This window comes from Alligator mississippiensis, chromosome 1, assembly GCF_030867095.1.
Source record: "Alligator mississippiensis isolate rAllMis1 chromosome 1, rAllMis1, whole genome shotgun sequence".
Lineage (NCBI taxonomy): Eukaryota > Metazoa > Chordata > Crocodylia > Alligatoridae > Alligator > Alligator mississippiensis.
In genome coordinates, this window is record NC_081824.1 from 366,202,217 (window position 1) to 366,265,105 (window position 62,889).

The 62,889-nt window shown below is 42.3% G+C and overlaps 1 protein-coding gene across 1 annotated transcript; it reads right to left on the reverse strand.

The window, feature by feature from the left end:
• Positions 1-19,938: 19,938 nt before the first annotated feature.
• Positions 19,939-56,227, reverse strand: RAP2A (RAP2A, member of RAS oncogene family). The gene is made up of 2 exons (XM_006258987.4): positions 55,899-56,227; positions 19,939-23,698 (listed from the first exon to the last, which is right to left on the reverse strand). The coding sequence occupies exons 1-2, from the start codon at positions 56,210-56,212 to the stop codon at positions 23,461-23,463; spliced, it is 552 nt and encodes a 183-aa protein (XP_006259049.1). The 5' UTR covers positions 56,213-56,227; the 3' UTR covers positions 19,939-23,460.
• Positions 56,228-62,889: the final 6,662 nt, after the last annotated feature.

Consider the following 62,889-nt stretch of genomic DNA (forward strand, 5'->3'; position numbering starts at 1 on the left):
CACTAAAACTTATCACAAATCCAAGTGGGATGGGTTGGGCTTTCTCTAAAGGTTTCTATGAAAAAAATCTCTTCATTTAAAATGTTAAAAGGGAAAAACTGGCAAGATACAAAGCCAAGCTACCATAGTCCACTTTCACAATTTCCCTGTTGGCTATATTACAGTCGAGCAAACACCCAGGAACTTGTATCTAGAGCCAGGCTTCTGTCTGCTCCCAGTTTCTGTTCACCAGTACCTGAGCTTTACTGCATGAGCCCTGGCTATTTCCATTTTTATGGGAGAAGATGATACATAATCTCTTGCCTAAACTGTTGAGATCCTTGGCATGAACAAGCTAGCCCTTGGTGATGAAGAGGTTAAAGAGAGTTGCCCCCACCCTAGGGTGCTTGCAGCCAATACCAAGCCTGAAGGAGTGGTATAAGAGGGAAAGCACTCTCAGAAGGAAGAGGACTCTCAGTGCTGACTGAGCTTGGCTTCAGGTCAGATTCCTCCGAGGAGCGAGCACTGTGAATTCCCAGGTCAGTGCAGGTGTCTGGGTAGATTGTAGCTCAGGGACCAGGGAGCTGCCCCAGTGCCCTATTACAATCCTTCATCACAGGATGGGGAAGGGAGGGCAAACTGAATAAATTAACTGTGCTAGCAAAATTCTTACAAACCATATCCTGCAGTTACAAACAGTAAATTGAATTTTGGGAGGGATGCCTCCTTAAGTAAAGCATGCCTGTACCTTTTATACAAAATGACCAATGAAGTGCATGCTCTTGTGGGAAGCTGAATTAACCTTTAAATCTCAACACAAAACCAAGCAATTAATTAGGCACTTGATTCTTGGCTTTTTCATTTGCATCAGAGCGAACTGGTCCCCTCCATGTTTTAACCTAGAGGCAAATTGTGTTTACATTGGGAGGAGGTTTGTATCATCACAGCTGTATGCTGCTATATTCTTCCTGTCACTGAGCAGAAAGGGTCAGCCTTCAGTTTCAATTCATCCTACACCTCTCAGAAATTCTAGCATCAAACTAAAACTACAGGTCACAGAATTGCAGTTTACACAGACTCTTTAATAAGAAGTGTGGGAAAAATCTGACTGATCAAAACTACTGGAAGTATGTAATCCTGGCAGGAGATTCTTCAAGGCTAATCTTAATTTTTTGCAAAATCCCAAGAGAGCCCTCTCTAGCAAAGTGCCATAAATATAAACTTTTCCTTTTTCATGACAGAGCCTGTTAAATGACCCAGCACTTTTCTGCTTTTAAGCAAGAGTACTTTTATGAAACAATTTCTTTTTATAACCAGATGGTTCTTCATTATATTATATTTACTCCAAAATTACATTTTGCTGCAATGAATGAACGAGTAAAATACTATGCACAGAATAGATCAGAAAACAATTTTATTATAAAGGCTTCTTATAATGCAATACGGTGGTCATTGTTATTGGCCCTGGCATTTAACTTTTCTTTTTCTTTTGGTTTCTTTTTTTTTAATTTAATTCATTTTGGACATATTCCTTCCAGTATCTTGAGCCCCTTCAAGCTGCCATCGAACCCAATAAAGCATGAAGGAACATGATAGCTAAAATGCTGACCTTTTTGTCACATCCCTGTCTCAGTATGGGACAAAACCTAAGTCTTACTTTTGCCTCAGCAGATACAAGTTAGAAAGGAACTACCCTAGCTATTCAATTGGCTTGGAGGAATCAGATTCATAGATGTTAGGGTCGGAAGAGACCTCAACAGATCATTGAGTCTGACCCCCTGCATAGGCAGGAAAAAGTGCTGGTGTCAGGTGACCCCAGCCAGAATATTTTTTCTTTTTCTCTTCATATCATATTTGAGGCTGACCATGGTAACAGTGTCCTGGACTCTTCTGATGGTCTAAGAACTTGGGCTGTCTGTCTGACAGGGCATTTTTCAGATGGGATGAAAGTAGTACACTTCAGGAAAGCATGCTACTTGAAGAACTTTCAGGGAGAGTTCTACTGAGAATCCAGCCTGAATGCAATAAACTACAGGATTCCAGTTTTCTGTTTGAACCTATACTTTCTGCTAAAGCACTGAAGACACTCAATCCTGAAATAATTTTGAAAACAGGTTCTGCAAGGCGAGTGGTTTTATTGGTAAGCATCAGCTGACCATGACTTGAAAAAGCTTGTCAAAAACAGCTTCTGACAGGACTAAATAGAGTGTAGAAACATAGAAAATTAGGGTTGGAAAGGACCTCAGGAAGTCATCTAGTCCAACCCCCTGCTCAAAGCAGGAACTTCCCCAAATAGATCATCCCCGCCAAGGCTTTGTCTAGCCTGGTCTTAGAAACCTTCAAGGATGGAGAGTCCACAACTTGTCTGGGTAACCTGTTCCGGTGCTTTATTACCCTCCTCATGAGAAAGCTTTTCCTAATATCTAATCTAAACTTCCCTTGCTGCAATTTGAAACCATTGTTCCTTGTTCTGCCATCTGCTACCATGTTAGCAGCACTGTCTCCCAGATAGTGCTAAGGGATTGTTAAAGCACAATTAACCCTTAAATGGAATGTGAAATATGAACACAGACAACTCAGTGTCCTATAATCAAAGTCTAATTTTATTAGTACAACAAGTATTATCTTAGCAGTGTCGATATTCAGAGAGAGAGAAAACATTCAGTACAATAATGAACCCCAACCCCAGACGTTACTTTGCTCAACAGAAAAGACGGCTGGTTTGAAGGCTGTTGAACACTGGGTTTATGATGAGGACAAGACACAAACTTAACTTTCTCGCTGCCCCGTTTTATTCTTCTCATTAACTTCATTCCTTTGATGACTCCTTGCTTTTGGATTGGTCTCTCTGTGGTCAGCATACTGTCTGTATTTTATCCTGTCAGCATATTCCTTTATTCAATAGACGGACCCATCACAAGCACGCCTCTTAATTTGGCCTTTTTCCGGTATCTTACTTTGGGTATTGTCCATTGGTCTTCCTTATCACCTTCATTAACATATCTAATCATTTCATACCTCTAATTCAGCCGGTTAGTGCCAAGTTCAGTTAATTTGACCTGGTAACAAAACTATGACTATGGTGTGTTAGAAAAACTTCTCACAGTGATAGAAAAGGAAAGAAACATCATGTGAGCAAACTCAAGGCCATAAGCTGCTTGCAAGAGGCAAGCTGATATTGCAGATACCAGAAAAATGAAAAGATCAGATAATAGACCCAGAGGGTGGTGGTTGACGGAAATCAATCGTCGTGGTGGCCTGTGGCCAGCGGGGTCCCTCAAGGCTCCGTCCTTGGAGCCATATTGCTCAACATCTTAAAAATTGTTCAGCATCTTAAAAAAATTGTCCCTAGGACCAACCTATGGGGCACTCCACTTGATACCGGCTGCCAAATAGACATTGAGGCATTGATTACTACTCTTTGAGCCTGATGGTCAGGGATCCTGGTTTTCTCTGATTAAAAAATACCCTATTTTCAGACTAAAAAAGTAACCCAAAATCATATTTTTCCATGATTACAATAGATATATATTAGTGGTGTTTCATTTTAATCCTGGAAACATTTGGGTTTTAGGTCACTTTTTTAATCTGAAAATTGGGGATATTTATCAGAGAAAAACAGGATCCCTGCTAATGATCCAGCTAGTTATTTGTTCACCTGATAGTCCATTCATCCAAACCATACTTCCTTAACTTGCCTGCAAGAATGTTGTAGGGGACCATATCAAAAGCCTTATTAAAGCCAGGGTATAACATGTCCATGGCTCTTCCTGCATCCACAGAGCCAGTCTTATTGTCATAGAAGGCAATCAGGTTGGTCAGGCATGACTTGCCCTTGGTTACTGTTCCTAATCACCTTCTCCTCCAAGTGCTTAGAAATGGATTCCTTGAGGACCTGCTCCATGAACTTCCCAGGAACTGAGGTAAGACTGACTGGTCTGTAGTTCCCTGGATCCTTCTTCTTTCCTTTCTTAAGGATGGGCACTATATTTGCCCTTTTCCAATAATCATTTGGGACCTCTCCCAATTGTCATGAATTTCCAAAGATAATGGCCAGTGGCTCTGTAATCACATTGGCCAGCTTCTGCAACACCTTCAGATGCATCACATCTGGCCCCATGGATATGTACACATCTAGCTTTTCTGAATGGTCCCTAACCTGTTCTTTCACCACTGTCAGCTGCTCACCACCCCCCACAGACTGGTGCCAAGTGTAGTAGTCTGGGAGCTGACCTTGCTTAGGAAGATCGAGGTGAAAAAGGCATTAAGTACTTCAGCCTTTTCCTCATCGTCTGTCACTAGGTTGCCTCCCCCATTCAGGTAGGGGTCCACACTTTCCTTGATCCTCCTCTTGCTACCAACATACTTATAGAAACCCTTCTTGTTATCCTTCACGTTCCTTGCTAGCTGCAACTCCAGTTACACTTTGGCCTTCCTGACTTCATCCCTGCATGCCTGAGCAATACTCTTATACTCCTCCCTACTAGTTTGTCCAAGTTTCTGCTTCTTGTAAGCTTCCCGTTTATGTTTTATCTCCTGAAGAGTTCCCTGCTAAGCCAAGCTGGTCTTCTGCCATACTTGCTAGTTTTCCTGCATATCAGGATGGTTGGTTCCTGGGCCCTCAGTAAAGTTTCTTTAAAATACAACCAGCTCTCCTGGATTTCCTTCCCCCTCAGACTGGCTTCCCAGGGGATCTTGCCTATCAGTTCTCTGAGTGAGTCAGAGTCTACTTTTCTGAAGTCCAGGGTCCTTATGCTGCTGCTCTCCTTCCTTCCTTTCCTATGGATCCTGAACTCAATCACCTTGTGGTCACTGCTGCCCAAGTTGCCATTCACTTCTACATCCCCCACAAATTCTTCCCTGTCTGTGAGCACAGGTCAAGAACAGCATGGCCCTTAATTGGACTCTCCAGCATTTGCACCAGGAAGATGTCCCCAACACTCTCCATAAACTTCCTGGATTCCCTGCACACTGCTGTATTGCCCTCCCAGCAGATGTCAGGGTGATTGAAGTCCCCCATGAGAACCAGGGCTTGTGATTGGGAAACTTCCCCTAGCTGTTTGAAGAAAGCCTCATCCTCCAGGTCTGGTGGTCTATAGCAGGCACCCACCATGACATCACCCTTGTTTCTCTCCCCTTTGACCCTAACTCAGGGACTTTCAAACGACCTATCTCCAGTTTCATGCTGGAGCTGAGCAATACAGAACTCTTATATAAAGTGAAACTCCTCCTCCTCTTCTCCCCTGCCTGTCCTTCCTGAACAGTTCGTACCCACCAACGACAGTGCTTCAGTCATGTGAGCTCCCACCAGGTGTGTTATTCCAGTCATGTCATAGTTCCATGACTGTGCTTGTTCTTTCAGTTCTTCCTGCTTGCTTCCCAGGCTCCATGCATTCATGTACAAACACCTGAGGTAACTAGCTGATTGACCTACTTCTTCAGAAAAAATGAGGTGGCCTCCCCTGTTGTGCCCCCTCCTGCTCATGCTTATTCCACATCACCCACTTCCCCGCTTATCTCAGGGCTTTTGTCTCTCTCCCCTGGCAAACCTAGTGTAAAACCCTTCCCCCTAGGTTAGTGAGCCTGTCTGTGAAGATGCTCTTCCCTCTCTTCAGCAGGTGAATCCCATCTCTTCCTAGCAGTCCTTCTTCTTGAAACAACATCACGTGGACAAAGAAGCCACAGCCCTGCTGGCGATACCATCTGCACTGATGCATTGATCTGCAGGATGAGTTAACTCCCACCTGGGCCTAACCCTAACCCCAACCCTTCCCCTTGACCAGAAGGATTGAGGAGAACACCAGCTGAGCCCCTGTCCCCTTCACCCTTGCACCCAGAGCCCTTTTGATCTGCTCAGGGTTACCCCTAGAAGAATCATTGGTTCCCAAATAGATTAGCAGCAGTCAGAGGGCTTGATGAGTTTTGGTAATCCTTCTGTGACATCTCAGATCTGGGCTCCAGGCAAGCAGCAGGCCTCCTGAGACAACAGGTCAGACCAGCAGATGGATGCCTTTGCCACCTGCAGAAGGGAGTCTCCAACTACCACCACCTATTACTGCCTCTTGGTGGTAGTGTTCTTGATTCTCACAACCTTGAGGCTGCCCGGCCTGGCCTCTTCCACCAGCAGAATGTGCTCTTTTTCCTCTGTTGCTAGGGCTCCATATGTATTCTCCAGACAAACTGCTGCAGGTGGAGATGAAGACTTCTGCTTGCAGCCAGAGGTTACAAGCTTCTTCTGCTTGTTGCAAGAGGTCACAAGCTTCCACCATCCATATATGTCAGTAAACCTACAGGCTTAAAATACTCAAGAACCACTTATCACAATTCTTGGAATCAGACAAGTTTTGATGGTGAGCACTGGGACTTTCTTTTTAGTCATGTCTCTAAAAAGCTGTTCTATCTTAGCATTGTATCTGCAGGGCAGATTTACAAACTGGATGATCTATTCTTGAAAGCTTCCTATCCCAATTTCTCAATTTCTGCAAATATCATGTATTATTATAACAAAACCTCTCTCCAAGAATTTCTTCTAGTTTTTACATTAAACTATAAAAAACTCCCACTGTTCCTGGGATCAATCCCTTTTTATCCTACAAGTTATTCTCTGAATTCTAAAGCCCAAATCCTGAGGACAGGAGGGCGATCCAGGCAGACTGTGACAGGCTCAGGAAATGGGCAGATGAGAACCTGATGATGTTTAACACTGAAAAATGCAAGGTTCTCCTCCTTGGGAAGAAAAACCCTCAGCATGCTTATAGGCTTGGCAGTGCTACGCTGGCTAGCACTGCAGACTAAAGGGACTTGGGGGTCATGATTGACCGCAAGATGAACATGAGCCATCAATGTGATGCTGTGGCTAGTAAAGCCAGCAAATGCTGTTTCGCATCCATAGCTGCTTCTCAAGCAAATCCCAGGATGTCATTCTCTCATTGTACTCGGTCTTGGTGAGGCTGAGTCTGGAGTACTGCATCCAGTTTTGGGCCCCATAATTCAAAAAGGATGTGAAGAAGCTTGAGAGAGTCCAGAGGAGAGCCACGTGCATGATCAGAGCTCAGGAAAACAAACCTTATGACGACAGGCTGAGAGCTATGGGACTCTTCAGCCTGGAAAAGCGCGGGCTCAGGCATGATCTGGTGGCTGCCTATAAGTTTATCAGGGGTGCTCACCAGGATCTGGGGGAATGCCTGTTCACCAGAGCACCCCAGAGGATGACAAGATTAAAAGGTCACAAGCTCCTTCAGGACTTTCAGGCTGGACATAAGGAAGAACTTCTTTAATGTCCGAGCCCCCAAGGTCTGGAATAGCCTGCCGCCAGAGGTTGTTCAAGCACCTACTTTGAATGCCTTCAAGAGAAATTTGGATGTTTATCTTACTGGGATCCCATGATCCCTGCTGACTTCCTGCCCCTGGAGCAGGGGGCTGGACTCGAAGATCTTCCGAGGTCCCTTCCAGCGCTAACGTCTATGAAATAAATCTATGAATTGTGGTTGTGGTTTAAATGAGCCCATTTGGCCTGCTTGGTTTTTCAACAAATTTGGCTAGCTGGATATCTTTTCTTCACATGCTTTTTTCTCAATGTGTTACCATCAGAATGTAATGGACACCTGTACATGTGCTCTGGGATGGAGAGGGTTTTTTTAAATGCCCACAGCATCTTGTGTATTCAGCATTCTTCATTTCAAAATCATGGTGGGGGTGCTTTAACTAAAATTATTTGGTGAGCTTTGGTTAATGCGCCCTGTCACCATTTCGAAACGCAGAGCCACTGAATACACAAGATGCTGCAGCACATGGGAATTCTGTTTTGCAAGCTTTTGGGTACAAACACCCTTCTTCAGGCTGAGGAAGCATCTGCTGTTGTTTTGTGCTCTTCCTGGATGGACTAGAATAGAAACCAGAGGCCAGCACATACTGGTCTCTGACTTCTATACTATTCCATCTATAAAGAGCACAGAACAACTGCAGATGCTTCTTCAGCCTGAAGAAGGGTGTTTGTACCCACAAGCTTGCAAAGAAGAATTTTCCCAACTATTTGAGTTGGTCTAATAAACGATATTGGATTTACCCAAAGAACCTTATATTCAGATCCTGCACATTCAAACTGTAGAATTAAGACTGAGAAAGTAAGCAGGTAACAAGTGTCTTTTTTTGTGTCTTAGTGTTCACCCACCTAGAATGTGCCAACCAAAACAATCAGCACCATGTACTACAACTTGCGTTGCGTACAGATTTGATTTACTACTGTTGTTAGGAGGAATGCCACATTTAATACATACAAATGGGGATGCGTGGGCTTGGGCTGTGGCTGGCTGGTGGGCGGACAGGGGCACCCAGCTGCACCCGAGATGAGGCTCGACCCCGACCAGCCTTGCCCATGCAGCTCTGCTGGGTACAGTGTGAATGGGGTAGAGCCATTCCCGGTGCAAGGGCCTGGCTGCAGGAGACTCCAGGGCCCCAGGAACAGCTGCCACGGACAGTGCTCAGGGCTGAGCCAGCCAGGAGCCTGCAGCACAGTGGCTCTGTGCAGTGCCTGCCCCGGCCCTGGCCCTGGAGGGGAGCTGCAAGTGGGTATTGCTGGGGCCCAGGCAAGCCAGGGTAGCCATAGAGATTGTTCCCAGGGCCCAGAGGGCTTCCATAGCCAGGCCCTTGCCCTGGGGGCAGCTCTACATGGCTTGCACTGTGCCCTGCATGCAAGGAGACCGAGACGGGAGCTGGGAGCCCCCTGAGCCCGGCATCTTGCTCCAGCCAGGTGGCGTCCCCTGGTGGGCAGGGTGGCTGCACCCCATCTCTGCAGAGCTGTACAGGCCAGGCCAGGCCCACCTTGGGTGCTGCTAAGTGCCCCCGCCCACCTGCCCACTATCCCCAGGCTCGAGCCCATAGAGCCCCAGGGAAGCCCCACTTCCCACCCAGCCCCTGCTTTCCCAAGGGCCTAGCTGGGTCAACCTGCCCATGGCACCTCCCCCCATGCCTGCTTCTTCCTGCACCACCCAGACCCTGCCCTGAGTGCCCAGCCCCTGCACTTGGCACCCTAGTGTTGCCTCCACTCAGGTTGGATATGGGTCTGTCTGCCGGAGCCCTTCTTTCCAACCCTAGGCCTGGGCTTCTGGGACCATCAAGGAGGCCTGAGTGCCTCAGCCCTGATGGCTGCTGCTGGGGTGTCACTGCCTCTTTCCACCGGACACTGCCCTGGATCAGCAGCCCAAGCTGCAGCCGGTAACAGTGGGAGAAGTTGGTGGCAAGGGACACACCCTCTCTCTCTTTTTTCTCTCTTTCTCTTGTCTCTCTCCTCTTTCTTTTTTTCCCTTTTTTCTCTCTCTCCTTTTCTATTCCTTCTTTATTTTTCTCTCTCTCTCCTTTTTCTCTCCCCTTTTACTCTCTTATCTTTTCCTTTTTTCTTTGTCTCTTTCTTTACCTCTTTCTCTTTCTTTTCTCTCTCCCTTCTCTCCTTTTTTCTCTCTTCTCTTTTGCTCTCTCCCTCTTTTCTGTCAGTCTTTTTTCTCTTTTTCTTCTCTCTCCCATCACAACATGCTGAACACAAAAACAAAGGTAGTATATGAAGTTTTATTTATTGTCACCAGCTTTAGAATTTTTAGAAAATCTGGTACTTACTGTAAAAAAGCAACAATTATGATTATTAACTATATTAATATGCAGTGCATCCTGCCATATACTTCTGCCCCAGTTTGATTTTTCTGGCACACCGGCACTCTGGCACCTTTCAAAGTAGACATAAAGGTTTTTTCAACACCCTGGCCAAAAACATTGCCTACCCCTGCTCTAGACTATTCGAGGACATGATTTATGAGAGCTACTTCTTCGTTCATAAGGATTTTGGAAACGGGGAGAAATAAAATGGTTCAAGCCACAAGTTTTTATAGCAAGTTGAAAGACAAAAAGAAAGTGTAACATTTTTCATTTCTTCCTTTCCATCTAATCTTTTTTTCCACACAAGAATAGGTCTTAGAACCACTGATCAGGATGCTTCTTCATCTTTCTTTCAAGTTGCCATGTTATACAAAAAGGTTTCTCCAGTGTTTGTTCTGTAGCTTTTATGGCAAATTGAAAGAGTGTGCTGCTTCATGGCTAGAGGACACAGGAGTCAGGAGAGCAGGATTTGGTTCTTCATTTTGTCATTAAAATCTGTCTGCAGCTCTGGGCAGAAAGCCACCTCCAAGGGTCAAATTCAACAGTTCTAAAAATGGGGACATAATCTACACAGTCTTTTAAACTGTTTGGAAATCTTTCTCTGAAAAACGTTATATGAGGGTGTTTTAGAAAGTAATGGCAATTTCAAAATAAAAACATTTTGTGTGCCATTGTCATTTACTGGGCCACATCACTTCTCTTGCATAATCATAAACTAGGGGTGTGTTCAACAATGTTGCCATCAGTGTTCCTCTCTGCTGTGTAATTTCCCACTTACTGCACACAAAATAGTTTTATTTTGAAATTGCTGTTACTTTCTAAACTACCCTTATATAAACACAGCATATTAACAACAGCAGTTTAAAAAAAATAATGAAAGTTGTAGTGTGTTCCTTCTCCAGAGATAATTTCCCCTTAAGAGCTTGTCATCTTCAGACTTTAATGACAAGAGACTGCCCATAAAGAGTATGCTAATGCCCCAATAAAATTGTTCATTTTGGTGCTTAGGTGAAGTGTTTTCCCTATTAGTCTACCTGAGTATGAAAGGAATGTAGACAGGCCTCAGAGTGGTAATAGAAGCAGCCTCACATTATCTGAAGTATCCAGATTTCTGGATCTTGAATTAACCATGTTAAAGACTAATCTAGAGAAAGTGGATTTTCATTTCTTCCAGGGAGACTGTTTGAAGCAGCTGTGTTGAGTTAGGAAGATATGTGGAAAAAAATAAAAAGGAGAAATCAAGCTCCTATCTTGAGAATTTTAACTGTCTCTTGATAAGCTGCTGGCTTGCTCTAATGTCCAACAGAAGTTTTCAAGATATTTTACTGACTTTTTTTTTCCTTACACATCCAAAAGAACCTTGCCATTTGGCACATACTCTGACCAGCAGGGCACAAGTGCAAGCCTCCTCCAACCACTGGTTTAAGTTGGCAAACTTCTGCTATCAAGTGCTTTGTGGCAGTCCCATAAAACACTCAGTCTTCTGACTGCTCAATTAACCATAGGAAAAATCCTGTACCATACTCTGAGATTAGAGGAATTAGTTACTTTAGCCAGCATTAAATGCACTGGAATCTCTGACTAAGTACAGGTGTTCAAGAAGCCAGCATCAGAAGTGCAATTACTTTTGAGCTTTACTCTAAGGGTCCCTGTTTAGGTTGGGAGGAAGCAGAATGCACATTAGCCCTTGTGATGGAGGTGGGGGCAGGGCTCAGGGTCTGCCTGCATGGCCTGAGCACAGTGGGTAGCAGCAGCTCTTGCACATCTACCAGCGTGCCCTGCGGGCTTGCCGGACTCCTGAATACTCTCTAATGGCTGACCTGCCCCTAGTTGACTGGCAGGGACATCATGGCCACCCACTTAGACATGATGCATCAGTGGCTCATCATGGCCACAAGCCACCAGCCAGTCATCCTGTGCATACCCACCCAGTGCACCCTATGCCTGCCGTGTGTGTCTGTTTGTGTGTCTGTGCACACACGCACACATGCATGCACATGCATGTCCCAGATGCCTGGGTTGTATGTGTGTGCATGCATGCATACATGTGTGAAAGCCCCAAATGCCTTGGTTTCTGTGTGTGTGTGTGTGTGTGTGTGTGTGTGTGCGCGCGCGTGTGCGCACGCACGCTTATGCATACTCTAGATTTGTTGGGGGGGGGGAAAAGGTGCACGTGTGCATCTGGGATGCCTATATTTTTTCCCTCCACACACTGATATTGGTGGCCCCAACTGCGGCAGGCTGTCTAGATCTGCGAAGCCCTGGCTGAGTAGCTCCTCACCTGAATGGACTGGGAGCCACACCCCCCCCTCCCCCCGATGAGTAGGGCCAGAGGGCTTCAAGCTCTGTAGCAGTGTGGGTGGCCTTCCTCAGACAGTGGGTGATCCTCATGTCTCTGGTGCTCTGCAGGTGTTTGGACAAACATCCTGGATCCAGCATTGCAGGCTCCACAACCATGCCTCCTGAACACAAATGCAAAGCCTGCAGCAAGAGGCCTCTGATGAGGCCCCTGGCTGGACTCCTCCCCCTCTTCATAGTTGTTAGCAGCTGGAAGGGACCTTACAGATCATTGAGTTTGGCTCCCCTGCACTTGGGTAGGAAAGACTGCTGGGATCAGATGACCACAGCAAGATGGGCATCAAGCACCCTCTCCAAGTTCGCAGATGATACCAAGTTATGGGGCAAAGTTAATACACCGGAGGGCAGGGAGCAGATACAGGCTGACCTGGACAGGTTGGATCAATGGGTAGAGCAGAATAGGATGCAATTCAACAAAGATAAATGTAAGGTACTCCACCTAGGACACCTATAGGTTGGGGGATGACCTCCTCAGCAGCTTAGAGGCTGAAAGAGATTTTGGAGTCATAGTTGACTCCAAAATGAACATGAGCCGGCAATGTAACGATGCCATCAACAAGGCCAATCACACTTTGTCGTGTATTAGCAGATGCATAACCAACAGAGCGAGGGAGGTGATGCTCCCCCTCTATGCAGTGTTGATCAGGCTGCAGTTGGAGTACTGTGTCCAGTTTTGGGCGCCACACTTCAAGAGGGACATGGAGAATCTGGAGAGGATTCAGAGGAGGGCCACTTGCATGATTAGTGGCCTCCGTGAAATATCCTACGAGAGCAGGTTAAGAGATCCAGTAACTAGGAATAATGGGTGCAAACTAGTGGAGAGTAGATTTAGGTTAGACATTAGGAAGACATTTTTTACAGTAAGGGTGGCCAGAATCTGGAATGGGCTCCCAAGAGAGCTGGTGCTATCACCTAACTTGGAGGTCTTCAAGAGGAGGCTTGACAATCATCTGGCTGGGGTCATCTGACCTCAGTCCTCCTTCCTGCCAGGGGCAGGGGGTCAGACACAATGATCCATTGGGTCCCTTCTGACACTATAATCTATGAATCTATGAAAGATGCTTTTTGAAGGTCGCCAGGATGAGTGACTGTGCCACCTCTGGGGGGTGCCTGTTCTGAACCCTAGGCATTCAACTTGTAAAGTTTTTCCTTGTTTCCTTGCTGCCTGGCCCAGGACAGCATCTCTCCTCATCACTGTGCCCTGCCAACTGTCAGTGGTAGGCGGAAGGGGGGAAAAGCAGAGGCCCCTGCCAGGTAGCAACCCCCCTCGTCCCCCCTAAGATGTTCTGGCTGGTCTGGGGAGGGGCCAGGCCTGCACAACAGGGGCATCTGCTCCACTCCAGCCACTTCCTGGTGCCGTTAACAGGTTCTTGCCTGTTATCAGCAGAGATCCTGGTTTTCTCTGACAAAAAAAAAAAATCCCCAATTTTCAGATTTAAAAAAAGTAACCTAAAATCTACGTTTTTCCATGATTAAAACGAAACACCACTAATATAAGTTACTTATATATAAGTATATATTATACTTATATATATTAGTGGTGTTTCATTTTAATCATGGAAAAATATGGATTTTGGGTTACTTTTTTTATTTGAAAATTGGGGCTTTTCTAATTAGAGAAAACGAGGATCCCTGGTCATCAGTGGGCTGGGCAGTGGTGGCAGCCCTCCCAACCAGTGCTCAGCTGCTGCTGAACCTCCAAATCCTCAAATCAGGCAGGCCCATTCGCCACCCATCTCCCAGCCCTGACAATGGCTGCTGCACCTACCCCAGCTCCTGGCACTTTGAACAAAAAAAAAAAAAGAAAAAGCCCCAACTCACTGGGTGCTGCCGGGCAGGGGGCGATCCCCACTACCCCACACTGTGTGGGGGGGCTCTGCACGAGCTCCCTGACCCCCCCTTTGCTGCCCCAGTCCTGTCCCCCCCCCAAGGCTGGCCCACCTGCCGTGGCTTCAGCTCTCTAAGAAAAACTCTAAGAAAAACAACACAAAACACGAAACCCCCCTGGACTCACCACTTCTGCTGGTGGGGGGGGGGGAAATCCCTGCTGCCCTCCCACTGTCCAGGGGGCTCTTCCACAAGCCCCCTGGATCCCCAAGGCCACTGCAGGAGTGTTGATTCCTGAGGCTTTCCTCCTTTGTTTTTTTCTTAAAGGGCTGGAGCCGCAGTGAGCAGGGCAGCAATTGGGGGGGGGGAGTGGGGGGAGGGCATCAGGGGGACTCATGCAGAGCCCCCCATGCAGTGGGGGGCAGTGGGGGGGGGTAACAGAGATCACCCCCTGCCGACAGCACCCGGTGAGCACCAGGGCTTTTCTTTAAAGGGCCAGAGCTGGGGCAGGTGGGGCAGCCATGGGGGTGCAGGCAGGGGTCCCCCTATGGTCCCCTCACCTCCCCCAGCACCCCCACCCCTAGTACTTACCAGCTTGGCGTCAGCTGCAGCTCCCTATTGCAGCCACCGGGGACTGTCCAAATCATCAAAATTCTCTGATTTTTTTCTGAAGATTTGGAGAGCTTTGAATCAATTCAAACCTTTTAATTGGTCCCCTGATTCGATTTGGATTTGGAGATTTGGCCACTGAAAATCGGGCCAAATCTCCTCCGAATCAAATCACCACCTGAAGCTTTGCACAGCCCTACTACTTAAACCCCCCACCAAAAACAAACAAAATAGAGCTGGTCAAAAACCAAGCAGTTTCACAAGCTTTCCATTACCCATTTGCATTTGTGAGTATCTTATTGATAGTATCTTATAGATCTTAAGATAGAGTATCTTAATGTTTGCAAAAATAATTCATAAATATTAATTAAATATTACAAAAAACAATTATTTGATTGGTTGTGGGTTCTCTTTCTTTTTTTAACCATCTGCAAACTCCAGCATTTCTTCAGACTTAAGAACAGACCTTTCATCCTGATCATACAGCTTATTAGCAGCTGTAATTTCAAACACTACTTGAGAGTAAGACTTATTAGCTGATTTTTTGACATGTCATGCTGATAGTACAAAACCCATAGGTTTCAGCCACAATCAGTCATAAGGCAGTTTTTGTAAAGAGAAAATAGAAATAGAAGAGAGACGTTCATTTTGGCTCACATTAAGATCAGGGCCCTCTAAAGTTTGTTTGTTTTTTTTAAACAGATGTTGAAATGGTTGCAGTAACTCAAATGCAAGGCTAAGCATAAATCTCTACTTATGATTACCCTGGTACTGCCATATTCAGCCTGTTGTCTTGGTTATTCCGCTTGCAGCTCACAGCGAAGAGGACAATTTTTCCTGCACCTACCTCTAAACTGTTTTTGAAAGGAGGGGAACAAAGGGACCATCCAAAGTTTGAGAGTGCCACACGTGAGTAAGCACCATCTGAACTTGGCTGACTGGACTTGGAGCCCAATTTCCCTACATTCTTGTGAGATTTGTTAGTTGTAACACTTTGCACAGGTAAAAGTGACAACACAAAATATAAGGCATTACAGAACAGGCTTTTTTTCCTGGAAGGTTGGGTGAAGGTCTCTCCAGAATTACTCTAGGTTGTTGGCTTGATCACGCCAAGACCAGTCCTTTCACAGGAGACAAATAAAGCCATCATGGAAGTGCTGGGTGACGTTATCTGCTACTAACTCGTACACAATCATGCTTGGACTGACTGATGAAACCAGCAAAAGCTCCATAAACCTGGGTTCATGGACACATCTAGGCTTTTGAAAATGCAGATGGTGAGGTGCATCATCCTACATTGCATAGTAGGTATTTTTCTTGAAAAACAGAAAGCTTTACTACTTTGCTAGGGGCCTAGGCTTATTCAGTTTAACATCAAAGCAAAAACAAATATAACTTAATTGGAAAAACTAATACATCTCTATTAAATGGTATAAACTGTGATTTGTCAAGTGTTTAGCTTGGCTACATTCAGATGGCTTTTATGGGGACAGAAATACACTTTTTTCCCCCTAAGAGCCAAGCTATCTCCTTGTCAGATTCCACATCCTTGTCCCTAGCAAGGGGGGTAGAAAAGCGACTCAAAAAACAGTTGTAAAAATTTAACCTGGACAAAGATGTATTCAACAGCATTCTTAGAAACAGCTAACAGATTTAAATGAAACTCCCTTCCCTCTGGCCCACAAGGCAGACAGAAACCTGACATGGAAAATATCAGCCCAAACAGTTAAAGAGTTTGGAAAAGTTGCAAGTGAAAGTCTTATAAAGAAAAGTACTATAAGCCAATTCCCAAAAGAGAGGCCTTTAAATACTGTTTCTAAGTCAACAATAATGCTAATTAGATACCATTATCTGCTCCACCTATATGAACTGGATCTTAGCCAGTTGTTTACATGATTACTTGGGCAATTATAACCTGTAGCATATGCTGAATTGTCAGTTCAAAGTGCTTTTATTTATTTATTTATTTAAGTGTGTTGTATAGCTGGGGAAGTGAAGTGCTGTGTCCCCAGTGGTCAGGTTCAAGGCTTTTTCCATACGCAGACTTAAATGTTCAAGCATAAAATCAGATTCACTACCTTCACTAACTCAAGTTATTTAAAAAATATATTTTTTATATACTTTATGGATTAAAAAGGGGTTTCTTTGTTCCAGAGGAAAATTCTTGATTTTTAGTTCTAATTTATCCTGCAAAACATAATTTGAACTGTTTGCACCTAGGAATTTCCTCATCTCAAACAAAAGCACACACAACATTCTCTGGACAAAATATTCTTTCCAATCTCTGGCACTGAGAGCGCTATTGTACTTCCTCCCACAAATCCTTTAAACAGCATCTTTTTGCCTCTACTCCAAAATCCACTTCTCTTCCCCCCACACCAGGCTGCCCCTTCCAGCACTCCACTGGGGCTCCTACAAGATGCTCTGACTTTGCAGTTGTTCCTCACAGCAGCAGCAGTGGTAAGGTCATTTTTAGTCTTTGTTAGTAAGAGGGTCACCTTGCAGTTTCCAACTGTGGAACAATTGTTCAGGTGAAAAACGGATTCTCTTAGGTACCAGATTGGTTATTATATAGGCAGCTTTAAGCTAGTGCAAGGGATGGCTAAAGGATTATCTTTAATGAAACCTGAGATTGTTCCTTACAAAGCCCCAGAATGATTTGAAGAGCTCTTAGAAATCATCTCACTCTGTTCATCAGTAAAAGGGCAACAATTAATTCCCTATGCTGATGCAGGGCAAGGTGTCAGAAGTCAAGCCTTATTCAATGAGGAGTCTGAGAAGACTATTAGGCTTTGCAGGGTGCCTAATAGTTGAGGAGGCAATCAGGACTTGTAGTAGAGATATCTTTTATTAGACCAACAAGATTTTTGCAAAAAAGTTCTTTAATTGCAAGCTTTTAGTCATAAACACCCTTCATTGGGCATTGGAGAAAAGATTGTAAAAGTTCTCCCGGATAGAAATGAAAGTCCGTATTTCATAGGATTTTACAGAGGAGTCAAGAGGATAGTTGAGGAAGCAGAAGTGTGGGGGTCTGTCTGCCTGCCCGCTATACTTGCCTAGTGCAATGTCTAAGGATTGCTGGGAGAATTCATTCTGTTCTTTACTTCACTTTCCAGACACAGCAAGGGGCACCTGTTTACAGATTCTGATGTGAAAAGTAGGATTAAATGTTCAGGTAGGATTAAAGTTTCAGTTTCAGCAATTCCAGTATCACTGAGTATTTGGTTTATAAGAAGAGATCAACACCTCCCACCCCACCTGCCTGAAAACCTCAGGATGCAAACATCAAGATGGGGGTGTATCTAGCTGATGCTTCAAAGAACCCATCTGCTGTTTTCAGACTGGTTTCACCCATGCATACCTCATTTAAATCTCCCAGCTTCCAATCTGTTTATAAATTCTGTAAAACACAAACTAGTATAATTCTTAATACATAGGTAACAGGCTTATGCAGCATTGTTTTTATAGTAACTTCTCAATGTAAACTTTTTTAAAGATACTCATGCCACAGTAATGAGCATAACAAAGAAGTTGAGGTAAGATATCCATAGGAAGTAAGATGACTGCCTTGGCACTTGTTGGAAGCTGATCTGGTGTATTTGTTCCTCTGTTGCTGGAAGGAAAAGAAAGAAACCAGTGGTGATAAAAAATGCTGAGAGCTGGAGTTCAGAAAGAAACTTGGATAGGAAATGAGGCTTAAAATCCAGGTGTTAACACAAGGCATCAAAGTAACCTCCACTCAAAAATAAATGGGAAATGAGAAGACTAGAGAAAATGCCACAACTCAACCTACTGCAAAATACATTGCCTCCCAGGGTGTGGTTGTTGTCCTGGGTGCACAATACAGAGAAGCTTCTTTAGCAACTCTAAATGTGTTGGCAAAGCAGGAACAAAAGTGGCAGCCCTAACCATTTCCAAATTGAGCCTGTGAGGAACTGGAAAGCTCCATTATTTTGTTAAAAGCAAAGCGATCAATTAAGCTGCAGAAAGGGTGGACGTTTCACTCTGCCTTACAATCATTTTGAGATTGATGTTCTATAAAGTGTTTTAGGACACTCTGAGCTCCCTCCTCTACCAATACCCAGAAAGAAAACTCTGGCCTTACAAAACAGAGGACAATATAAGGCCACAGTTAATACGTAGTAGTGTTGCTTCTGTAGACCATTTTTCAATAAGTTTAAAATCTAAAGACATGGTTATGCAGCAACTACCAGGTCAACTGGTGGGGAAAAAAAATGACCAAAAGCCAGCGATTCAGTAAAACAGATTCTTTGAAGAAAAGAGGGGAAAAAAGGATAACGTTTAGATCCAATTAAAGTGTTTTTAAAAAGTTTTACCAGAGAACAAGTTGAATTTTGTACCTGTAAAGTACTTTCCAAAGTTAATCTGAAGAAAAAATTTTATTGCGGTCTGAAGAAACATGCTTGCACCCCCAGTGCTTGGGGCGCCGGGGGGGGGGGGGAGGGGGGGCGGGCAGAAGAGAGAGATAGTACTGTAACATGTTGTATAATTTTAAATCTATTCATAACAGTCCAATGGCTTTGTTACCCCACAAGGCTATTGCAAAAGATGCTACTAAATTGATGGAAAGTTGCCAGAGCCTGTCAACAGCATTAGAACCAAAGCCGTAGTGGCAATTGGTTTACAGAATGAATGGGCTAGTCAGTGACTAGAGCAGCTGAAGGCTATGTACAATTAACAACGTTTATCAACCTACACAGTGTTGGCCACAGAATATACAATGTCTCAGCTTCCAGCTTCTGGCACCTTAAGACCTCACATGACCTGAAACAAAACATGCACCAATACCCATCGTTATTGAGCACAATGATACATTTTAGCGATACTGGCATGACTGTAATGTAACTGCTAATCAGTGTCAATCTTCTGGAACAATCCTGCTAATATTAGCATCACAACCATTCAAATACAGCTAGCATTGCTGAGATACATAATGAAGTTCTTGCTAACACTTACTTTGTAGAGCAATGAAAACTGGGGGATGGGCTGAGGGAAAATCTTTCCCATCAATAATACTGCTAATGTGATGAACAATCCTTATTCGAAACCTTTGAAAATTTTAATGCAGTAAAAGTAATTGCTGCATAGTGCATTGTAATAGAGGACTAATTTAATAAATGATTTTTGTACAGATTGTAGTAATGTTTTTGTTAACCTCTTGGGATAAGAAGACACATACCTTAAAACAGATGGTCAGTGGGCTTGAATGCTTGCTATATGTGGCCTTTTTCCCAGAGATAACTTTGTCTCAGTATTTTATCCATTACCACCCTCTTTAATGAGATCACCATATACGGGCATGCATAAAAATAAAAACACTGCTTTTTACTTGCATCCAGTCAATTAATGTCAGAAGAGCATTTTGTTTGCAGTTCAGGCAAGAAGTTCTGCCAAATCAGTGTTATGCTATTTACAACACAGCAGTTCTTCATCCAGTTACCTTTGGATGAATTATTTGGTAAAAGCAAAATGGATAATACAAAGGAAAGGCAAAGGAGGTTTCATTAAATAAATTTATTTGTTAAAATAATTTAACTCCAAATACAACTGCTGAGTTTGCATTGAGTTCTATGTACAATTCTTGTTTTATTTGAAACATCAAGGTTTAAACAACTGACATGGTTACAAAACAAACTGTTGCTCCATTTTTAAGTGGTCAGTTGTATTAGAGTTCAACAATTAAATGTGAAATATATTTATTCACCTCTGGGAAACCCCAAATCAACAAATGTTAAGCCTGGTTCCAAAACCCTCTTCGGTCACTCTTCAAACCCTGATCAAGAATTAACAGATGCACAACAATGCAGATAAAAGCCTCCTGCAGTTGTCAAACATTTGTTTTGTTGTGGAGTTTCACAATTAAAGCCTAACCAGTGCTCTGACTGCACACTGGTAAAAAACAAACAAACAAACAAACAAACATGCACAAAACCCCCCAACCAAATGGCTGACATCTTTAGGCAACATTCTTTATACAGGAAAGCAAATCCCAGTAGTTTTCCCACAAGAAAATAATGGCAACTGTAGCACACTTGGGTTCAAGAAAGGCTAGCTTCTTGGCCAAACCAGAACAGAAAAAGTCACCGAAAATTGCTTACAATACTTTAAGAAAGAAAAATTCCATTTGTAATACTCTTGATCTGATGCTGGTTTGCTCGGTTTTCCTAGGTTGTTTTTTTTTGTTTTGTTTTGTTTTTTAAGGGTGTGGGGGGGAAGATTCCATCTCTACCACTATCACAGCTTAAAGGAATAAATGTTGCAACACTGAGAAAAATTAATAAAAATTAAAGATTGCTGCCTTTGTAGAAAAGTACAAAACTCTACAAGAACAGCTAAACAAAATGTGGGTCTTTGGATCAAACCATAATATTTTAAGGCATGTCATGAAAACTTTCACGTACTGTAACTGGTAGCCTGATCAGGGTACAAATTAAGCAGTGACCCGAGACCAATGACTCTTAGGATAGCCACCAACTTTTCATGTGGCTTACTTCACTCCTCTCCTGTTACCCATTTGCTTGAGAAGTCAAATGCAACTGTCATGGACTCAAGCTCCACTATATTCACATTGGCAGAAATACAAAATAGTGCATAACTACTTCCTCTGAATTACACCAGAAAGAACCATGTTTACTTCTCCCCCAACGATTTGTGAGATCATACATGTTGCTTAGTCATTAAATTGGAAATTCATAATGAAAAATATGTCTAGGAAGTATTTTTAATAAACTTTTCTATTTGCCATTTTACTGTGCAATTTAACAACAGTCACTTTTTTATAAGGAGGAGTTATAAGATTCTTGTTAGACCCTTTGTATTTGTTATTTAAGCCATTTTATTGGTTGAAGAACAATTTGAGAGGCCATATTTTAGCATTTTTTGTAGAGAACATTGCTTAACATGCATTCCAAAATGGTATGCCAGTATCAAATTAGACAATATTTCCCAGTACAAATGTGGTGGGCCACAAATTCACAAGCTATTTTACTCATAAATGTATTGCTCAACTCACCCGTCCATATCATTATTTTGGGAAATAAAAATACCCCTAATTCAATGTCTCAAATCTTGCTTACAAACACAAGTGGCTGACAGTAGGTGAACAAGGTGCAAAGGCAGTAGCAATTACTCAGAAATGTTGAAACTGTTTCCACATTTTAGAAAAATTTTAATAGGAGGGCCTCACATTTAATGCTCTTGCTTACTTGAAGCAGAAGGGCAGTGATGACCAGTTCTTTTCTGTCTTTAAGATTTTCTTCAGCTTGCTTTCCACTGAACTACATCAAAAATGCAAAGCAGTTTCATACTTGAACTTCATTTTTAGAAGATTAGAATGCTTTTTACAGTGGTTCTGCTGCTGGAGGAAACTCTTGCAAAACCCCAACTGTAATTACAGCATTGCTGAGGGCCACACACATGCACACACATACACACACACCCTTGTCCTCTCATTTACACACAAGAAACTACACTGTTACTGCACACGACTGAGAAACAAATAAGAAGCATAGTGGTAGTTGGACCACAGGCTCAGTGATATTGTATTTTGATGGCCAATTTTATTTGTTAAAGTCCAGCTCAAGACCAATCTCTCCAGCATTTAAAACCTAAACACTGCAATTGAAAAAACTTTTCTATACTTGATTGTAAGACTTCAGAATAGATATTTCTGTGCCATTAGTCATGCAAATGATAAATACTTCACTGCTATGAAAACTAGCAAGTCAGAGCTCGAGCACCCTTCAAAAACAAAATGTTTGCTCCCACTATCTAACACTCAAACAATCAGAGCAACTTCTGAGTAGTGTATCAGGCAGTTAGAGAGCCATGTCTTCCCTCATCTACAGTATTACAACCATAATCCCTATTCCACCTCTGAACCAAAGTGATTCCACATGGTTATTCAATTAACAATTGAATAACCTTATATAGCCTTATAGCTATGAAATAGCAAACTTGATTTCCAAAGGTTAGTTAGGGATCACACCAAAGAACATAGCCCTTCAAGGCAAGAAAAACTGTCATATTTAGCAAACTTAAAATGCAGGATGTTCATACTGTCCCTTGAGGTTTCTGCTGAAGGGAACATCTGGATGAAACATGGCTTCATTTTCCTTACAAGATGGTACTAGTTAATCCATTAAAGTGTTCCTTGTTAGTAAGGCTAAGCGATATTTTTTCTCAATCACAGTTGCTTCCTCCTGGTCCAGTAAAGTGATAAAGATGTCTCCTGCTTTGTAAACAGAGGGTGGTTTGTTTGGCTTTTTTTCTGACCAACCTGAAGTGATCCTTCATTTTTGAGCAGCAAAGCAAAAAAATTAAAATATTTTGATGCCACACTATGTTTCTTCACTAGCCATTGGTTTTTCAGATCATCACCTCTGCTTTCGCTTTGTGATGCAATGTTTTCTATTTGTCAAGGTGAAGATAAAGCGTGGAATAATAGCGTCAATTTGAAACACAGATTTCAGATAGCCTCCCCCTCTAACACTGTCAGAAGTTCAGATGAAATTAGCATACTGGACTGAGTAAACTTGACCATAGCACAAGTCCTGAAATTCAGCATGTAGACACTGAAATACTTTGTTTTCCTTTTTTTTTTTTTTGTATATCAGCATAAAACATGCTAACCGCAAGCAGTCTTTGCAGGTCTTCTCTAGTGCTTTCGTTTCACCACATTTAGTTGTTTTAATTCATACAATAGCTGCTGCTGCCTGACATGATGTCAATCATCTACATAGCTCAGCTGAGATCACGCTGTAGGATCAGCTGGTGATGCCATAAAGTTGCAGGTGCACAGAGGGAGGGAGGGGTGGGGTGGGTGAGATAAGCTGTAGTTATTTAACCCAATTATGTTCAGAGACAGTGATTGACTTCCAATGCTCAGCTCCAAGTTAATGTTGCTACTTCACTTAAGACGTTTTCCATGTGACCCCCAAACCAGGAAGTGAAGCAAGCAGTTTTTTTTAACCAACTTACAAAAATTCTGCAAATTAGGTCCAAATTAGGTTATTTTTAATGCTATTGTATATTGCATGCAGAACAGCATGGATCATCTTTGTCTGGCTGAGCTGCATAGTTCATTTGTCTAACAATTTCTGCAAATAGCTCATCCACCATTGTTTTACTTTTAGCGGAGGTCTCCATAAAAGGACAGCCCCATTCTTCTGCTAGGGCTCTTCCTTCATTCGATGATACTTCTCTTTCACTTTCCAGGTCCACCTTATTGCCAACCAAAATTACTGGCACCTTCTCGTACCTGTGATCAAAACAAAGCAAAACAAATTTAAGATTCCTGAAGATTAAGAACTTATGTACACACACACACACACACACACACACACACACACACACACAAGCATACATATGTATACATACCTACATACATACACACACAAGTATGTATTCTCTATCTCTATCCACACACAAGCAATGCAGACCAAAAGAAAACTCCAAGATATGTATGTATTCAACACTACCAATTTTACATTAGAAAAACAAGCTTAAAGTACCACCAGCAATTTTTTCAGTTCAACCTCAAGTACCACCAGCAAATTTTTGTCATATAAAGTAGTTATAATAAATCTGTTAACACGTACCACTGACAGGTTGTCTGTGTACCACTGGTGGTATGCGTACCACAGATTGGGAACCACTAATCTATAGCATTTCATTCGTAGCATCTGATGAAGCAGGATGTGGTCTATGAAAGCTCGTCTTTCTGACAAAGTAAGTCTATAAAGGTGGCATACTGCCCTGCCTTCTGTCACACACCTATTTCTCAGTCTAGAGTTTGTCACACACACCTTTCCCTTCAGAGTTCTCTTAAATCTGTAATGAACAATTCTTCCCCTTCCAGGATGTTTGTCTAGAACACTTCCACATCAGAGGAGCTAGAGCTATGTTAATATTGTGTTCTACTTCAGTAGCAGAATTAGGACTGAGAAAGGGTGAAGGTCAAACCACACCTTCAGTATTAACCTTGTTTATATTCTTTCTTTCTTTCTTCCTCAAAACCTAATGTATTTTGTGGGGAGGAGCAATTTTCACTTTTACAGGCATGCATGAACATCCATGGTATCTCTGACACAAAGTGAGAAGACCTATGAAACGGTGTGGCACTGCACAGGAGTTGACTGAGCTATACTTCCCTGTGCACAATCATAAAATGTGACAGTACCTTTAAATTACAAATAAAAGTTTTGGAAAGCTGGACTCTATTTTTTAACAACAGGTATTAAAAGAGATGCCAGTTTAAAGAGTACATGAATATGAATTAACCTCCCCTCCCCCCCCCCCAAAAAAATACAAAACTCAAAATAAATTTAGACATTCTCTTTCTGGACTTATAGCCCAGCAGTTAGAATCTCAGTATACCCGCATGCAGCAAGCTAAAAGAAAAGTAGTTAGATAGCAGGTAGTATCACTGTTGCTGTTCAGTTTGAGAGCAGATCATAAATTATGAAACTTAATTTGCTACTTAATCTCCATGTAAAGAATAATTAAAACCAGCAGGGAGTTTTTTTGTTAAGTTTTTTAAAACCCTGTCTGTTACTAATGGTTTTTTAACCTGACAAGGTCAAAATACATACAGTGCTACTGCATGAAGCAAATGGTCATTCAAGCTGTAAACCTGCAAATTAACCATGCTAGGGAACAATGTACTGGGCTTATTCCAGATATCATTCTTACATGGATATTCCTACAAAAGTAATAAGGGCTGAGAGTGGGAATTCAGCACAAAGAAGTTTCTCTTTTAATTTAAATCTGAAGGGAGTCTTTAAAAGTAAGACCCTACACTAAGACTCAAAACAGGGCTCAATTCATGGCTCTGCCAGACTCCTTGTGTAACCACAGGTGAGTCACAACTTCTCTGAGCCTGAGAGCCTCACCTATAAATGGAGAGTCCCTCCCCTCTGCCTGTCAGATTGGAACCCCTTTTTTTTTTTTTTTTACACTATGTGGGTGTGCAGATTTTGCACAATGGGGTTATATTCACTACATTCCTTTCCTCTGAGAACAAATGAGGCAGGAGCCTTATAGAAAATAACCTCAGTCACTAGAGGACTATGATTCATTCCCTAAGCAAAGTCCACCTTCTAAGCTGAATGAGACAGGGGTCTTGTGGAAATAGGCCATGATCATGTTATGAAAGACAGAACTGTACCAAGGACAGAAATAAGTTTGCCAGTGTTAAATTCTTGTATTACTTATCTTTGGAAGGCTCACCTTTTCAGTGTAGCGCATCCAATTTTGTTGCATTTTTTAAAATTAGGAAATTAAAGACATGCAAGGATAAATTCTAATATGCATAACAACTGTTTCCGCATGCTGGGTGTAGGGAATAGTCAGGGGAGCCCATAATCTTTCTATCTGCAACTCAGAGACATGTACATGTGCTGGTATATGCTGAGCCAGGGAATAACTGGGAAGAACCCAGTCTGATTCTCATTACACTCACCAAGGGAGTAATGGTCTTCTACTGCATGTGGTATCCTTGACAGATAGATAAGCTCCAATATACTGAGTTGTTTGGGGGGGGAAGGGAAGAAGAGGGGTCTAGTTCAATACCATCCCTAGTCCCAGGCAAGGTTGTATACTCCCAGGGATCTCTAGTACAGCACAATGCACTAGAGAACAAGCTATCTCTGTCTGGTCTGGAGAACAAGCTCAGAACAGTCAAATGGTGGGACATGGGCAGAGCAACCCAAGCCAGAAACAGCACATGAATCATAAAATGGTAAACAAAATTTGATGGGAGAAAGGCATCCTTCTGACCCCAAGTGTTTGTCCCTCTCAAATTTTGAAGGTTTGAAGCTAAAAAGTATTAAAACTTTAAAAAGAAGTGGCAAGACTCTTTACTTCTGAAAAATGTTAGGGCAACAGGAATATAGTGTTGCTGCCAGATGCCTCCATAACAACAATACACTTAAATGCATTTTCTAGGGCAAAGTTTAGAGCATAGCCTGAAAGCGGTATATTGAGTCACAGCATCAAAGAGACTTGTTTTACTAGATGTATACATGGGATCAAGAGTTTTGCAAGAGCAGTTGTGTGGAAAGTGAAGTCTTTGGAGAAAAGAAACATTACAGTGGGCCCCTAGACCCTGCCCTAGAGGGGTACTGAGCACTCACAGCTCCTACAGATGTTGTATGCAGCCATAACAACTTTAACACAGAATCCAATTTCACCATATGCAGAACTTCACTACCGGGTAGTTATATTCCCTCTCACACTTAAGACAGCAAAATTCAAATCTATTCCATAGATGTTCTTCTCTACCAGAGAAACTGACATCAGGAAGACATTGGAATTTACACTGAATTCTAACTTGGGCAGTTATGTTCTACCTACATACATTTACTGCAGTTTTAAACTAAAAAGGCATTTTTTTTTCCTAGTCTTAACTACTGGGCTACATGATTATATACTGTTTAACAGTTAGTTATGTTAACTCATGTAACCACAGTTTAGTTGTGGAGAGTGGTCCATAGATACGGTTTAAAAACAAGTTCCTTCCAAATGAAAGGTGCTGTATATATTTATGATCACCAGAGATGTTGGCTTATGAGTTCTTCATCCTTGAATCTAAAGGTACACTAAAAGACAGAAATGCACCACAGTGGCTGAAGCCATGTCTGAATATTTTTTATTTAGCTACTTCTCAGATTCTGGGTCATAGGTGTAATTGGATTGTTGAAAAATGACACAAAATGAAACTTCTACACAGTAGAAAGTAATGTACAGCAGGCTGATAGGAAACAGATTTGATTTTTCAAACTGCGACAGAGAATACCTCATACCAATCAATCACAAAAATGCTATTATAAAGCTGAACCAGTGCAGTAAATGAAGTTAACCCGATCAAAGTGTTTTTGTTTCCTAATTTCATGTTCTGTTGCTGCCATCAAATCTTTCAGATTCTCTAGAATTCATCTTTGCCTATATTTCAAAACAAAACAAACATGTCCAGCAGCAATGTAGAAGTTTTCTGTATAAAAAGCTAGGAATTTAGTTCCATCCTTAAGCTTTCAGCAGAATTTAGTTTCTCTCAGAAATAGGCCTTAAGAGACTCATACCATTTTTTCCAACTACTCAGTTGGTCTAATAAAAGATACCACATCTACCCAAAGAAGCTTGCCATACCATCTTTGACACACCAAATCATATTAACATAAGAGGTTAGGAGCAAAAAGAGGTTTTTCATTTTGTTAAATACCAAATCCTAGGTCCAATGAATAATTTACAATAACCACTAAGCCTAGACTTCAAAAGAGGTAGTGTTCATAATACTTTTAAAGGAAGCCTTCCATTCTAAAACTTTTTGGACTCTAAGGTTTTTTTTTTCCTTTTATTATCCGTGTTTCCCATACTGGAAGCAAAAGGTAGCAAAGAGGACAGTTGTTAAGTCCTAGTGGTATTAGCACAGGTAACAATAAACACACAGAAGGTCTGCAGATAGACCCTGATTGGGGAAAGAAATTAATTTTCCATTTTAGACTTGTGAAACCATAGCAGAAAGAATCCTGCCACAGGATAAGCAAGCAAGTTAGATTAGATGAGTTTGTAGAGGAAGAGGCAAATTTGACTGCCCATCTTTTAACATGTTAGATAATTATCAACGTTAAATGAGATAAAGTATCAAACTGAACTAAGCTGAACTAACTAAATTGTACTAAGGAGCCAATTTAGTACTGTAACTTACAACATTGTATTGACTGAGGCGAACATGAATGGTGACATTTTGTGATTCAAAACGGCAAGGTGTCCTTTATATCCACTTCTAGTATCCTATGAAAAATAGAGAATGTAAAATCTGCAATAGTGAGCATGGTGCACTCCTAGCCTACCAATCTCACCGCATTGTTTCTAATTCTATCACAGTCCATCACACACAGGAGTGGCAGGAAGCACCACAACAATAGAGAAACGACTACGTTTGATGTTTGTTTTGAGTTTGAGCATTCTTAAATACAAGTTATAAGGGTCAGTCAGAAGGTAACACCTCCACATTTTTTATCTCCTAAATAAGTCACCAGCTACTGGCAAGAAATTTTTTTCCAAGCACCTGAACCTCCCACCCATGCCCGTGAAGTTACACTGAGATGCAACAGATGGCAGCACAGCAGCAGTTGTGCAAAATGGTTGCTGAGCTTGAGGGGTGTACTACGCAGAGTGTTGATCTAGTTCTTTACTCCAGAGGGCCAAGGGCCAACTGACATTTGTGAATGTCTGAGGAAAGCGTACAGTCACTCTGCTGTTGATGTCACTGCTGGGTTAGCCAAGTGAAAAGGAGAAGGGAGAAGATAATTTTCACAACAAGCTACACAGCAACTACCCTTCCACAGCAGTGACACTTGACAACACCAGGCAGGTGGATGGGCATATTTTAAGCGAGTACTGCACTACCACTGATAAACTGTGATCAAAACTGGGAATTGGCAAAAAACACAGCTGTAACACCATCTTCAAAGAAGAGGCATTACTTTCTGATTGACCCCTGTACAAATGCCAAGTGTTAGCAGAATGCACCCTTACTGCTATATCGTTTGGGAGCTGTAAAGCATTTTCTCCAATTTCAATTTTCTCATATTTTGTTAGGTTCACAGATTTTAACATTAGATCCTCAGTAGGTGTAAATTAACATAAGTCAACTAACCTCCAAGGACCTCTGCAGATTTACACCAACTAAAGGTCTGGCCTTACATTTTTAAGACTTAACATAATTTAAAAAATAACCGTGTTCCTGCAGAGTCTTTACATATTTTACTTGCCTAAACATGGAAATAATTTCAGGTACTTAGGTAAATGCATAAAGAACTGATGTAAAACACATTATGATGCTAGCAAGTCATTCCAGTTTACCAATTAATTGCATTTAATATTCAGTCTTGCAAGCTGTTACATTGTGTAAGAATGAAACAGCAATTAGTTAAGTAACAACACCCATGTAAGGGAAGCCTAACAACCATTTTATAAATGAGAAGGGTGAAAGAAAAAAAAAAATCCCAGCATGGAGCAGTTAAGCAGCTTACCCAAAAACCCACAGCAGAATTGTGAAGAAAATTCAGGAGTCCTAACCCATGGCTCCCTACCCTAGAGAAGAAAATATGAACTAAGCAAGAACAAGAACATACTTCATATTTTAACCCAGGCTGACACAGAATTCTTATATGGCCTTAGGAAGTACCAGCCTCTATAGGTCTCAGTTTACCCCTGTGAAAAGTGAGGATAATTATACTTATCAGTCTCATGCCATGCCAAATTAAATGTTTAACATTTGTTAAACAAAATATCTAAAGAATGCACTATACAAATATTAAATAACCACTTTCCCACACCTTTGTGAAAAAAGCTTCTAGAAACTGTAAGATTTACAGACTTGCTTATTTTAACTTGGAACAACACAAAATTACTATAGGACAAATTCAGTTTTAAAAATCTTAATTTCATTAGCGTAGTCATTGTATTCTTTTTTTCCAGTTAGACTGCCTTCTCTGGAAAACATAATAAGCAATGCCAGGGGTAAAGGCAGTTTTGTTCCTATGTCTTGGCACTGTATTCATTAAGCAAAACCAGCACTAGAGGGATTTTCCAATCAAAAGACCAAGGCACAGAGCATTTTGTTGGGGGACACTGCAGTGTTTTACTACTGCTATAAGAACCTTTGAACTCAAATAACTACTAGAAAGTCAAACAGAAAAGATGGATGATGTTTGTGGGAGTTATGAAAGGCTCAAGACATTTCTATAAACCCATACCATTACTTCAAGAGAACACGACCATATGACTTAAAACAATCACTACTCCAGTCAGTACTAAAGAAGCCATCATTAAGCCATCACTGATCTTAACAGACTTTTTCTTAGTGTGTAGCAAACATGTTAATCTATGTTCAGTGCCAGGTGACAAGATACCACTGGTCCAACTCCCACTAAGTCAAGCTTCAAGGAAGAGGCAATGCAGAGTTCAGATCTAGGGGATGATCTTCTCCTCCTATTCACAGATCAGGATAATACTTCCATGTTCATTCTCTTGGTCCTGCCATGATACCAATGACTGTCCCTGTCCCATTATGAAAAGGTCACAATTTCCCCTGATGCAGGCCAGGTCCCCTGCAATCTATTTAAGTAATTTACTTTCATGACCAAGGGATTTGATTGTTACAACTTGTATTTCTAAGTATGTAGAAGTATGTATATATGTATTTCTAAGTATATATCCAACCTGATAAAACAAAACAAAATGAACATACCACAGGGCATAAAAAGGATCACTGGGACCATGTTGGCACATTATTTTGATTGCTACACTCTGTCCAGTGAATAAAGAACCCAAATCAAGATTCTCATTTGAATATTCAGATCCCTTCATGGGACTCGCACTCCATCTTGAGATACTCCCTGTTTTCACACACACACACCCTCCTGCCACAGCTCCTCTTATCATGGAACCATTAAAATGTCAGCCACTGATGTAAGCTCAACAGGGCATAGCTTGAGTAAGCTGTACCTAACCACCAGTAGTCTCTCAGGAGACCATAACTACAGGCTTCACCCCAAATTCTTCTTTCAGTTTGACATACATCTTTGACTTGGCTCTCCTTCACTATAGGTTCCCGTTGACACTCTCAAAGTAGAACTGTAGCTGCAGATCTAAATAAAGAAATGCAAAAGTTAAACTGTTCAGAGTAACTTCAATTTTGCCACACACTATATTGAGCATTCTCCACGTGGTTTACAAGAAACATGTTAAACCATTACATTTACCAAGAAGAGTACAAACAGAAGCTGTTGGCACAGTGTGTCTATGTTGCTATGAAATTCCTGATTGGTGCTATAGAATCATATTTAAAAATTTTTTGAAGATCAGAAAATAAATGCAAAACTTATCTGAGCAATATCGGCATCATTTTACTATATTAATATTTATTGCAATTTAGTAACTGCAAATACAAAAGCTAAATGGTGCCTAAAAGATGGTGAAGATGTGACTTGAATTTTAAAGACATTTAAAAAGAAATTCAGTCAATTTTTCAAGTTGTAGCGAAGCTGTATAGCTATACTGAAGAAGTCCATGCCCTCTTGCAACAAAGAGTTCACAGCAAAGGGAGGGGATGAAGTGAAAAGGATACCTGACCAGGACCTGAACCGGATTTCCTGCATGACTGTAGCCAAAGCACTTACCTGCCTGCTATGCCTCAGATCCTTGTCTGCAAAACAAATTTTAGTGCTTTCTTACCTCAAGAAAGTGTTATGAAGATTACTACCCTAAAGACTGAGAAGCACTCCAGTACTGCAAAGATTGGGGTAATCTAGGTAGCTCACAGAATGTGCCTTAAACTGGGCTCAAGTTAAAGGGGGAAAATCAAGTTCTAAATCAGAACCACTTCAGCAGTAGGTAGACAAGGCTGTTTCTCTTCAGGTTTCTTCTACAAGGTCTCCTATACAGTAGTGCAGGACACAAGAGAATTGTGCCAAAATCTGGGCTTCGTGCCAGCATCAAATTTGCCACCATAAAAGGAAGAAGGCTCAAGATAAGGGAAACCACTAAATTAGTGTTTGCCAGTGCAGGAGCATCCACTACCAAGATGGAGCACAACGGAGTCATGGTTGCTATTGCAGTCTCTCTACCTAGGCTTGAGAGACAACTGAATGAGTCCCCAGTACTTGCAAAGTCACTTCCCTCAAGCACAGTAACAAGTCATTACACAACCTGACTGCCCCAACTTTGTATGGTCTGGGCATTTAACCCTGGAACTCAATTTTTAAAAAGAACAAATGTGTAAAAGACTCATGTTACTTTGGAGAAATATTTAAAACATCAGGCAAACAGATCTGTGAATCATGCTAGTTTAATATTTTTAAAAGTGTTGTAATGCAGCACTGAATAAAACTTAAACAGTAGAGCCCTGCCATGCATTTATCTACACACTACTCTTATATGAGGAAACAGGGAACAGAGGGCTCAATCATGCCAGAGCTGAACTATATGACCCCTCTTCAAGCTGGGTGGGCAGCCAGAGGAGTTTGCCACATCCTGCAGCTAAGGGGTTAACAAAGCAGCCACAGGTTTTTATTCCCTGATATTGCAGCTACCTATATTTCTTTGCAAAAATATTTACTGGTATTTTTTCTTCGTTTTACTCTCCAAAAACAAGGCACATGTCATACTCAGGGGTGCGTGGTGTGTGAGAAAAATATGGTATTAATGAAGTCAACACTTTTCCAGCAAAGGACAAAACATGCCAAGCAATAACATTGTCCTAGGAATATTTTTTCTGCGGTGTATTCAGACAACACTGCACTAGCCCCTTAGCACCAACACAACACAAGAGCATAGACATGGTGCTATTAATGGTTATCGGTTATATCATGTTCCCTACTGCAATATGTGGTATTCCTCAATAGAGCTGCTTCATGTAACATGAAGTCTATTCAGAAGCGCATCCCTTTTAAACACATTTTGGAATATAACATGAAGAATGTAGTAAGACTGAGGCATAATATGGGGCAAAATGAGCAAATGGGTTTGTCCTATTCCATGCTGGATATGAGATTAACATCATGCCTGCAGCCTGGGCAGAGAAATATCTTTAACAGGGCTGATAGGCTTGATATTATAACACATTTCCAAGGGTACAAATAATACTGTGAAATACAGATTTTAAATGCCTTTGTCAGAGCTGTATTTCTGTGATTAGCTCTTATTTTATAGCATTAGTTTAACAGAATATAACCATTCTTATACAACAAATGATCGTCATAAAACCTTATAAGAGAGAATATTTTTTCCATTTTACAAAGCTAGTGAATTGATCAGATTTAGCAGAAATAACTAGAGCTTAAGTTATTGGCAATTTATGCCTTTTATATTTTGAATAAACCAAGGTTAAGGAAAGATATTGGTTAATATGCAAAATAATGTGTTAGTTGAACACTATATTCAAATATAAACTTGTTTTAAAAGCAATTACATTAAAGGCCAGCAGAATGTATTGGAAGACAATGTTTTGCACTTCAAAGTGAAGGCATTCTCATACCCCTTTAACGAAGTTCTAAATAAAGATAAAATCACTCCCACTACAAAACTCATTTAAACTGTTCTAATGGGATTTTCTCTAGCTCATTAAAACTACACTTTTACAATCTTTAAAAGCCCCAACTGTTAATTCAAAACCTTCTTTGAAGCATCACCTGCTTTCTAAAGAATTCTAACTTGGGAACTAAAGTGTCATGCCATTCAGTTACAACTATATGGAACATAGGAGAATCCAAGTTCTTTTCAACAAGGAAGTGGCTGCTTCTTTATTCTGGGCAGTCATTCTTTGATTCTAAAAACATCCAGGTCCATTTCCTTGAAAATACATGCAAACCTGAGCCACCAAATTCCATTGTCTTCTAAACTGGTAGCCATTCACTACATCGTGAAGAGGAATATTACATTGTAGAGAAAGACATTTCAGGAGGCATATTTTAAACGAGAGATCCTTTGCAATAAGACTAGTTTCAGACTACCTAACTGTTGAAAAAATAAAAGGGGGCAAAAGTAAGATGCAACTTGGCCAAAATTTCTGCTCTCATACAACCAACATACCATGCAGAATTTAAGGTAGATACCTTATACTGCATAGTTTCAAGTCTTCTTTGTTACTATAGTAACCACAGAATAACACAGCTTACCATCCTTGAAGTTAATAACAATCTCTTACCTCGCTTACCAAAAAACCTAACAAAAAACAAAACAAAACAAAAAACCCCACTTTGCTGAAGGATACTGTTGGGATTTCTTTCCCTTGTGGCACTACAATTAAGTTCCAACCTTCTGGATGTCATACCTATAGAATACATTTATTTTGAGAAATCCTAGCTAAAGCTGAGACCACCATTGTACAAACCTCTATTTGAGAGATGGCAATTTTTAGCACATCTTAAGAGAATCAGAAACTTATACTGGTCAGAAACTCCATTTGGTTCCATGATTGCTCTTTTACTAAAACACACAATGGCACCGTGGTACCAGTTCTGCAAGCGTGTCTTTCAGGTACACAATTATACATCTAAAAAACATGTTAGCCAACAGTGCTATCACTTGGACTTCCTCCCATAAGAGCAACTAACCTAAATAAGACCTTAGCAAGATAGTAACTGCACTGATTTAAAGCACTTAATTTTAAAAACCAATTTTAACATAAGCTAGTACTAATGTTACCATGGGGACTCTGAACTTAAAAAATCAATTAAGTCAGTTTCAAGTAATTCTGCATACGTCAGGTGTCAGCTGATTTTTAAAAGGTGCAGATATCCGATACAGGCATCTGATGAAAGCTGCTGCAAAGAACAACTTTGTTAAACCAGCACAATTTGTGCCAACACAAGACCCAAGACATTAAGAACAATACTGTTACTAGAGGACAAACAATGGTTCGGGACAAGAAATGGCAACATTATATAGCAGGAGACTGTTTTAATGGAGCTTAGCTGTGCCAGAGCTAGTGGCTTCCAAACCAGCTAACATGTGAGCTGGAGCAAGAGCTACTGATTCTCCCTGCCACACTTGCCGCTGCTTCTTTCTGCCATTTAACTGCCTCATGCCCAAAGCTCCTGCCCCACTGGCATGCCCCAGCATACTGGATAACATGACTCCAGTAGCCATATCTGACTTGCAGGCAGCAGGCTGCCAGCAACCCCTGGTCTAGGAAAAGAGATGTGCTATTTTCACAGAGCTCCACTATTTTGGACCACAATAACTTGAATTTCCCTTAGAATAGGCTGGTGTTACTAGTAACATTTTGAATTGAAGATAAAATATGAGTTTGGTCTCTCACTTGTAAGTCCCTTCTTAAGGTTGACCCTTAACCATGGCTTCTGGGCAGGCGTATGTCCACACAGCATGATGCAATACTGTGCAGAGATACCCAAGTTCACTTGTCTGTCGTGTGATGTAGACATCACGATGTAGACTTTGGGGTCCTGCTCGTGTAGAACACCTCAAGGAATCAGGGTCATAACTGCCATTTATTGTGTAAAAACATCATGAACCACAATTAGAAGAACAGAGGAATAGAAAGCAACAGTGTTTCTGATCCCTTCCTCCCTCCAAGCGACTTTCAAAAGCAACTAGCAATTGCACAGGTACCTCTATTTCTCAGTGTCCAATTTAAGACCTCTCAAGAACTTGACTTACTATGCCCATTGCTAACTCAGTTCACTTGAATGGGTCAAGATGGGCACTCAAAAACTGAGACAGCCAAAAATCACGAGTAAAATTTGGAAAGCTTGGCTTTCATTTCTAAGTGTAGAACAAAGCCTCCCAATGTACTACACAGGATTTGAGATCTAGTATCTCAAACCCCTCTTAATATTAACACCATGATTTATGTAATGCTTTTTCAAACATAAGGTTTGTATGAAGAATGAAGAAGTACCTGAGGTGGGTACCCAGAGGAAAAGGTACTGGGGTCACAGGGAAAAAAAGAAAATTATTCCAGTATGACGCTGCCTTTATTCACTGCTATATCAGCATCCTAAAAGCACTGCTAGACAAAATACTTTCAAAGTTCAGCAATTTAAGGTCAGTTTGGGTCCAGTCATTGTAAGGCATTCCATCAATTAGAGAGTCCAAGGCTTAGACCGATCAACACTGCTGGAGTATATTCACTATGGGCTCCTATAGACATGTGGGGAGTCTGCTCTGACACTGGAAATCCAGTGTGTCAAAGCAGACTCGATTAATCGCTCCGGCAGCCTTCTATGTCACGTGTCAGTGTCTCCCTGCATCCCCACACTGAAAAAGTGGCATTGGGCGCTTTGAAATAAAACATGTTCAATCAGCTTTACTTCAAAGCACCCCACTGCCATTTTTTCAGTGTGGGGATGCTGATGCACGTGATGCGCGGGCGTTTTTAATTAGTGCAACTCGCTAGTTAAAGCACCTGGTGCTGTATGCCAAAACACATGTAAAATGCCCAATGATCTTTTGCTGACAGCTTGCATTGTTCCAAAGAGGTGGGGGTCACTAAACTAACAGAAGGTTCGTAGAACCTCACCTACAACAAAAGTGTGCGTGGAAACTGATGGCAAAAGGCAACTTTTAATGACAACACTTTTCTAAAGTAGACCTACACCTCAATGTGTGATTTTAAACTGATTGTGTTCAGATGTTACCAACTCTCATGTTGACACATTTCTGTTTGGCTGAAGTCGACTAAGAGTCTAAGCTAACTTGAAATAAACCACTAACCTGAAAGGAGATTGTCCACTGAGGAGTTTGCATTGCCTTATCTAAACCTTTTTGAAAACAAATTTATTTCAGCTGATGCACTTTAGAAAGGGCCTTGGTAAAATCTGCTGGTAAAAGCAAGCATGCTCCTGGGAGACACCAAAGTGGCCACATGGAATGATGTACATATTCCAAGCACAGGCTGTGTGAAAAATAACAAATTTGCCTTAAAATTCATATTTCCTAGGTAACCTTAGTTCTAAGGCATCTAGTAATATCATAACTAACTGGAGATGCCAGGATTGTTTGTATCTGGAGATATCAAAAGTTAACCTGATATCAAAATACCTTTCTACCACAAGTTGGCAGCAGAAAAGATGAATTACAGCAACATGCATTTAAAATTACAAGCAGCTGTGATATTGGAAAAAGTATTTTAAGGAAAAGGTTGGTATTAATGGTGTTGTGGATATCATCGGGATGTATACTACCAAGTATATAATAAGTCACTAATTGGTAACAAACAGGCTACTAATTATTTCTTAGCATTACAACACTGTCCTAGGTGGAAAGGACATTTCTACAGACTAAGGTGGAGGCAGGGGTAGAGAGAAATGGAATCTTCACAATTTTTTTAAAAATCTAACCATGCTCCTTGCTTACACATTTGTATGTTTTCAAAGGAAGGTGTTTTGATATTGTCAGAAAGAATGTAGACTTTGATTGGTAATTGATAGTATTTTCTTCATAACTGTAATAATATGAATTTACAATCTAAAATTAAGCAAATTACTTTCTACTTATCAAATCTCTCCTGTCCTCTTTTAGGATTATAATTTCTCCCATCTGCTATTACAGTGGAATACTACTTTATTCCTGAATGAGTGCATGCACATGAGGGTTTACCAATGAGTATGCACTGACCTTGAGTTGACACCCCTTTACTTTAGTCCCAACACCTTTAGCTGATTCCCCTTAATTTTCCTGAGTGTCTCCATGCAGACAAAACTGATGACTCCCTGGAATACATGTTAGCAAAACACAAATTACTGGGCCCAATACCAGGGTAACTGAGTAAAACAGAGGAGGTCACATATTACCTAGCAATCCAATCTGGTCTTAAATTCTGAGAATCTAAGAAGTGGGATGTGGGATATTCACAGTTTAACATACTACAGTCTAGAAAATAACCTACAACCCAGAAATTCTGTTCTAAGATTAAAACCTTATAACAAGGGTCCTACATTTTATTTGGCCTAGACTTAAATCATATACCAGGAGTGACAGAATAATGTGACGTGATGTGCCTAAACCAAGCCTTCCCTCACTGCTCTCCTGCCTCTGCTCTAGATCAACTGGTGGTTTTACTTTTAAATTCAATTATATTTCCCACAATCCTTTGTGAACCTTAATTTTCTGTTGAAAATGTGTAACTGCATTGTACAAGTTGCAACAAAACTGGAGGCTGACACTTAATACTAAACAAGTTGCGAAAGTGATAAGAAAAAGAAGCGATTATGAGAACTGACAAAATACCTGCCCTACCACTTCTGGCAAAAGAAAAGCAAGTATGTGATTTAGCTTAATATTTAAATTAAAAATTATAATTGTGAAACAGCTAGCACTGAGATTTAAAGCACACCCACTGGACTTCAGCGCTTGACAGTATTTCAAGATGGACAAGGCAGTTAACACTTGTCAGTACTGCCCTGTTCTACAGATTTCAATGCGACTATGCCACTTTCTTCCTTCAGAAGGAAGGCTTCAGAGTTTGTGTGGCAGTTTATGTAGCTGCATTCACATCTTGCATATACAGGCAACCCTCACCATATGCAGGAGATATGTTCTCATATCCCCTACAAATGGCGAAATCCACAAATAAGCGGAGAGCTCCCAAGGAGCTCCTTTAAGTGTATTTAAGAAGCGGGTTCGGCATTTGCAAATATTTGAAACTAAAAATGCCGAACCGGCGAATAGTGAGGGTTTCCTGTAAATGTAACCGACCAAAATTTAAGCTCTTTGTAACCTTAAAAGCCATTAAAATGACATGGACACACTTCTGCTATGTACATGCCCAAGTCATGCAAGATCAGATCTTTTTGGCCAGCAGCATCCATGAGGTTTGTGCTTGCTTCTTAGATGGCCTTGCCCCTCTCCCAAACCCAAAGACATAAAGGTAAGTTGGTCCAACCATCCCTCAGTTCCCTTGCCTGAAAGGAACCACCTTCTACAATCAGATAAATAACCTTTTTTAAACAATTGCTAACAAGGTTCCTACAAACCTGAGTTAGGCACCTGAAAATGGCATGCACCACAGCCAGCCTGCTGGACACAGAAGGGAGCACTTCTACAACTGTGTGTCCAGCAGGTTGGCTGTAGTGCATGCTGTTTTCAGGTGCTGAACTCAGGACCATGGCTGTTAAAAACTAATAGTGACATTCAGTGTCACCATACCAAAGTCCTTGGTCGATCTGGTCCTACAATCAGTGAGAATGGAAAGGATCTTGCTGCCCCATCCCTACCTGAGGTACTGCATGATTGTAAAAATGGTATGCTATGTAAGCTAGATACAATCCTGAATTCACAAAAGATGAACTCAGTGAGGTGTGTGAAGCCCATGACAGACCACCAACCCTTTTTTCTTCTTCTTCCTGTTACAGAAGTAAAACCACTTACCCCTAAGCTGTAAAAGCCCCTCCCCCCCTCCACAGATCCAGAAGAAGTTACCTCCTGTTTTTCAAAAAAGGTCTTGCAAGAAGGGTTATTCCTGAGACTGAATAGCAAAGGAAGGAAGGGACTGGAACAGAACTGTACACAAAAAGCTTTTGCTGAGAAACTCAGTGATACCGGGACCCTTGGAAAATGTCAGAACAACTGCCAAAGTAAAAGGGGTGGGGTATCTCTGATGCCATGGCAGAGGGGAGAGACGGAGAGAGGGAGAAAGAGAAGAGAGAGAGAGAGAGAGAGAGAGAAACACAACAGCTGGAATAGCAATGGTAGGTTACCCAGAATCACTGCCTCTTCCTGAGCATTTCTGAAATACTCAGGTTATAGTAATATGGGTCAATGAAGCCTGTTTGTTTTCTCCTTGGAGCAGCTCCTTTATAAGCCCCAAAAGTGCAAGACTAACTTTGATTTTTTACATACGATGGCCATGTCACCCTTGGGAGTAGGAGTCACAGACCTTAAAAAGAAGGTCTTCTATGATGATTTGCATCTTTTTGGGTTCTTCTCCCTGCCCTCCTAAAGTGCTTCCCATTACCAGAGATATTTGTCTCAGTTTACATAGTTTTGTTAGATGCATCCAAAGCCTGCTGGAAAGTTTTGGCAACTATCAGTGATCCCTCAAGCATGATCTATGGCGAGTGACCATGTCACTAGATGCAAATAAAAAACTACCCAAATCACATGAGAAGGAATTGGTACATCTTCACTCCTCTGAATATGGCCAATATTGATGTTTATTACTGTTCCTTTCAGGGCTTTAACAAACCTTTCCAGGCTTCACAGCCATGAAAGCATGCAGAATGTCTAGCAGCTAAGTGCAATTTCTCTTACTTTAACTCCAGTGGGATGTCAAATATCTCTAACGCACGCTTCATCAAAACCTACAAGTTATCCATCAGATTAATCTTGATGTCATCCTTCAACAAGGCATGGAAAGATTCACTGCCTTATCAGGTAAGGAAGAAATTACAACCAGGATCAATTGTTCCTCCATGGTAACATGTTGATCCATATCCTTTTTCTCCTTCTGTTTGCTTAGGAGTCACAATAGCAAGTCTACACTGCCTATTAAGGAATAGATTTAACTGCATTAGCAAAAACAATGAATTCCAACTTGTAGAATCAGGACTGCATACCACAGGATGCAAATAGGCCCACAAAATGATAATTATCCGACTACTGGACCCAGGAAAGAATGCTAAGAAGGAAAGGGTATGGTACTACAGGAAGGGGAAATAAATACTATGGAGTCATCCTCGATGCAAAGCTGAAGATGAACTGAAGTATACAGAGCTATCCCTTGAGATATACTTGGGAACCCCAGCTTCCCTGTTACCCAGGAAACACAGAAGTAAGTATCCTTGCCAGTTTCTGCACAGGATACTGTGGTGAACATGCTGGTATTAAGAAGCTGAATCCTGCTGAGAATATTTACATTAGAAACAGAATCTATGGCCAAGCAAATTAAATCTGTAGATGTAACTGGTATTGCAGACACTTCCTCTCTAACGAATACTAAAGCACCAGAGAGCTCCATCTTAGATCACTGGTTACCCTTTGACTTCAGAGCCTCAGACAAGTGTAGAACAAACCAACTCATGTCCTGACACCAGAAGGAAAAAACTTATCTGCTCTGCAAGTCTCAGAAACTGATGACTTCCAGCAAACAGATCCATATTTAGTAAACCGTCTTGCAATTTTTTGCTTCTAAGGCTGAAGTGATTAGAATTAAACATCCTTTACTGTTGATACAATTGATAATTTTTAACACTATATCTGATTTTACCGTGTCAATTGTGGATCTATGTACAACATTTTTTATAGATTCATGATTTGATTACTATATTTATACTAATAATGTTTGTATAATGGTTGGATATATTTTATTATATTTGTATTTCTGTTATTTTTGCTTATATTTCTTTATATTATGGTTGTATGCTTTTCATGTTGTTTCCAGAAGCATGGCTTTCAGCCAGATCCACAACAACAACAACTGATGCCTTCAGTGACAAGTCAGCTAGGGAGCCTGAAGGTGAACTACAGTTTGAAGAAACACTCAAGGACAAACTTAGTCATGCTTATTTTCTTTCCTGGGTCTGAGGTGGCTCTCATTGAATGCTTCAAGAAGAATAGCTTAAGGTGAGCCACACTTGCCTTCAGAGCTCCCTTAACAAAGGGAACAGAAAAACTGAACACCGATGGGGAATAAGTCTTTTCCCATGGCAAAGTTGTTGTTTTCAGCTTCAGTCAATCAGCAGATCAACTTATAAATGAGGCAAATTTTGAATCCACTGAACTTTGCATCAGCTATAGAGGCTAGGTCCTACTACTGGGGAAGCTCCTAATACTACCAAGTTTTACTTATATGTCTAATGTTTAAAACAAATTCAATACAATAACCACACTATTTAGTACATAAGCTACATACATAGAAGGGTTCTTAAGACACACAGTGCAAGAAACACTAATACTGTCACAGGTTCAATCTCTTACCCAAGGGCAACTGAAAATTTGTGGTAAATGAAAAATAGATTTTTCAGATTAGTGTCAATTACAAAAAAAAATTTTTGGTTTGAAAGGAAAGTTTTTAGTGATTGAAAAATATCGTTTGGGTGAATAAAAACATTTAAGTTCTTATTTCATTAAAGTAATTAGTACAATTCAAAGGAGGTTTCAGAGTGAACAAGGCAGTTTCAAAATACAAAATGAGGAAAACACATTTTATAAAAATTTCAGATTTTTTTAACACAGAAAATTCAATAGACACATCCATTTAAGATGTTCTGGTGTTGCCATATCTTTTTTCACTGAAAAGAGTTGCGCATGTAGAATGTCATCTGGCTCTGCACAGAAGGAACAGAGGCTGCTGTGCCTACTCTATTCTTAATGCTCTAGATGAGGGGTTCAAGGGCAACCAAGAAGAGACATGACCCTGGCGCACACCGCTAGCCAAAAGAATCTGATCTTGTATATATACGTAAGCCACATTTGCACCAGGATGTGGATTCACCTGACTTTACTTGAAGAAGAAATTAATTTTCTTGCAAACTGAGAGAAATCCAATGGTGAATTTTCACTATAAAATCAACAAAAATATTTGACTAACATTCAGTCAAGATCAGAGTCAATATTTGCGTGTGAAGTTCAAATGCCGAGTTAATCTTGCGATTCAAATGGCTGTCTGAAAATCTGAGCAAGAAAGGCAAGCCGCTAAACAATGCTAGAATCATTATGAGCATTAATGACTTTATTCATCAATCACATGGTAGTGACCCAAAAACCTAATATTTTAAAATGCTTTAATGCAACTTCGCTGGTTACACAAGATAGACAAGAATTTTAAAAGGTATTAAAACTATCTAAACTGGGTGTCAAGTGTCACTTCAAAAAATACATTAACCAACTCTCTTTAAAAAGAGAGTTGTCCCCAGTCTGTTCCTTACACAGATAAACCTTGGCACTTTGTCAAGACTAGAATTTAAAGTGTAATGTCAACAAAACGTTTGAAGTCTAGTGCAGACTAATGTGCCACCCATGTAAAATTACAGCTTAAAGGATTTTATACATGCCAATATCACACTTTTAAACCCGTTTAGGCACAGAACTTCAGACAACAGAGCTGCTAAAAGCAGATGATCGACCAGGAAAAATGCATGGAATCGACTTTGTTAACGTAAACAGTGTCTAGAGTACAGCATTTATACTGCTGCAGTTAAAATGTTAGCGTAGACAGAACCTGTGATAGAACAGTTTGACAAGAAGGGAACTGAGAGCTAATGAATGAGAGAAAGGTGAATGTGCAAAAGTAGAGTTAGCTTTAATCTTCTGTTACCTTAATAACCACATATATCTCTGTACAAGCCACTATTTGCCAAGACAATTTAGCACTTCAGTCTTAATCATTTCCCCACTCTCCCTCAAACATGGTATCACAGCATGCCACCTACACATTTTTTTTTTTTTATAAAAAGTGTTTGAAACAGCACTTGCAATTCTTCAGAAACAAATTGTTAACCCCAACTTTGGTTAATGTACAAATAAACCTGAAATTTAGATTCTACTGTGGAAAACCAGAAAGAGATGTATTTATTGTCACTGAATTCATCAACCCCCTTTCTTTATGGTTTGTCTAAAACTACTCTTTCAATCTGAAAGATACTTACTGATGTTGAAGCTTGAATTAAATGTTATCACACTCTTTATTCCATCTCAGGGTGTCATCTGTTACCAAAATAATAAAGATGCTACCCAAAGAAAGGGTGAATGTCATGTTCATTTTGATAGAAGGTAGTTAAGAGCTGTCAATTGTGATGATCAGCAGATAGAACACGTATAAGTATGAATGTCCCTTTGCTTACAAAGGGCAAAACTAAATGAAATGTTGGTGACAACACAATGCAGATTCAAGACTTCTTTTTTAAAAAAAGAAAGAAGATCATTTGCAGACTACAAGACTTATTTATGTTGAAACTCAAATCAAGAGAGAGGATGATGTTAATGATGTTCTACTCTAATCATTAATCCTGTCTAGTACTAGACGTTAGAAACCATGAATATCAATTATCTCTGAAATCTGGTGCTTATAAATACAAAACTATTGTTTTACAACTCAAACATTACCATATGATTTTAGTCATGCTATGCCATTCATTGCAAAAGTTGCCAAGCTGCTTCTACTACTGCACCTATCTTAGCTGTCTATAATATTAGTTCAGACATCTGTAAACAATAAGGGCTACAGAAGCAACTAAGGCTTAAAGAGAGAAAGTAGGAGGATAAGCAATTCCAGGGTCGGGACAGGGATGAGCTCTATTTTAAACTACAGCAATTTCAGTTAAACATTAATGTAAAAAAAGTAATGCCTACCTGATATTCTTGATAAAAAGTCCAAAATTTCCTAAACCAGGAAGAAATTAAAACAAAAAAAATCTTTTCAAAGGCCATGAAACATGCAAATACACGTGCTATCTGCCTAGAAATGGCCTGTCCCAAAATTTTGATGGCCCCCCACAGAAGGTAAACCTGAGTCAAGATGGGTATTTTATATGGCAGGGGACCAAAAAACCTCAAGAGAACTCTAAGGGAGAAAGCAGAAGGAAAGAAAGAGTTTAAAAAAACATGACATTCAACTAAGACTAGGGACAGGTGTTTAGTTCCAGCACTAAGAACTTTTTAGCGCTGGAGAAACTACTTGGAGCTGAAGCATACAGGCATTTCAGCCCCCTGGCTGGAGAGTTACGAAGATGCCTCAAAGGCAAGGTCTCCAGCCAGAGACGGCTATGGCGGGTGCTGCTCCTTGGTTTCTCTCTGTCCTGCTAGAGGACCCTGATGTTTGGCAGCTGGCCCTTGCCCTGCCAGGGAAGGGGGCAGGCTGTCAATAAGTAGCTGGCAGAGGCAGTGTGGCTTCACCCATCCCAAGGGTCCCAAGAGGAGTTGAGCTGTAGGGAAACATTTCTCCTGCATCCTGGGGCTCTCAGGATGGTTGAAGCCCCCCCAGCCAGTTCTGCAGATCAGCAGGATGGGAAATTTCCTTGCAGGTTGACCTCTTCAGGGGAAACACAGGACATGTCAAGCCACAAGGGGATGCTCCCCTCTCCCCTTCACAGCCCCAGGTCACCCCAGCTCTGTCCAAGGGGTGGGAAGCCTGAAACATCTGGGGCTCCCCAGAATGGGTCGAGTCCCTCCTCTTCAGCCCCACTTGTACAGAACTGGGGTGACCTGGGATTCTGCAAGGGAAGGGTACTGGCACCACTACACAAACAGTTAAGGGACTATCCTGGGTTGGTCAAGTGGCAGGAACTGCTGCTGCTTTCAATAGGGATGTGGGAAATTAAACGATTAAGCGTTTAACCAATAAGCTCAGTGATAACCAGTTAGCTTACTGGTTACTGTTTAGTTCAGGGCAGGCACAGTCTAGCAGGTAAGGGAAGCTGCACAGTGCCCCAGATAATTTTTAAAACAATATTTACATCCCTAGCTTTTCTAGTAGCCTCAGCAGGGTCCTCACAGGATTTCCTGACAGCTCAATGAGTGCCCTTGGAGGGAGGCAGAGCAGAAAACAGTGGGATACTGGGGATCCTCAGGGCTCCAAGAGAGGCAGACAGACATTTAGGCTGTTGGAAGAAAACTTCTGGAAGAAAGATCTTCCTGGTTGGAAGTGCTGGTTGGAGGTGGCTCTCTTCTGTCAAAAAACCAGAAAACTTGAACAGCTGCATGTTTTCTCATCATGCCAGGAGAAAAGCATTCCTCCCAGCACAAATGGAACGCCTGTCCATAGCCTAAAACTCCCTACGTGGAAGCAGTAAAAGCAACATGCTTCCAGCCTGTACCAAGCTTGGCAATCAAGTTAGGGCAAAGAATCTGTGTGAAGAGATTGTGTCATTAAGTACCAGACTCAATTTATGTACAAGCTGCAGTAACATTTAAAACCTCTGTGTATGCAAAATGAAGACAGCAATGTTATAAAGCCCTTATAATAAAGCAGCCATAGCATAACAGGAGTTATTCTATGATGAAAATTTGGGATGGACAACTATATAGCTATACATGTTTGTGTGCATGTGCACACAGACACACACATGCACACACACATGTGCGTGTACACACACATGCATGCATGTACCAGGAAATAAGCCACCATGTTTAAAGGAAAAGTTAAAGTTGCATAATTCAAAAAGATCCCAGATTTAAGACCCATTAAAAAAACAAGAGGCTTTAAAAAGGGTTGTTCTAAACCCTGCAAAACTATACATTGTATCGGACAGAAACACATTTTTCTGGCTGTACAAAATTCCTCAATAAAACCGTGAAGGGTCCCATACAGGAAAAGTTAAAAGAACATTTTAATTTTATACCTAGATCTAACTTGCTTATGTTGTTACTTTAGCTTGCTAATGCTTTACATAGATATTGATGCTGATAAAGACTTTGGATTTTCCCTTTTAGAAATAATATTATGAAGCTACTACCTAAGAAAGGCGCAGCATGAGCACACTTTCCTACATAAGCCAAGGATGGAATGTTTGTCATTACATTACAAAGACCCTGAGACAGCAGTTGACTTCTGGATTAAACATGCATTGTAATTTTATCCAGATTCCTATCAGCTCTTGGTAATACACTCAATTGTTTTTTTTGACAGGCTTTAAAAATTGATTTGTTTCCTCACCGGTGGAGTAGGAAGCTTTACCCAATGCACGCTTAATCCGGCAATTTCTGCATAATTTAGACTTTCATTTAAAAAGTTTAAGCTCTTACAGCTACTAAGAAAAGTTTTTCAAGTCAAAGTAATGCTGTGATCTCAACTTGGCAGATAATGGGCTTTACATAAAACTAACAAGGTTCTGGTCAGGTTTGCCTCTCCTCTGGAGAACCCCGCAGGCTGCTGTCAAGTGATCGAGAACAATAACAATTCTGGGTTGATTAGGAGAGCTATTGGGGCCACACAATATCAACCAGAAGAATCCTTCTGACCCTATACTCAACCAGAAATACCACTGGAACAAGAGGATCTCTCAAAACAGAAGAACTAATTTTAAATACCATCACCATATCAGTATCACAAGGAAAAGGTCTTTACTGCTCCCTTAACATCAACAAAACCTTATTCAGTAGATTTATCCTGAGTAGTGAACAGTTTGACCAGGAGATCACAAGCTTTATTTTCAGATGTGGAGCACATTACTGCAGTCCATGTCCATTCGCTTAAAGGATTAGAGTATTACCATCAATTCCAACTACAACTACATCAAGTTCACTTGGAAAGTAAAGTTTGTAAAGAATGCAGACGTCCCCCTTTTAAAAAGAGACTTCTAGAGTGCAGTTTCATTATGCTCATCTCTACCATCTCTCTATAGGTTTCTGGGTATAGTTTAAAGAATTTTGTTTGACCTATAAAACCTGGCAGGTACTCATCTGAGAGACTAGCACTCCCCTGGCTGACACTGCTATGAGCAGAAGTCTGCAAATTTATGCTGCCCCTAGATTTAGCTGGGTTGTCTGTGAGAGCCCCTTAACTTTGGAACTGTGTCCTTTTAACACTTTTCACCATAGCTTTATGGGAAGAGGAACTTCCCATTCCCCCTCCCCCTTAATATGTTTGGGGTTGTGGGTGGCGTTGGAATAAGATGCAACTTGGCCTTTGATTTTATCTTTTAATGCGGTGTCTCTGAAAACCCCTCACCAAAAGCCACCTAGGCCAAAAATACACATCATATTTTCTGGAAGAAACCTTTTCTATCCTGGGATCCTACAGACATACAAACCCACTGTCCCACTTTAAGGACCTGTGATGTACGAAAGAAAAAGTGCAAACACTTTTAGCCAGGACAATGACAGCTCATTTGAGTGAACTGCCATTCATTCTACGTACAGACTGTGTGTGAAAAGGATTGTGCCACTCTTTTTGTCACAGGTTTCAACTCAAATCAATCAGAACAGCCTTTGGCAACTTCTATTTTTAGCCTTAAAGCTGGAAAAAAGTATTTCAAAATACGATAGAAAAAAATCCAGTGATAAATTTCAAAATATTAGTAATTTAACCAAATGTAAAAAGCAGTAATTATACTGCAGAGCTAAAGCACAAATTAAACAGTTTAATCACTTCAATGCTGCACTCCAAGGCAGAATAAACTGTGCTACAGAACTGCCCATAGTTCTTATTTGGGACCAGGGCCCCATTATGCCAGATGCTGATTGAATTTAAAAACAGAATGCCAAATGCAGAGCATCCACTGAAGAACGCACTAAATTGTCATGCAATTTTAAAAATAGCTAATTAAACCCATTTTTGAGCAATTCATGATGATCTTCTTATCCAGTTTAATTACCATTAAGTAACTAAACACACAAAACTTTCATAGACTCAACTTACTATATTTCCCTGCAGTTACTTTCTTCAATTGGATTTAAACCAAGCATCAGGCGGTATCCTAAAAATGTTTTGTTTTCATTCTTTCCCAAGTTACAAATCTTTAGTCTGTCATGTAAAACCACTGTCGGACTCGGTTTTCATAAAGCTGAGATTGAAGTCTTTTTTTTCCTTCCCCTGTCGGAAAATTCACTTCTTTTATATACTGTCATTCCCAATTATTCAAATAATAAAAAATTACCGTAAATGACTGTATTTACCTGAATCCAAGAGGACTTAGAACTTAAAACAACTCCCTAGTAATTAGATTCTATTTGTATAAAATCTAATTATTGGAGGGCCATCTTAAATTTGTCCCTGTCCACTGGTGCAGCGGGCAAGCAGCAGTAAGAGAGCAGGAAGAAGAGTCAAGTGGTCTGACCCCTGCCCCTTGCTCCCTCCAACTCTTGCTCCCCCCATTGCCTGGCCCTCCTGCCCCCCAATGCTTTCATGCCCTGGCACCTGTCCCCCTGCTTCACGCCCACTGCAACACTTGCTCCTCCTACTGCCTGCTCCCTCTAGTGACTGCATGCCCTGGTACCTGCCTCCCACCCCCTTGCCTCCATTCCAGTTGTAGCCCATCCCTTTGCCCCCCACCCTGTTGCCTACCCTCCAGCTCCAACGGGGCACAGAGCACATGGTTGCTGTGGCCCCAAGCCAGCCGAGCAGTGGTTGCGGCAGCTCTGGCCCCAGCACCAGAGCTGTCACCAACACTGCTGCTGCTGTGTGGCTGGGCAGGGACCAGAGTGACTATGTCAGAGCCAGAGCTTGAGGGTAGGCAGCAGAGGGTACCAGGGGATGCAGAGGTTGTAACTCCAAATCTAACCCCAAGCTCAAGGCTGGAGTCAGAAAAGTAGCAACTGCCCGCCCATCAAGCTTGTATGGCAGGGTGGAGGGAGGGTGGAGGGAGGGATGAGGGGCTCCCCCCCCCCCCCATGTTCAATGGGGAAAAAATGTCATCTTGGATTTGAGTAAACATAGTAAGATGTTTTTCTTAATCAAAAGAAAAAAAACACCATGCACTACCTAATAGATGTAAATTGCATTAACTTTAAAGCATGCTTTAATTTTTCATTACTTGATAGTGTTTGTTATGAGTTCTAATTTGTTGAAGTCGACCAAAATGCCAGATTCAGCTTCAAAACATGAGAGAAAAAACAGCTAACTATTTGGGCACTGGCACAGCATTTGGGGGAGAACAGTTCAATTTTCTCTTCTGCTACAGACTTCCTGAATTATCTTGGTCAAATTATTTAGTCTCTCTGGGCCTTGGTATACTATCTACAAAACAGGGCTAGTAGTTTTATTACTAACAGTATTTTCCTACTTCACAAACAGAATAAGGGTATTGGAGTTTTGAGCATCAACCAATCTTAAGGACCTGGGACCATGCAAGTACTTCAGACAACAAGACACAAATGTAGCTACACAGTGAGAGAAATATCTGCAAAATCTTGTCTAAACTACATTTTCTATAGAAGCTGCAATTCTTTGCAAAGGCTTTCAAATCTTGTAAATGATATTTTGAAATAAATCTGCTAATGTCAGAATCTATTTAATCCCTTCCAACAAAAGGAATTTTTGTTCACCTGTGCTCTCCCTAGCACTCTGTTAACTCAGTTTATTTTCTTAAAGACTGATTAGGGTGTGTCAACTTCCAATCCTTGCTTCATGGATATCTTTTGTTTTTACCTCACTGCAAATCCTTTTTCTGATGCAGGGATGGGCAATTATTTGGGCTTGCAGGCCACAGAGAGATTTGTTGAGTTATCACGGGCTGGGTCAGCACCCCTCACACCCACATATGGAGCTTTAGTGAGTTGGATAGTGCTGTGGGCAAGCGGGGAGCAGTGTTCAGGAGCAGGACAGGTGGACGAGGCCAGGATCACTAGGCAGGGTCACAGTGCAGTGACAGCATGGGGCCCAAGGTAGAGCCATGATCCATTGCAGGGGCATGCAGGGAGCAGATCGTGGCTCTGCCCTGGCCCTGCTCTGTCACTCCCCCAAGATCCTGGTCATGGCCCCAGACACAGATCCCCGTGTGGCTCCCGACCGGTCTCCATGGAGAGCCCAGGATGGCGACTGCACAGGACCAGGGCAGAGCCGTGATATGCTCCCTGCAAATCCCTCCCTGTAGAACGAGGGCTCTGCCTGGCCCTGCGCTGTCACAGCCCTACAATTCTGAGGTCTTCACCAGCCAGGAGCCATGTGGGCAGGGTGTGTGGCCAGGAGGGGAGCTGTGTTTGGGCTGGGATTGTGGGGCAGTGACAGAGCAGGGCTGGGGCAGAACCATGATCTGTTCCCTGCACGCCCCTGCCCATGGAATCCATGCCCATCACAGGGGTATACAGGCAGCAGACTGAGGCTCTGCCCTAGCCCTGCGCTGTCACCACCCCAAGTTAGTAGGGTCTCTCTGGCCCCACCTACCCATCTCGCTTCTGGACACCATCTCTGCTGGCCCGCAGCCCCACCTTACCTGCCTGGCTGAGCGCTCTGCTCGCACAGCTCCTGCCCCTAGCGGTGAGTGTGGGGCGGATGGGCCAGGGTGCCTGGGCCCTGGGGCTGGGTCTAGCAGAGGCAGTCAGAAAGGAACCACTACCACCAGGCTTGCCAGGAAACAGAGTCTGGCCACTGCCCCAGCCCAGCTGCGTGCCCAGGGGTGTCAAGACCAGCTGCAAGTGCCATGGCCTGGGCTGCCTCTGTGCCTGGACCAGGCAGGGCCCACTGTGGGCCAGATCCAGGCCGTGGGCCATATTTTGCCCACCCCTGTTCTAACAACTTGGTATTGCTCTTGCAGGTAAAACATTTCTTTAGAAACAACCCAGCTCACACTGAAATGAAATTGTGTGTGTGTGTAATCTACAACACACAGATTTTTGTTTGCAAATTTGCACAGACTTTTTTTTTGGGGGGGGGGGGGTCAGTTTCAGAATAATAACACTTGTAGACTACACAAAGATGAATAAACTCTTTCCAGCTGACACTAAGTTGCTTCTCTTTGGACCATGTGCCATTGTGGTGGCAACTCCTATGGCTCCCTGAGCAGATACAGTGGTATGAGTTAAAGGCACAATCACTCATCCTTGCACCAAAATCTCAGGTATGGATTCCTGTTAGATATTCATTTTGATCATTGTACCATCACTTGTCCTGCTGTCAAAATCCTGAGTACACATTTGTTTTGGTGGCAGCAGGACAAGCAACAGTGGTGTTAACACCTGCAGTTACCTGAGCTGACTCAGAGGCTCAAGCAGCTGTGAGTGTTAATGCTGATGCTGAAGGTGGATGTGGATCTGGCCTGCAGGGCCAAATAAGTATCACACCCCCGTCTTAAGCTATTCCTTGTGTTCCTCGCATCCAAAAAGGGAGAACCCAGGTTCAGTGCTCTCCTTTGCCTGCTGGGATTCACATCTCCCACTTTCCAGGGCAGTGACCTAAATTCCAGGGTGCAGAATAGGCTGCAGGAGGGGGCACACTTGCAGACACACTTGAAGGGAGAGAGAGGCTGCAACTAGATTTAGACAGACTACAGAAGTGGGCAGATGAGAATCGAATGGTGTTCAATGTAGACAAATGCAGGGTGCTGCACCTTGGGAGAAGGAATCCACAGCATATACACAGGCTGGGGAGTTCCCTTCTTGAAAGCACAGAGGCGGAAAGGGATCTTGGGAGTCATTATTGACGCCAAGATGAACATGAGCCGCCAATGCCAGACCGCACCCAGCAAGGCCAGCCATACCTTGTCATGCATTCAAAGGTGCATCTGAAGCCGGTCCAGAGAGGTGATACTCCCCCTCTATGAGGCTTTTGTCAGGCCACAGTTGGAGTACTGCGTCCAGTACTGGGTACCGCACTTCAAAAGGGATGTGGCCAGCCTGGAGAGGGTTCAGAGGCGGGCCACCCGCTTGGCAAGAGGGCAGCAGAACAGGTCCTATGAGGAGAGACTGAGGGACCTGAACCTGTTCAGCCTCAGCAACAGGAGGCTGAGGGGGGACCTGGTGGCTGCCTACAAGCTCATCAGGGGGTATCAACAGCAAATAGGCAGAGCTCTGTTCTCTGCAGCACCACCTGGGGTGACGAGGAACAATGGTCATAAGCTGATGGAGAATAAGTTTAGGCTGGAGATCAGAAGGCAATATTTTACAGTTAGGGTGGCCAAAATCTGGAACCAACTTCCCAGGGAAGTGGTCCTCGCCCCTACCTTGGGCATGTTCAAGAGGAGGTTGGATGATCACCTGTCTGGGGTCTTGTGAACCCAGCATTCATTCCTGCCTGTGGCAGGGGGTCAGGCTAGATGATCTGTTCATGTCCCTCCTGACCCTACCTACGATGAAACTATGAAACATATAGAAACAAACAGTTTTGGCATCAATGACAAGAATCCAGGACAATGTTCTTCCAGGTGAATATCCTAAGTCTAAGGCTCTAGTCATGCTCCCTTTTTGTGCTTCCTCTTTGAAACTCAAGGTTCATTGAGCCAGATTCTGCACAATGGAACAGCTTCAACAGAAGGATTCCAGGGTGCCATCACCCAACCCAGCCTTTAGTCTAGTAGTTGGAGCACTCTTCAAGGAACCACAAATTTGGGATTGAAGTACATCAGGTTGAGGATGTACACTGAACTCATCTTCCAAGAGGGTTTTCTCTTCCTTAACAAATGCTCTGAGCACTAGACCATTGTGTAAAAAGGTGGGCACCACCCACTTGGTACTTCAGACACATTTTAAAAATAAAGCTGCTGCAATTGCATGAAATCACGTTGGTATGCATCAAGCATGTCCAAATCAGGTTCCTCAAGAGACTTAAGCAAAACACCACCAAGCTTTTGGTTTCTCCTTGAGCTTAGGTGGGAGATAGGTATTGGCTGCTTGGGCTGGGTCACCTAGGAAACTCCAGAATCAATTGAGAGGGCACCTAGTGAGTTTGAGTGCCTCCAGCCTTAGTTTTATGCACTGCAATTTCAAAATTGGGTACCTCACGTCTTTTTAAGTCCCTATACAAAGCTGACAGGACTGAGATTAGGGGCTTGACTCATGGGGACATTTATTGGTGTAACTATATTTATACCAATGCCATACCTTGTGCGGCCCCTCACTCTGGAATAAAGGTGCATTTTTCCAGTTTCTCTTGTGACTTTTAAAGATCAACTTAATGCATTTTTGTCTGTGATTATTTCAAGTCACTCTTAGAACTGATAAAAAACAAAAGTTAAAATATAATTTAAAAAAATACCACAAAAATGGGACTGGAAAACCACAGGAGTTGACAGACGGACTGTGAAGGGAAGGAACAATAACTTAAGCTACTTTTAACTACTCTAGTTAAAGTGATTTAAATGTAAAGTGTTGGCACTTCCCCTATGAACCATAACACAAGTCCTCTGTTCTGTATTTTATGACTGACCAGGGATCTAGGATTCTTATTGTCAGCTGGATTAGATTAATTGGACTGAATTTTTGGAAAGAATGTTATGTTTTTTTTTCTCAACAACTATCTCACAGTGCACCAGATGCAACAAAAGCGGTGCAGTAAAAGATGTACGAGTAGGTGAGCAACACAGAAGGAGGAGACACACAGAGCTACACTTGCCAATGCTGAGTTAATATAACCGGTAATACAGGCTGCCTTCTATTCTGCTCCCGTATATCCACAGCATGTCTGTTTAGCTCTGACTGCAGAATCTCCGTTGCTGATTGACACAAGCTAAACAAACATGAGCTACATTTTCAGATTCCAAATGTATGTACGATGTCCACCGTTTGTAAAGTCTTTTTTTCCCTGAACCCCACCCCCAACCAAATATAACAAAGTGGCCCACAATATTTTACTATTTTGAGCACAAAAAAAATAATCCCTTAAATACGGAAAGTGAATGGCAGAATATAGACAAACTTGATAGATTACCTTCCATTTTTAAATGCATACCAACTTTCCCCACTACATTAACTGGAGTCAGTCTTCAGAAATATATTGTGGCAAGCTATAAAGCATAGATACAGAGGAGCTATATTGAGGAACCTAGATGACCAATACCAGAATTTATTTCCTTCCCCCCCACACACTTTGAACACAGCTTCCCCAGTCACTGCAATAATCAGATTTACCTGTACCTCACAAACTTGAACGACAGCTTCTGCAAATGTGATCATAGTTAATCCTGCAAGCATGTTTATCAGTGTCAGGCTTTCCTAGTTCAGAGCAGCAGACATTTGATGTTGGTGACCAAGCTGTGTTACTTTCAAGGTGTTTTCGTCCACAGATGGAGAGAAAACAGATGCCCGTGTTACAGAACTGAGATTTAACCTTGCTAGCTAGGTGAACACATGATTCCGTGGCACGTTCCCTTTCTCCATTCACACAGGAAGACACAAGACGGTTTGGCCAGAACTGTGTCCTCATCTGTGCCAGCAGCTCGCCTAAAATCTCAAATGGTTGCAATGCTCTACCACCACTGGCAGCCTCACTGCATGTTTGCATTTTAACCCCCAAATCATCTAACCTTGCTGGAAACAGATCCAAACAATGCAGTGGTGATAAATTTTTTTTAAAAAACCAACCCCAAAAAACAAGACGGCTGATACCAGTTCCTACCTCTCCCCCCAGCTAGAAGGAAGCTGCAACAACGACAATGCAGCTGTGGCGAGAGGCACAAGTGCAGGCAAGGCTTGAGCATCACCACCTGGGACTCTCCAGGATGTAACCCTCACTGCTTTCAACGTGTCCTGGGCACCACAGAAGTGGCCTAACCAAGTGCAGGCTGCTTCTGTCAGGGGATCGGGCATGGTGGCGATGATGGCAGCTCCTAGGTGGGCGCCTTGGGGAGGGAAAGGCCAAACTTTCCACCCCGCTGCCCCAATGGCCAAGCAGGAGCCGCCAGCTCCACCCCAGATAGAGCTGGAGGGTGGCACCCCCGCAGCATTGCCAGGTGTATGATAACGATCATATCTGTACATTGATTTCAACCCTTGCACGATCAATAACAGTAAGAGCATTCAAAGCACACAATAGTTTTTGATGTGGCCAATTGATGCAGCATCCGCAAAACCCAAGTCACTCTCAGGGAGAGTAAACCGACTTTCGGGTTGGCTACCAGCGCTTCCTTACAACGGCTCGCCTTGAAATAAAGAAAAGCTTCAACTTTGCCGACCCCATCCTCATTCACTCCCTGGCGGCTTACACCGAGCTATTGAAAGTAAAGACGGCAGCTCATTTGCATATTTCTTCACCCTACCATCATGTTGCAGCAAATACCATAATTTCCGATACTATCGTTTCATAGTTATTGTTTCCGAGTTTCCGATACTATCGTTTCATAGTTAAGACCTGGTGACTGAGCAGCTCTCCCTGGAGCAGGGAGGCCATGAGCGAGGGCCCCGCCCGCCCTGGGGACAGGGCAGGGGCAGCAGTGCCAAGTCCACTTATGATAAGCAGAATTGGGCTTGCATTTCTTTCTTTTTTTAAAGTTGCTTCAAATTTTTTGAGATTGGGGGGGGGTGATGAGCACCCCACTCCCTTTTCTTTGCAATGGGTCAGGCTGGTTTGGAAAGGCAGCACAGCTCTTTTTTTCCCCTCATGAAACTTGGGGGGGCGGGGGGGTCACCTCTTAACGCGGATGATCTGGTCGCGCATGGGGCGGATGTCCTGGAAGCTCTGCTGGTTGACCAGGCTGTAGACCAGGATGAAGCCCTGCCCGTTCTTGATGTAGAGGTCCCGCATGGAGGCGAACTGCTCGGTGCCGGCCGTGTCCAGGATCTCCAGCACGGAGGGCGACGCGTCCACCTCGATCTCCTTGCGGTAGAAGTCCTCGATGGTGGGGTCGTACTTCTCGATGAACGTGCCCGTCACGAACTGCACCGTGAGCGCCGACTTCCCCACCCCGCCCGAGCCCAGCACCACCACCTTGTACTCGCGCATCCTCCCTCCCAACCGCCGCCCAACGGCCTCACCCGCCCGCCGCCGCCGCCATGGGCCCCCCGCGCGCGCGCGCGCCCGGCCCCCGCCCCGCCCCCGCCGCGCGCGCGCGCCCGCCCAGCCCCGCCTCGCCCCGCTCCTCTTGCACAGCGGGCCGCAGCGGCGGCTCCTCGCGCTGCGGCGCTGCTGAGGCGGAGCACCGACCCCGCCCCCTCCTGTCCTCCCCTCCCGTCGCCACGGAGACAACCAATCACGCGGCCGCCACGTGAGGCAGGCCGGCTCGGCTCAACTAATCCCCGGGCGCGGCGCGGTGCACGTGACCGCCGCTCTGCCACCGTAGTCTAGGAAACAGCGACCCGCCCCCCCTCCACTCCCCCGGCTGAGCCGCCTCCGGGTTGGCTTCGGACGGGCGCTGGCGGGCGGCCAATAGGAGAGCCGTACACCCGTCACGTGTGCGGGGGATCCAGCCAATGGGGAGCGATCGAGGCAGCGCGCGGGGGTGTGGTCCCGGCTCGCGGCCGGAAGTCGTGGCAGGCGGATTGCGAGGCGGCACGGGCGGTGGCTGGGGGTGTGGACTGTATCCTTGCTAGCCTCGCCCCCCGCTAGCAGAAGCCTCGTTGTGAGCCCGGGGGCTGGGCGAGTGGCCCTGCCCCCCTCCTCGTGCTATTGTGGGCGCCAACATGCCCCTAAACCGGCTCTGGCTGTGCCGCCTTCACCTGGGGCTGAGCAGCCAGGCGGTCCGAGCCAGCGGGCTTGTAGCCCTCCTTCATGCCTCGATGCTGCTGGTATCTAACAAGGAGGGATCCTGGTTTTTCCTGATTAAAAAAATCCCCAATTTTCGGATTTAAAAAAGTAACCCAAATCCACATTTTTTCTGTAATTAAAATGAGATGCTACTAGAGTGTGTGTGTGTATTTGGGTGGGGTTTTATTTTCATCACAGAAAAATGTGCATTTGGGTTACTTTTTTCATCCAAAAATTGGGGATTTTTTTTTTAATTAGAGAAAACCAGGGTCTCTGCTGACAAGACACCAAGCAGGAAATTTAGCACCTGGGGACACAGCAATGCTGTGGAGCTGGGCTGGAACTGTTTTGTTCCAGACAGCGATTGGGCCCAGACCTGGGTTCGGTGCCGGTTCTAGTTTTATGGAGGGCAGGGCATGCAGACTGGTCCTGTTTGAGGAGAACAGAGAAGTGGGACCAGCAAGGAGAGGCCTGGAGAGGAAGCGTCCTTACTCCCCCTAGCACAAGGCAGCCAGAGCTGCCCATGTGCTGATCTTGCTTCACCTCGGTCACCAGTAGTGCTTGGAGACGGAGAGCCAGCCTTTTGAATCTTCCAATCCGTTCTGTTCCGACAGCAAATAGCAAGGAGTTCAGTGCAGGAGCTGCATCTCTACGGGTGCTACTCGACCCTTTATTCTGTTGGTCTTGCAGCCAACTTTGACTCCTCTGTGCACTCTGAGAATATTTAGTTTTGTTGGTTTTATTGTCAGCACTCTGTGTCTTCTGGTTGACATGAATGGGAAACACAGCCTATGTCGTGAAAGACCCTTATGCTCTGGTTAGGTCTTTCACTCAGGTGTTTACTTTCCCTTTGTACCTACATCAGCAGCACTTCATCTCTAGGGGTTAGTGTTTTGTCCAAGTCCTTTGTTTTGGCACTTAAACTATTTCTTTTCTCTTGTGTCTTAGCTAAAGGTGGAGCTTTTAATCTTTTTCTCTGAGTACCTATCTTTTTCTTTTAGAAAGTGGTTCATATCCTAAGCATCTTGGGAAGAAGGAAAATTCTAGCAATGCCAGTGTGGCAAAAGGATCCTCTGAGTGATGATCTAAGAAAAAACTTCACTGCATCTCCTGTCCGGGAATTGGACATGTTGCACAGGAGTGTCAAGATCTATTTGCAGATGTCAAAAATTCCAGTCAGTCTGCTCAGAGCTGAGTAGAGTAACGTTTCCAATGACTAATTTTTTTTTAAATTTCTGTTGGATAACCCTAGGACTTAAATAGCAGATGATGAAATTTAACAGTTCAGAGTGCTGGATTGATAGCCAGCACTGCTATGAACCAGGAGCTCATCAGTTTAAAAAAAAAAAACAGGAAGAGAAGCCTTTGGCATGTTAGTTGATCACAAGATGACCAGGAGATAACAATATGATGTGCCTGTAAAACAGGCACATGTAATCCTGAGATATTGTGAATGGGAGAATACAAACAAACTTGAAAAAAACCTTTCCATATAAATGCAGGCCCACTTTCCCACTACATTCACTGGAGTTAGCCTTCAGAAAGCTTTTACTGTATACCAAACTTAAAGCACAAATGCAGAGGAACTGTTCTGAGGGACCTAGAAAATGGCTATCAGAGGCATTGACGCAAAAGGCCTGTAGAGAAAGTGCTGCAGTGCACTGAGGCACATCAGATGGTAAGATATCCTCATCCTCCCTGGGTCTGCTCTGCAATGTGGCAACATAAAAAGGCTTTATTGGCCCAATTTGCAAAGGTAGTGAACATTCACCAGGAAGCATTGAGAAAGCAGTATAACTGAAACCAAAACATCTGGTACAAGTGCAGGTGAAAGGGGAACGTGCCATCTAGTGCACCCTAGCAGGGAGAAGAGTAAGAAGATTTGTTGTTGGCTAGACATTCATAATACAGGTAAGCCATATATGAATGTCTTCTTTGTTCTACATGAGCAACTGGAAACTGCTCAGTTACTTTCTAGTTGTCCAACCTCTGCTCACCTTGGTCAGAGTCTAAGTTAGTGTGAACCTTGGTATCTCTGTCACATTTTCCCTGTTCTGCCTCAGCTGCTTATGAGCATCACCTGCTCCTTTATTATTCCCTGCTAGAAGGCATTATTGAGAACCAGCAGTGAAAGCAATTGGTTCAAAATGAGGGACGAGGTTTTCCTAGCAATGAGGAAATGCTGGAAGGAATTAATCCAAAAAATATCTTAGCTGCATATTGAAAATGCAGAAAGGTTCTCTTTTTTTCTGTCATTACATCCCTTCTAACTCCTCCAAATTCTTGGAAACCATCTAGTCCCCTGGTGCCATCCAGCTGGTGTTTGGCTAATTTCCTAAGAGGAAGAAACTTTCGTGCAGTCTCATTTTGGACAGTTTTACTGCCTAAGTATCACAACATATTCTTCTCTTTTATGGTTTATATTTGGAGTGTCACATTTCAAGCCAGAAGAAAATTTCAGCAGCCTGTGGCTAACCACAGTGTCTTATGATAGGATGCAGTTTCTCAACAATTTGATTTTTATCTTCTGCTGAAAACAACATAATGTCTCACAATTTCTTTCTACCATTATACCAAACTGTCTGCCCCGTAGGTAATTTATCTCTTAATACAAAGTCTCATCATACAAAATCTTTATTAATTCCTCCAGGCTTGTACAATATACAAGGGAAGCATCAAAACCTACACCATTAAAAAAGGTTGTGAAAGCAAATTAAAGCAAAGAAATGCATAGATACTATTGACAATTGCTGCATGCCTTCTAACATCTAAACACTAGAGAATGCGTAAAATAAAGGGTCCACCTACTTTACAAGAACTGTGCTAGCTCACAATTGTCTCCCTAGCCATGGGCCGCTCTGTTATAATGGAGGTTTTTAATCAGTGAGAACAGAAAAAACACTGTACAGTTGTCCTACTATCTCTTTCAATAACATGAATGACAATAAAATTCTGTCATCCAATAAAATCCAACAGCGGCTAGCACCAGATATGGTAGAGGAAGATGTAGGAACTACACAGCAGGTAGAGTGAGGCAAATCAGTCCACTTCATGACTATTTCATTCTAACCCCTAATATACCTTGGTTAAGGCTTGCTGGGCATGAGATTTTACATTTTTTTCAGTAGGTTTTATTTAGTATTAACTTTTAATTCTTGATATCCTTGTTATTCATATAAACGTCCAATCCCTCTTTGAATTTCATTACATTCTTGGTGTTGGTGACACTGTGGGGCAATGACTACAGTCTATTTGAAGATTGTTCCTTATCTTCTTTTTTCCAGACCATTTATTATTTTAAGTTTTTGTATGTCTTCTGTTATTTGTCTCCTTTGTAAGGTAAACAATGTCAACCGTTCCATTCTTTCATCGTATGAGAATTGTTACATTCCCTTGAGGTTCTTTTCTCCTTTCTCTTTGTTCTGCAGTAGCCTTTTTAAATTGCTGTGGAAGAGTGTCTGTGTTGCACAGTGCAGTGTAGACATGCCTAAACTAGCTCAAAATGAGTGACAGTCAGCATACTCACTATGGTAGCGTGGAGTGCTGCTCAAGCTAATCTTTCCTGCTGCGAAGGGGTTTAGAACCAGCTTGTGTATCTGCACTGCAATAGATTGTACAGTGCAGACATATCCCATGTCATGGGTAGGGAAAGGGTATAGCCTGAACATATAGCTACTTTTCTTCTCAGGGCACTTAATTCTCTTTTGATTGATATTCACGGAAACCTCTAATGCTTCAGTGTTGATGAGGCCGCAACTGGAGTGCCGTGCCCAGTTTTGAGTATCATACTTCAAGAAGGATGCAGATAAACTTGAGAGGGTGCAGAGAAGGGCCACCCACATGATTGTTCAGTCTCAGTAAGAGGAGGCTGCGAGTTGACAAATATATCGCGGGGAACACCAAGATCGGGAGGAGCAGCTCTCCAGGAAGGTACCCCTTGGGAGGATAAGGACCGATGGTCACTAAGTAATAGAGGGAAGATTTAGGCTGGATGTAAGGAAGAGCTGCTTCTCTATAAGGGTAACTAGAACTCGGGGCACTCCCAGCAAAGGTGGTGCAGTTGCCATCCTTGGAGATGTTCAAGAAGAGGCTGGATAAGCACCTCGTTGAGCTAGTTTGAGCTCTTTAACCTCCTGCCTATGGGAGGGGACTGGACTCGATGACTTACAGGTCCCTTCCAGGCTGTTGACTCTATGACTCTTATTTCTAGCACTCTAGACCAGGAGTTGGCAACCTCTAGCCCAAGGCTGGATCCAGCCTGAGGAACCATTGGATCTGGTATGTGGATGTGGGGCTTCGGTGGCCCACCCACTCACCTCTGACCTGAGGTTGGTTATTTTGTTCTGCAACTAGAAAAGGTTGCCTGCTGCTAGCAGTGCACCATAGTCCTGACTCATTTGTTTACTTTTCTTTCTTTCTTCCAGTTGAGTAAGAACTTACGGCACTTCCAGTTGTGCTCCGACGCGTTCTGATTACAACGCACTGGAGCAGACTCAACTAATTGAGTCTACTGAAGCATTCTAATCAGAATGCTCCAGCGTGATGCAGTGTATTCAGCATCCCTGCATTTGAAAATGGCAGCCAGGGCACTTCAACTAAAGCTTTAACAAGCTTTAGTTCACCCCCGCTGCCATTTTGAAACGTGGGACACTGAATACAGAGATGCTGTGGGGGTTTTAATTAGAGCAGATCCCAAGAGCAACATAATTAAAATGCCAGCCCCCCAACTTAAAGCACATGTACAAATGCCTTGAAGTTTTAAACAATTGCTTAGAAGAGCAGTTTGCAAAATACACAGATAAAAGAAGTAGCAAGCACATCAAACTTCTCCATCAGCAATAGAGTTTTCACATCAGACAAAATATTCAAACTTCCATCCCAACACCTAATTAATGGGTGCTTCTGATTATTCATTTAAGGGATAAGGTCAGCAAGGTCATATAATTGCAATGGTTTGAAAAATGAGACTGAACAATGCAGTCAGATACCAGCCAGTGCCAGATGAAAAGAATATTATATTTAACTGAACACATGAATTACATTTAAAATGAGTAATGCTTCCTCCCATCTCTACTCCTTTTTTGAGTGTGAAAATTTGACGGGGCTAATTCCCAAAACTTCAGTAAACTATATTTTCACTATAAGTGAAAATATTTTGTGTTAGCTAGTGACACAATTTTGTTTTGTCAGTGGTTTTGTTGAGTCTCTTGCTAATGTATTATGATGCTTTTCAACAGAGCTTTGTTTTTTCCCATAAAGCAAAAAGGAAACCTCAGTGGCGTTATTAATTTTAATGAAAAGCTTCCACTGCATATCTAAGTGATCTAAGAAATACTGATCTGCCAATAAAGTTAGGTTAAATGTCCAGTATTCAGTTGCAAGTTCAGGACTGCAGGAGTCAGTTTCAAGATATATAGGCACATAGTAAAATAAACTAAAAATGGCTAATTTGTGATACTAGTGTTTTTTATGCTTAGTATGTTCGAAAGAAATCAATTCAATCACACAATTTATGAGGAAGTGAAGAGAATGAATAGCTTGTTTTCCTTAAGGTGCCAGAGTTCCACAAGTCATGCAGCTAATTTTTCTGAGTCAGCCTTAAAAAGATACATTTAAATTGTTCTTCCATATAACAAGATTATTAGCATCACAATCTTGCATTTCATGAGTACTGGATTTTCAGGGGCATTGCCTACAAAAATTAGATCACAGTTACTACATACGATGACTTTTAAAATATCATTTAGGTTTACTTCCATGAAACCTGAATTAAATTACAATTTCCATAGCTATATTCTGTGGGATGTACTACAAATAAAGGCAATATGGCCATAGTTTTAATTCATTTTTATATATATTTTTTTAATTGGGAGCAAGTAATACTCCATTCTGAGGTATGACCTATACACAACCACATTTATTTAACTACATTTCTC

Bases quoted from the DNA above. Each gene is read 5' to 3' on its own strand.
- RAP2A (XM_006258987.4), bottom strand. From the start codon at position 56,212: ATGCGCGAGTACAAGGTGGTGGTGCTGGGCTCGGGCGGGGTGGGGAAG. The intron at 23,699-55,898 runs GTGACCCCCCCG...TTTTGATCACAG, and splicing joins CAGATCATCCGCGTTAAGAG to GTACGAGAAGGTGCCAGTAA.